The sequence below is a fragment of the Procambarus clarkii genome, chromosome 25, assembly GCF_040958095.1.
Source record: "Procambarus clarkii isolate CNS0578487 chromosome 25, FALCON_Pclarkii_2.0, whole genome shotgun sequence".
NCBI lineage: Eukaryota > Metazoa > Arthropoda > Malacostraca > Decapoda > Cambaridae > Procambarus > Procambarus clarkii.
In genome coordinates this window covers 45,252,211-45,324,299 of record NC_091174.1, presented here as the reverse complement: position 1 = coordinate 45,324,299, position 72,089 = coordinate 45,252,211, and the positions used below count along the sequence as shown (strand labels likewise).

Below are 72,089 nucleotides of genomic sequence, written 5' to 3'. Positions count from 1 at the left end.
CCGACGTAGGTCGCGGGAGACAAATCAGGGCCCGCCATGACGTCACCGAGTGCCCCGGGCGGCGCCAACGTCAGAGTTGTTCTGACCTTGGAAGCGACAGGACGCGCCTCGGTCTGCTCTCAAGGATTGGAGGCTCTGCAAGCCTTGTTCAGTGGATTGAGCTGGCCATCGCAGCCCATCATAGTTATTGGAGACCCTGCGCTTCTGGGAAGCAAAAGAGGAAACCAAGTTCAGTGAGCAGAGAAGTGCCAAACTTGGAAGATAGTCGGCGACGACGCTGGGCGGCGCCGCTGGCTGGACGTTGAGGTCTGGAAGGTGGGCGGGCAGCTAGCTGTGACTGGGTCACGTCCACTGAGAATCTTGAAAGGAACGACACCGTGCCTAGGACAAGGAGCCTTGTGGGAGAGGCGAGTGTGGGGAAAAATAGTGATTAGCTCAGCGCCCATCGATGAACCAGGATTGGGGCAGCTGAATCTCAGGGATTGGAACGGCGACGACGCGAAGGCTTCACGACACCTTAGGACCTGTGGAACGTCCTGGATCGTCAAGGATCGACCCAAGGAAGCGTGGGAACCTCACACCATCGAGGGACAGGCGTCGTGAGCCAGGAATGTAAGGTAGATCATTTTCCCTCCCATTGCCCCTTGTATGAGTAGGCTAGTTAGGCCACAATATTTACTTGTGTATGTGGCAGCAAGACTTATTACTTTAATAGTAGAATAGGCTGCAAGGCAGCTTGAGTCCAGGACTGTCAGAGGGACAGTGTGTATGGATGGCAGGACAGTGAAGAAGAGGTGCCGACGTGGTGAAGAGGCCCTCCTGTGAGAGTGTGAGACTCCTGTCTTCCTGCCCAGTGAAGGAGTGTTGGATGGTCGTGGAAGAAGAGGCTGACGATCTCCAGACTCATTATCCATATTCCGTATTCATGTATTACTTGTGATTGTGTGTGTGTGTTCATGTAATTTGCATCAGTAAATCCACACATTTTATACTGTGTTTGAGTGTGCCTCCATTTATGATATTTCTCTATGAGCATACATTTCTGGCTACAAACAATATAATACACCCACTGAACTGCATTGCTGGGGTGCAGATATAAAACCCAGCTGGCGACCTTGCTAAGAGGAAGATAGAGAAGACAGGCGGGAAAGGAGTTCCTGCAACCTTTTTTTGTCTGGCAGGCAAGGCTCAGGGAGGTTATGGTTATAAGGTAAGCCTGAGTCTTCCTTCACTCCCCCAGGGTCTAGGCCGGAAACTGTTAACAGCAGTTTCCCCGTGTTTGATTGAAGGGCTTCCAGGGTGAATCAGTGGCACCCCCTTTGTGGTGGAAGCAAAGACCTGCGGAGGTGGGCATTGTTGGTTCTATCTTGTGTGACCAAGGAGACTCCGGTGAATCCGGGAGTCGGAGGGGCTGAGTATTTGGGCCTTTTGAGCCCCTAGCAGTTAAGTGTTAGCAGAGCCCCGGACCGCCCACCCCCACGTGACATATATATATATATAATATATATATATATATATATAATATATATATATATATATAATATATATATATATATCTATATATATATATATATATCTATATGTCGTACCTAGTAGCCAGAACGCACTTCTCAGCCTACTATGCAAGGCCCGATTTGCCTAATAAGCCAAGTTTTCCTAAATTAATATATTTTCTCTAATTTTTTTCTTATGAAATGATAAAGCTACCCATTTCATTATGTAGGTCAATTTTTTTTATTGGAGATAAAATTAAAGTAGATATATGACCGAACCTAACCAACCCTACCAAACCTAACCTAACCTATCTTTATAGGTTAGGTTAGGTTAGGTAGCAGAAAAAGTTAGGTTAGGTTAGGTTAGGTAGGTTAGGTTGCCGAAAAACAATTATTTCATGAAAACTTGGCTTATTAGGCAAATCAGGCCTTGCATAGTAGGCTGAGAAGTGCGTTCTGGCTACTAGGTACGACATATATATATATATATATATATATATATATATATATATATATATATATATATATATATATATATATATATATATATATATATATATATATATATATATATATATATGTCGTACCTAGTAGCCAGAACTCACTTCTCAGCCTACTATTCAAGGCCCGATTTGCCTAATAAGCCAAGTTTTCCTGAATTAATATATTTACTATAATTTTTTCTTATGAAATGATAAAGCAACCCTTTTCTCTATGTATGAGGTCATTTTTTTTTATTGGAGTTAAAATTAACGTAGATATATGGCCGAACTAACCAACCCTACCTAACCTAACCTAACCTATATTTATAGGTAAGGTTAGGTTAGGTAGCCAAAAAAAGCTAGGTTAGGTTAGGTTAGGTAGGTTAGGTAGACGAAAAAACATTAATTCATGAAAACTTGGCTTATTAGGCAAATCGGGCCTTGAATAGTAGGCTGAGAAGTGCGTTCTGGCTATTAGGTACGACATATATATTGTTGGGGGTTTCACTCTCTATTATTCTCTACCCTTACTCTGGGGTGAGCAATAGTTACGCTCAAGGTAACTCACCGTAGCCCTGCGGGTCTTCCCTCGATCCTCACGGCGCCACTGCACGCCAGGAGAGTCTCCCAGTCAATCTTAACGGCCCTATTAAGAAAGAGTGAGAACACGACTCGTTCACATCGACTGTCGTGTGCCCTCCCCAACAATAGGGCTCTACGGTTAATCACAAGTCGCCAACTGGTGTTTAAGGTGGCCAGTAAACCCTCAGTGGACTGGTGTATTCAGTGGTAGCCTTGGCAAGGTCACACTCAAAGATCAGGAATCAGGCAGGTACTTATTGTTATCACTCTATGCTTACAGGTATAGTATAGCCACAAGATCAATGGAGGGGATGATAAAAACACTAAGATAGTTTTGTATTTTACTTAAAATGTATGAAAGATGTCACAAGGCCACACAATAATCGATAAATCAACTGATCCTGACTCGGCCGGTAATTCCCACGGATATTATGCGACCGCTAGAGGGCAACACTCTCCCCTCCTCATCAAGTGTCAAGAACAGCTGATGCAATGGCCTCTCCGCGCGAACTTTGCTTGTTTTCTAGATTCACGCGCGCTGTTCTTTAAATTTCCAATATTACTAGAAACTCGCACACTCGATATTGGCACAAATAAACCGAATTACTTAGTTACACTGTACTCAGGCTCAAACAGTCTTTTCTACAATCAATTCTACAATGATTCACTGTAATGGTCTTACACTGTTATTTATCCAACAATATATTATGAAATATTAACACGGGAGTTTTCAGTACTTTCTCTCGTGGGCGATAACGCAATAATTCACTGTACTCACAAATGATTATTCACTGAATGAACATAGACATATATATGGTATATAAATCAATCAATACATGGAAAATAAATAGTTTCTGGGCACATAGCCTAACCTCCAAATACTGGCATAATATTATATATAATTTACCACTATATGTTCATATCAAAATCTATAGAAAGATATACACAACACAGTAAATTTATCACTGGTTCCTGGTGCCTGTACACACCAATAATCAACATGAATATTACAAGTACTCTTGATAGTACTGTCTAGCACCCTGGTGCTTTACCGTGACATAGGTGAGACTTGCTCACGACATATAAAATCTTCAGGCTAGATAATATAGCCAAATAATATAGCTAACTAAAGGGGAATGGGGAGGGAACTAGAACCACCTACTTCACCCTATCCTCCGATGAGAGTCGAGATGTAGCTCCTGGTCCTCGTGTCGGGAACGCCCCCACACTCACGTCGTCGTGTCCTACCAGAGCCTCTCGTCGTCCCACCGTTTAGCGCGTCGTCTCCGTGCCTCCTCACTGCAGGTCCGTCCTCCTCCTTGACTTCTTGAAGGTTGGAGTCGGTCTCCTGGCCGTCGTCTTCTCCCAGCAACGGCTGTCGCCTACGTCTCAGCTACAGTCGTCCGGTTTCCCCAAATAGTCCTCTCTTCCTCAGCTACCCAGTGGCTCTGTCAGCCACTACGCTGTCACGAACTGGTGAATTGCCACAGACGTCAATATACGTCACTGCACGGCTTCACTGCTACTGGCACAGTACCTGACTGGAGCACTTGTTGCTCAAATAACCGTCAATTCCCTCTTCTGGTTCAACACATGAACTAGGGAAGACTTCTCAGAGTACTGGCGAACTTCCGATGACGCGTAAATCCACGGTAGTGGGAAACAGCTGTCCGACAGACAGGACCACTCGTCGCACGTCCGACCTCTATGACGTGTCGTGTATGACTGCTGGCGCCAGCCCGGCGCGCTGGCCGGACCCCCTTCCTTCGTGACGTCACTTTCGCTACGGGAGTTTTCATTGGCTCCCGGTGCCACATTGCTGTCGGTGACCAATCCGGTGCCACTGACGTCACACGGTTTTGGCGGGAGATCAGGGAAGCCAGCGCCATCTTGGCTCCCTAAAGGGCCTAAACCACAGGCCAAAATATTACTATTTCACAAATTTCTCGGCTCTCCGAGAACACTTCACTCTCTCCCATATATCAAATTGTAGCCTGCAACGTAGAGAACGCTTGGGAAAAGTAGACATGACTCTTACTGCAGGCGTGGGAGAATTATAAGGGGGGGAACTCCGTCACATACCCCTCCCCTTAAAATAAGAGTCATGTCTGGTTAGTGTATGCGGGATAGGGTCCGCTACTACGTCGTCCTTCCCCTTGATGTGCTTGACCTTGATCCTTGTCAGACTCTCAGTGCGGGTGAGACTGGTGCCGTCCGCCCTGGACCACTTACTTTCCTCCTCCGGGAGTTCTCGGTCCCTCGGTACACTCAGACCCGTCTTCCGCTGGGTTTCTCGGGACATCGTTCCGTCCTGCTTGTCGGCTCTTCCTTCCACAGTGAAGAAAGGTCTCAGGCGGTCCTGCGACACACCTGTTTCTTCCGGGTCCATCCGGCTTCCCAATCTCGTACGACACTGGACCCAACCGTCGCAGCACTCGGTATGGTCTCTTGAACCGCGACCTGGTCACTCTACCTTTACCTGGCAGCACAACCATACTTTGGATCCGGCCTGAAAATCTCCCTGCGCAGCTCTCCTGTCGAACCACTCGACATCTTACGTTGCGCCTTCTTCAGGAGTTTCCTAGCCAGTCCCTTCGCTCTAGTGAGACGTTCTTTGAACTTCTGGACATATTTATTCACCGTTCCCACGGTTGCTCCTGGCGTCCATCGTTCCTTCATCATGAATAGCATGGCATATATAATATAGATAAATGGAAAGTAAGCCTTCTCAGGACCCACACGTCCTCCTTCGGCCTTACTAACCAATTCGGGGAACTCCTGCTGTAACTCTCCGAGACGAGTGCGGCTTACCCCTGGAGAACTGGTGAGTGTCACCTGCAACTCACCATTCGGGCTACTCTCGCCCTCCACTCGTTCTCTGGGTCCTACGCAGAGGTGATCTGTTCCCAGGCTGTCAGTCGACTCCTCAGCCCCATCAGATCCACAACCTCCTGTTCTTCGCGTTGTCTCGGTGTCACAGTACAAACTGGGATCGCCACCGGTGCGATTCCCTTCTCGTCCCCACAGACGTTCAATCTTCGCCTGTCTCCTCGTGTTGTTCTGGGCACTCTTCGCCTTTCACGAGATGCGGGAGGACGTATCCTCCACATGCGTCATTCCCCAAGATGACCTGTGCCTCCATCTTGGGCATTGATGTACAGACTCCCACCTCTAGGGTCTGGCAGCCAATTCGGAATTTAAAGTTACCTGGTGTAGGGGCATCCTCACTGGGCCTCCCACAGTGGTCACACTTGCCACCCCCACACTGGTACTTTCGTAACCCTCGGGGAACAGGGTTTCACTTACCAGGGTAAAGTCAGCCCCGGTGTCTCTTAGCATCTTCACTGGGATGGGGTCTGCGACCCCCATCCTTACGGTTCCTTGACACATGAATGGGTGAACTTTCTTCTCCCCATTCAGCACGGGTTCATCCCGCACTCCCTCGGCCCTCTGGTCCTCGAACATCACTAAAGCAACGTGTCCCCGCTCTTAGGGCGTCTGCATTCCCGCGCGACGTGTCCGGGTATTCCGCAGTTGTAGCAGCGGCCCCTCGGCGGAGACCATCCGCCACCGCTCGCCTTAGCACTGCCTCCAGAGACCGTCACACCCTGTGTCTTTCCCGCCTCACTTGTCGTTTCTTTCCCTGCAGTAACAGTTCCCGAGCTCTCAGCTTGGTTCTCCCTATCGGTTCTACAACACCTTTTGATCCTCGGGTGTTCCAACTTGAGAAATGGGACTTGGGAGAACTCGTTCCTGTCCTCCATCCATCCGTCCTTCTATAACTCCGATCGTTTCCGACGTATGCGGGTGGTCGGTTCTGTCCCTCTCGGCGTGGGCGTAGGGCTTCTCTAGCATGTCGGCCCGGTCGGCTGCGGCCCTCAGGTCCTTTATGTCCGCCTCCTTTACCCTCATCCTGATCTCAGGAGAGAGCACGGACATAAACTTTTCCATGGCCATTAGTTCCTTGACCTCTTCGACCGACCTTGCTTCTTCAGAGTCCAGCCACTTAAGGAGCTTTCTTTCATGTCCCTCGCCGTCTCCGCATACGATTTTCCTGGCAACCGGGTACATTCTCTAAACCTCTTCCTGTAACACTCTGGCGTGAGCTTAAAGGAACGGAGCACAGCTCGTTTTACCGCATCGTAGTTAGTGCATTCTTGGAAGTCGAGCATGGTGAAGGCTTGGCGAGCTTCCCCTGTGAGCCTCCTTGGACCAACTCCGCCCACTCCGCCCTCGGCCACCTCTTCATAGCAGCAACTCTCTCAAAGTGATCGAAGAAACTTTCGGCTTCACTAGGCACAAAGACCGGCAGGTCTCGTTCCCTCACTCGTCGGTCTTCCTGTGGCGGGGCAGGGGCACCTAGTCCCAGTTCAGCTCGCTTCAGCTCCACCTCCTGGTTGGCTTCTATTTCCATTTGTCTCAGCCTAACTTCTTGCTCTCGTTCTTCCCTGCGTAGCTGTGCTTCTCGTTCTTGCTCTTCCCGGCGCAGCTGTGCTTCTCGCTCTTGCTCTTCCCGGCGCAGCTGTGCTTCTCGCTCTGTCTTCCCGCGCAGCTGTGCTTCTCGCTCCTCACGCTTCATCTGTGCTTCTCGCTCCTGTTCTTCTTTGCGCAGCTGTGCTTCTTCTCTCCTCAGCTGCGCTTCTGCTTCTCGCTCTTCTTTGCGCTGCTGCGCTTCTCGCTCTTCTTTGCGCTGCTGTGCCTCTTCTCTCCTCAGCTGCGCTTCTGCTTCTCGCTCTTCTTTGCGCTGCTGCGCTTCTCGCTCTTCTTTGCGCTGCTGTGCTCTAGCTGCAGCTTCATTATTTCCAGCTTAATGCTGTGCCTGCTGCCGCTGGATCCCCTGCTGCTTCCACCAATACTCAGGTGTTCACCCTCACTGGCAGGTGTTTGGGGCCGTTCCTCCCCCAAAGCTTCGTCTCGAGCCTTGAGCTGAGCCATTATCTCTAGTCTTCTTTCACCAACTCGGGCAGATTTCAGCTTTATTCCAAAATGATCCGCTATAGCCTGTAACTGTGCCTTGGTGCACTCTTCCAGCACCTGTTCGTCTCTAGAGTCAATAAACCTCGCTACTTTATCATCCTCCATCTTGTGCTACGAGTGATAACCTTCACCTGATCTCTAACACCACTGCCAAGTACCACTGCAACCTTTACTCCGATCTAATCCTGGCAAGGTCGCCAATGTTGGGGTTTCACTCTCTATTATTCTCTACCCTTACTCTGGGGTGAGCAATAGTTACGCTCAAGGTAACTCACCGTAGCCCTGCGGGTCTTCCCTCGATCCTCACGGCGCCACTGCACGCCAGGAGAGTCTCCCAGTCAATCTTAACGGCCTCCTATTAAGAAAGAGTGAGAACACGACTCGTTTCACATCGACCTGTCGTGTGCCCTCCCCAACAATAGGGCTCTACGGTTAATCACAAGGTCGCCAACTGGTGTTAAGGTGGCCAGTAACACCCTCAGTGGACTGGTGTATTCAGTGGTAGCCTTGGCAAGGTCACACTCAAAGATCAGGAATCAGGCAGGTACTTATTGTTATCACTCTATGCTTACAGGTATAGTATAGCCACAAGATCAATGGAGGGGATGATAAAAACACTAAGATAGTTTTGTATTTTACTTAAAATGTATGAAAGATGTCACAAGGCCACACAATAATCGATAAATCAACTGATCCTGACTCGGCGGTAATTCCCACGGATATTATGCGACCGCTAGAGGGCAACACTCTCCCCTCCTCATCAAGTGTCAAGAACAGCTGATTGCAATGGCCTCTCCGCGCGAACTTTGCTTGTTTCTAGATTCACGCGCGCTGTTCCTTTAAATTTTCCCATATTACTAGGAACTCGCACACTCGATATTGGCACAAATAAACCGAATTACTTAGTTACACTGTACTCAGGCTCAAACAGTCTTTTCTACAACCAATTCTACAATGATTCACTGTAATGGTCTTACACTGTTATTTATCCAACAATATATTATGAAATATTAACACGGGAGTTTTCAGTACTTTCTCTCGTGGGCGATAACGCAATAATTCACTGTACTCACAAATGATTATTCACTGAATGAACATAGACATATATATGGTATATAAATCAATCAATACATGGAAAATAAATAGTTTCTGGGCACATAGCCTAACCTCCAAATACTGGCATAATATTATATATAATTTACCACTATATGTTCATATCAAAAATCTATAGAAAGATATACACAACACAGTAAATTTATCACTGGTTCCTGGTGCCTGTACACACCAATAATCAACATGAATATTACAAGTACTCTTGATAGTACTGTCTAGCACCCTGGTGCTTTACCGTGACATAGGTGAGACTTGCTCACGACATATAAAATCTTCAGGCTAGATAATATAGCAAATAATATAGCTAACTAAAGGGGAATGGGGAGGGAACTAGAACCACCTACTTCACCCTATCCTCCGATGAGAGTCGAGATGTAGCTCCTGGTCCTCGTGTCGGGAACGCCCCCACACTTCACGTCGTCGTGTCCTACCAGAGCCTCTCGTCGTCCCACCGTTTAGCGCGTCGTCTCCGTGCCTCCTCACTTCAGGTCCGTCCTCCTCCTTGACTTCTTGAAGGTTGGAGTCGGTCTCCTGGCCGTCGTCTTCTCCCAGCAACGGCTGTCGCCTACGTCTCAGCTACAGTCGTCCGGTTTCCCCAAATAGTCCTCTCTTCCTCAGCTACCCAGTGGCTCTGTCAGCACTACGCTGTCACGAACTGGTGAATTGCCACGGACGTCAATATACGTCACTGCACGGCTTCACTGCTACTGGCACAGTACCTGACTGGAGCACTTGTTGCTCAAATAACCGTCAATTCCCTCTTCTGGTTCAACACATGAACTAGGGAAGACTTCTCAGAGTACTGGCGAACTTCCGATGACGCGTAAATCCACGGTAGTGGGAAACAGCTGTCCGACAGACAGGACCACTCGTCGCACGTCCGACCTCTATGACGTGTCGTGTATGACTGATGGCGCCAGCCCGGCGCGCTGGCCGGACCCCCTTCCTTCGTGACGTCACTTTCGCTACGGGAAGTTTTCATTGGCTCCCGGTGCCACATTGCTGTCGGTGACCAATCCGGCGCCACTGACGTCCACACGGTTTTGGCGGGAGATCAGGGAAGCCAGCGCCATCTTGGCTCCCTAAAGGGCCTAAACCACAGGCCAAAATATTACTATTTCACTAATTTCTCGGCTCTCCGAGAACACTTCACTCTCTCCCATATATCAAATTGTAGCCTGCAACGTAGAGAACGCTTGGAAAAGTAGACATGACTCTTACTGCAGGCCTGGGAGAATTATAAGGGGGGGGAACTCCGTCACAATATATATATATATATATATATATATATATATATATATATATATATATATATATATATATATATATATATATATATATATATATATATATATATATATATATATATATTTTGTGACGGTAATCTCTTTCAATAGAGATTGAGCCTGCTCTTCCCTACATAATTACGTCAAAATACAAGATACTATATACAAGATACGTTCACCAGTATCGCCAATCGTTTTGCCCAGAGAGCAAATCGTACCCAGCACACCTGGCCACCGCCGTAACCAGCTAACTGCTCATCCTTTGCCTGCCTGGTGCTGATTGGCTGGTGTCTCGTCGCCCCTGCCCTCCGCCACCACCACAAGTCGACGTCTGGGCTGCAATGCGCCAGTCTCGTCAGAATATCTCAGTGCTCCATGCAGTTGACATCTCTCACTGGTAGACTAAACCTTGGCTTACGTGTACTAAGGGAGGTGGCAGCTCGAAGCCAGTATTCCAGCAATCATATTTTATTTTGCTATCACTGCATCTTATTTGTCTTAGCGTAACTTTTCATTTGCCAGTGATTATTCATGTTATTTTGTTTGTTGACTTATCCTGCATATTTTATGAGATTGCCTTTATTCATGTCTTGTTTTTCTAAAGTAATTAAAATTTCATTGTTTATATACTTGTGTTTTGTGTGTCTTCCCATTACCTTACCACAGACGAAAGGATCAACTTTTCTCTTTTTTTTTTGTTTATGTGATGAGGTCCTGCCCCTAGCTTTTGAAACAGCCGAACACCAACGCTTTACCGTCACAATATATATATATATATATATATATATATATATAATATATATATATATATATATATATATATATATATATATATATATATATATTATATATATATATATATATATATATATATATATATATATATATATATATATATATATATATATATATATATATATATATATATATATATATATATATATAATGGTTCGCATATTTACAAAAAGTACAAAAGTACTTTCTAAACAGGAGGGTGTGTTGCTGGAGTTCGGATGCTAAGTTACACTTGTTTGAGCGAGGATGGATGCTTGTTTTGTTAATTTATAGTTCTTTTAGAATTATTTTTATTTCCATGTCTTTTACCATCCAAAATTATTGAGGTTGCGTAATTTCATATTTCCTCTTTTATGTTTATCAGCTTTAGTTAGTTTTTTCGGTTATATTTTTAACTATTGATTTGAACGAAGTTGTTTCCCATACGGAACTTTTTAAATTCATGGATATATTGACAACAAATATTGGGCCACATCTGCATCGGACACCTTAATAGAAACAGCCAAGGAGCTCAATGACCTCGATCTATATGTCCATTAATTTATACAATAATATGAGATGTTTAATAGTGGAATCATTAACTGAAATAACGTCTTTAACATCATGATTTTGTTTAAATTATATATTTGCAATATTCACTATATTTAGAGCCAAGTATGCAGGTTTAGAAAGAACTGTGAGATTTCCCTTGGTGATTTGTTATAAAGTGAGCCGGCTGTCTTGCTTCATCTGGTCATGGTGCCTTTTGCAGGATTTAGTTTTGTTTTTATATATAGAATATCGGGATTTTGAGTTCAAAATAGTATGGGAACTCAAACATGGAAGTTTTAGTAGGATAAAGCCTACCAATCACAACCTAATATACTGTCACACTTAAAATATCTATAATAATTTTTTTTTTATCTGCCATCGCAATATTAGAGTCTAAACGAAATAGAGCAGTTCATGAATTACCAAAAGGAGAGCGTTCACTAATACATTACAATAATCTACGGATGCTGAAAAGGTCAATTATCCAAGAATGGTTAAAATTCCTTACTAAGAATTACCGGAACCTATTAAAAGATTTAAAAGAAAACTCCTGTGTTATGAATTGAGAAGTAAGAAAAATTAAATTCTGGTTGCATGAGTGGGAATAAATCTGAACATTGTGTATGCAGAAAGCCAGAATTACATTCGAGTGAAGAATTTTCAACCATCCTGTGGTGATTGTCTTTGGATCTTTTGTGTTTTAATTAAATGATCGAGAAAATTTTCTTCAGAATTTCTCATAAATGACTGTAAAACACGACTCATCTGCCTTAAAAAGGAGATTTTACTAAGTTTACATGGATTTTTTTTCTTATATGTGAGTTATTAAGGAGCTGAAAAGAGGTTGCTATTGATATGAACGAATACGAATCATATTCATCAACTATTAATTATATTTATTTCAGAATCGTTGAGAATGTACCCTTCTGCAACTTTTATAGAACGGCAGTGCACCAAAACCTACAAGTATGTGTTACTTTAGTTATAATATAATATAAATACACAAAAAAATTAATATGAAATTAAATTCATTCTTTCATTACTTTTAGACCCAGGAAAGTATTATGTCAGAGCCTATAAACTTTTGTGATAATTCTTTTTGCTGTTTGATTCTAAACATATTAATATGTGACCTTCCATTGCTTCTTAAATTTGCTCCACTTCAAACAAATTACAATGTTTTTTAATCATTATTGAGCTAAAAATAAATTGAAGACTTTAGTACGATATTATATGATTCCTCGTAGACATACAGAAGTAAACCTACAAAAATAGTAGCAAATATTCTCATATCATACAAGGCCCTTGCAGCATGGCAAAATAAATCTTATATTTATATATATATGTCGTACCTAGTAGCCAGAACGCACTTCTCAGCCTACTATGCAAGGCCCGATTTGCCTAATAAGCCAAGTTTTCATGAATTAATTGTTTTTCGACAACCTAACCTACCTAACCTAACCTAACCTAACTTTTTCGGCTACCTAACCTAACCTAACCTATAAAGATAGGTTAGGTTAGGTTAGGTAGGGTTGGTTAGGTTCGGTCATATATCTACGTTAATTTTAACTCCAATAAAAAAAATTGACCATATACATAATGAAATAGGTAGCTTTATCATTTCATAAGAAAAAAATTAGAGAAAATATATTAATTCAGGAAAACTTGGCTTATTAGGCAAATCGGGCCTTGCATAGTAGGCTGAGAAGTGCATTCTGGCTACTAGGTACGACATATATATATATATGTCGTACCTAGTAGCCAGAACGCACTTCTGAGCCTACTCTGCAAGGCCCGATTTGCCTAATAAGGCAAGTTTTCATTAAATAATTGTTTTTCGACTACCTAACCTACCTAACCTAACCTAACCTAACTTTTTCGGCTACCTAACCTAACCTAACCTATAAAGATAGGTTAGGTTAGGTTAGGTAGGGTTGGTTAGGTTCAGTCATATATCTACGTTAATTTTAACTCCAATAAATAAAAATTTACCTCATACATAATGAAATGGGTAGCTTTATCATTTCATGGGAAAAAAATTATAGAAAATATATTAATTCAGGAAAACCTGGCTTATTAGGCAAATCGGGCCTTGCATAGTAGGCAGAGAAGTGCGTTCTGGCTACTAGGTACGACATATATATATATATATATATATATGTCGTACCTAGTAGCCAGAACGCACTTCTCAGCCTACTATGCAAGGCCCGATTTGCCTAATAAGCCAAGTTTTCATGAATTATTTGTTTTTCGACTACCTAACCTACCTAACCTAACCTAACCTAACATTTTCGGCTACCTAACCTAACCTAACCTATAAAGATAGGTTAGGTTAGGTTAGGTAGGGTTGGTTAGGTTCGGTCATATATCTACGTTAATTTTGACTCCAATAAAAAAAAATTGAATTCATACATAATGAAATGGGTAGCTTTATCATTTCATAAGAAAAAAATTTGAGAAAATATATTAATACATAAAAACTTGGCTTATTAGGCAAATCGGGCCTTGCATAGTAGGCTGAGAAGTGCGTTCTGGCTACTAGGTACGACATATATATATATATATATATATATATATATATATATATATATATATATATATATATGTCGTACCTAGTAGCCAGAACTCACTTCTCAGCCTACTATTCAAGGCCCGATTTGCCTAATAAGCCAAGTTTTCCTGAATTAATATATTTACTATAATTTTTTTTCTTATGAAATGATAAAGCAACCCTTTTCTCTATGTATGAGGTCAATTTTTTTTTATTGGAGTTAAAATTAACGTAGATATATGACCGAACCTAACCAACCCTACCTAACCTAACCTAACCTATATTTATAGGTAAGGTTAGGTTAGGTAGCCAAAAAAGCTAGGTTAGGTTAGGTTAGGTAGGTTAGGTAGACGAAAAAACATTAATTCATGAAAACTTGGCTTATTAGGCAAATCGGGCCTTGAATAGTAGGCTGAGAAGTGCGTTCTGGCTATTAGGTACGACATATATATATATATATATATATATATATATATATATATATATGTCGTACCTAGTAGCCAGAACTCACTTCTCAGCCTACTATTCAAGGCCCGATTTGCCTAATAAGCCAAGTTTTCCTGAATTAATATATTTACTATAATTTTTTTCTTATGAAATGATAAAGCAACCCTTTTCTCTATGTATTAGGTCAATTTTTTTTTGTTGGAGTTAAAATTAACTCCGGATTTCCTGGCGTTCACAGTTTCGATCAATCTGTTTACCTTCGTTTTCAATTCGGCTGTAGTGTCCTTCGTTACCCTTTGGAATTTAGTTTGGTCAGAGAGTATGAGGTTCATTTTTGCCAGATATTTGTCTTTTTTAAGAATTACGTATATTGGCGACTTGTCACCTCTCCTAATGACTATCTCCTTGTTCTCACGAAGGCTCTTAGCTGCTGCTTTGAGCTCGGGGACAGTATGGTGGTTTTGTATTTACCTCGAAACTTTCCTCCTTCTGCAATAAGTTCTGCTTGCAAAGTGTCTTTAGTGGTAACCTTCTTTTGCTTCTCGAGGTCGAATATATCGTCCAATAGGATTTCCAACTCCACTTTCCGGGCCATCTCACTCGGTCTGGACATAACGTGACAGGTTATACCCAGATTCAAGAGAGTAATTTGGTCCTCATTGAGGTTGATTCCAGCAAGGTTTAAGAAGCCATCTCTGGGTCGTGGAATCGCAATAAGTCCTCCAAATAATGTTGTCAGTTTCTTGACTATCCTGGTTTCAGTACTGTAGTGATGTCGATCTGTGAGGATGCCGAGGTGTTGGTCGATGCGAGTATGCCAAGATTTGATTCGACATCAGATACTTAAGGCAGAAAATGATATCGAAGACAGCAAAACGCAACTACTCCACGCTGCAAACCAATGGAGGAACAGCAACATCGACGAAGACCTCCGTACTCGCATGGACCAACACCTCGACATCCTCACAGATTGACATCACCACAGCACCGAAACCAGGATCATCAAGAAACTGACAACACTCCACTCCTGCGAGAGACTTGAACCTGTGTTCGCGCACTTCTCCGGCTCTGTCTTTGACTTGACCAATCAGAGAGCAAGGTGGGAAGCAGCCAATGGTACCTGCACCACTTACAGAGCTTCCTCTCGTCACATGACCTTGGGCTGGCATCATGGCCTCCCAGTAGGAGCCAGACCGTGAGGACCATTGGTCCTCCCCTCTTGACCCTCTAAAGCTTCACCCTGCACCTTACTGTACACACTTTAATGTAAAACATGATAATGTTTTATCATTAACAATGTACCTTTACTCATAGTGTGGCTACGACGGCCATCGTAGCCTCACTGGAAACCTAAGAGCCTACGCCACACATAAACTCTAAACACGAGATGTTTCTTGAAATAATTACGGATTCTAGAACCAATGCAGCCTGGTGCACTCCTGTCCTAATGTGCACTCTAGCACATAGTTTAAAAGTTAGCTAGGAAAACTGTTCTCCCAAATGCATACTTTTGAGTTGGCCACGTGAGCTGTCATCAACCATCTGAATTCTTGTATTATGGGGATGGGGTGCTGGGCTGCTAGGGAGTAATGGGAGTTTTCATGGCTGAAGGTGGTGTGGTCTGTTCACATAATTGGAAGGGAGGGCGGTCTCTCGTTCAGTGGAGGCGGCAGTGGAGATGCTGTCCAAGAGGATCGTGACGATTTAAAGCGGGCACTTATTGTGAATTGTCGGGTTCTTTCTAAGGTCTGGTATTTAGCTTATTTTATCCCTTTGAGCAGGGAACATCCGCTGGATTTGGGGAGGATTGTGTATCGTTGTGTGGTGAGGCTGCTACCACCCGGTTTGGTAGTCCTCCTTGTGTCAGGGTCTGGAGGAGGGTGGGATTGGTCTGGTAAATGCGTGTATGTGAAGTCGATGGATGATATTTTTGGGTGACCTTTCGTAGGAGGCTCGCGTTGGAGGATGGTCTCATTTCCTTGTCTATGTTTTTCAGTTCAATTCGGGTGCATTATCTTATGGGGGTACAGTCTGTCGGGACGGGATCTTACAGTCTTTCGTCACCACACCGGTGTACTTCTATATGGTACTCATTCTTCGGTCACTGAATGACCGAAGGTCTCAGGTCTCCTGAGTCAGGAGGTGTATCGGGTGTTTTTAGGTCGTGTGGCTCACACAGTGGAAGGGTTGTACCCGTTATTTGACTGGGGGGAGGTGTGGGGGTGCTCTGAGGGACCTGTTTCTCGCCCCTAAACAAAGGGAGTTGATGTATTGATTTCTTCATGAGACTCTAGCTATCAAGGCGCGGTTGTTTATGATAGGTATTGTGGGCTCGGATTGTTGTGCCTATTGTGGTGAGAGTGAGTTCGAACTTCATGAGTTTTAGTTTTCTCAGCGGGTTTCATGTTTGGTGGACTGGCTTCGGGGTACCTTATGTGGGTCTGATTTGCAGGGAGATTTGCTGAAGTTTTCTTATTGTCGTTTCCGAGGGAAATTTATGGAATTCTAAACACTTGAAGAGTGTTGGTGTCAGATTACATTATTTGTTTGGGGGTTAGTAGGTTAGAAGGGTATGGTGTGGTGTGGCTCAGCTATTGGGGTTCTTGAAAGGTAGGCTGCAAAACACGATGCGGTGGATGCTGCGGTAGTTTCTGAGGATACTTGCTCGATGGTTCACGGCGGATTATATCGCTGCTGCTCAAGTGTTGTAGGGTTTAGCTGGCGGCGACGTTAGTCGTTGTTCTGTAATCTCGGGCGTGAGTTGGGGGCTGCATCTCAACCTTTGATTGATTGTGTGTGTGTTCTAATCTTCTGTTGATTTGTTTGGATGTTTGAGTGAGTTGGCTGAGTGTGGTTTTTATTATACTGGTCTGTTTTTTTGGCCCGTGAGTTGGACGACCAGCCTTCCTTGTCCTGCTGTTAGGCGGTGTCCAACGTTGCCTTCAGTATTGCCATGAATTTTTATTTTCCAATGTGCTGTCTTTTTCCTTGGTATATGGGGCCTTTAGTGTGAGTGCGTTTTTTTTGCAAGGTTCGGAGGTGTCTACCCCTCCTTGCTAACTGCGACTGAGCTGGGTATGTTTTGTATGAATTGTGCAGTTCTTACCTTGGAATATGTTCATTCCGGTCGTGTGCATGCGTGTGCCTCTTCCCTCTGACCGTGGTCAGTTGTATTGTTGTTTTCATATGATTAAGTTATACTTCTTTTGAAGTTTCACTTTTCGTGCTTTGTGCACTCGTGAATACTCCTTGAACAGTTGCTTGGAGCCTTCGACCTTGATTTATATTAGCTGGTGTCCACCTCCATGAACTGGACTGCTGCTTCTTGCTGGAGAGACAAGTGATGCGTCCTTCTCCGACGAACACGAGGAGGGCAGTTACGTTTACCGACTCTCACGCTCACGACGCGGGCGGTGGTGTCATATCACGCGATGGAGTGTTCTAATGAGCCGCGCTGCTGGTGGCTACCCAATCACAACTCCAAGTTTCTTGGAGACTCAGTGCTCCTGCTTCCGGTTTGCTTAGGATGGCTCACATACTCCTACCTGGGTGTGTCAGCCATCTTGCCTTCCCGGTTGGGCATTTAATTCACCTTCACCCAACATGTAACCAACATAACATAACATTTGGGTTCATTCTTTTCTTTATACGTAACGAAATTAGATTATTATTCCCTTTTCCAAATTCCCATATTAAGGGGTTTGTGGATTATTTATAGGGGAGAAAGATTTTATAGACAAGAGAAGAGTATATCTTGCTGTAACACATACCAGTATAGAACAACATTTACCCTTTTATTATAGCATGGTGCAGATGTGACAACATTACCAATTACATCATAGTAAGATGCACATGTGATAACATTACAACTTACATCATAGAACGGTGCACATGTGACAACATTACAACTAACATCATAGTAGAGTGCATATGTGACAATAATCGCCACCGTTGCTATTTTAATTTTGATTTTCACACAAAAATTCATTGACCTTCACTATGAGATATCTTTCATTGCGCTTCACCATTTTTCATTAACAAGAATTCTCATTTATTTATTTAACGTCTTATCATTCTGGTTGTTTCAACATTAACTCCATTCCAATCTTCATTATAATTTTAATTTATAACTATCAAGCATTAACCTATTGCATCACTTTTATCTTCCATTATTTTGAACTTTCGCCGTTGCAGACTTCTTCTGTTCTTGATTCATCTCACAGTTCACACACCTGCATGAATCTGTCCTAATTTAATGGGCCAAGGCAGGTATGGACCCCAGATCCACGTCGTCTTTTACCTGAATTTCGATTAATTTTTGGGAGAAGTGTTCTCCGCCTTTCCTCCCCACGTTCCTCCCATCAATAATAACCCAGGAGAGTCAGAACTAGTTGCATCACTGGAGTTTAATTCATCGATTGAAGCACGTCTGTTGAACCCTGGCCACTAATCGAGTGTCATTCATTGCTTCATTCTTCATTCATATTAATCCATAACGAAATTAACCATAATTAGCCATAAGTTATATATTATATTCCAGTGCTGACGGACAGATTAATTGTGGCCCAGAGTGTGTTGTTCCTGGTCGCCGGCTACGACACAACAGCTTCCACTCTGGCCATGACGTCCTTTCTGCTGGCTAAGAACCCCATACACCAGCAACGTCTCCGCCAGGAGATGCAGCAGATAGTTGAGGAACATGGCAACATTACCTACCACAGCATCATGGAAGCCAAGTTTCTCGACGCTTGTCTCATGGGTGAGCTGAAGCTTCTTTTGAATGTTGTTGGAGTCAGTCCATCCTCTTGTTTTGATAATATTTATAGTAACCATTTGGATCATCGTACCTACGTTTGCATAACGGAGAATTAGAAAGTAGAACGTGGTATTATTTTATTTGAAAAAACAGGAAAAGGTTTTGTATTTATGTTGCTAATAAAACGTAACCTTATCTAAACATCACAGGCCTAATACACGCTATCAGAGGCCTAATATAGTACATATATAGCATATGATATATTCCTAAGCCTAGGAATATTTACTTTTTTTAACTTAATTTTTTCCAGACTCAATAAAAGGAATAGAACCAAATTATACTAACTAATTGTACATTCTATCAATATATATATATATATATATATATATATATATATATATATATATATATATATATATATATATATATAACGAGAGGAACACAAATGCGAACAAGCCTGTATGGTCCCCAGGACTATATGCAACAGAAAACTCACAAACCAGAAGTGACTCGTTGCATATAGTCCTGGGGACCATTCAGGCTTATTCGCATTTGTGTTCCTCAAATGTGCCCCAAAGAATGAGGTGGTTTGATAAAATACCATGCCCAAGATTACCAACCGAGTGCCGGCAAGGGAATGGAAATAGCCTCGGCAACCATCCTCTTTTCTCCAGTCGTGTTCGTCGAGCGGTTAAGGGATCCTGTACGCAAGCAGAGTGCTCCTGGCAGTATGGGTTCGAGTCACTTCTGGGGTTGTGAGTTTTCACTTATATATATATATATATATATATATATATATATATATATATATATATATATATATATATATATATATATATATATATATATATATATATATATATATATATATATATATATATATATATATTGTGACGATAATCTCTTTCAAGAGAGATTGAGCCTGCTCTTCCCTACATAATTCACGTCATTCAAGTACAAGATATTATATTGAAGATACGTCCACCAGTATCGCCAAACGTTTTGCCCAGGAAGCAAAGCGTACCTTGCACCACCAGACACACTGGCTCCCGCCCTCCATCAACGAGCAAACTATCCATCCTCCGCCTGCTTGCTCCTGATTGGCTGGTGTGTCACCGCACCTGCACTCACGCCACTACCTGAGTCGACGTCTGGGCCAGCACACGCCGTACTCCTCAGTATATCTCTGTGCTCTTTGGAGTTGACATCTCTCGCTGGTAGACAAAGCTCTCGCTGTCGTGTACTAAGGGAGGTGGCAGCTTAAGCCAGTATTCTCAGCACCTGATTAATATTACTATTATTCTGCACTTCATTTTATTTCAGAGTAAATTTTACATGCATTAATTATTCATGTTGTTTTGTTTGTTGACTTGTTTTGAATTTTATGTAAGCCAAGGGATTGTCTTTATTCATATCTTGTTTTCTAGAGTAATTAAAATTTCATTGTTTATACTTTGTGTTTTGTGTGTCTTCCCATTACCTTACCACAGACAAACAGGCAAGCTGTTTTTTTTCTGTAAATGTGAAGAGGCATTGCCCCCTGCTATTGAAAACAGCCAAACATCAACACTCCAACACTTTACCGTCACAAAATATATATATATATATATATATATATGTTGTACCTAGTAGCCAGAACTCACTTCTGAGCCTACTATGCAAGGCCCGATTTGCCTAATAAGCCAAGTTTTCATGAATTAATTGCTTTTCGACTACCTAACCTACCTAACCTAACCTAACTTTTTCGGCTACCTAACCTAACCTAACCTATAAAGATAGGTTAGGTTAGGTTAGGTAGGGTTGGTTAGGTTCGGTCATATATCTACGTTAATTTTAACTCCAATAAAAAAAATAGTCCTCATACATAATGAGATAGGTAGCTTTATCATTTCATAAGAAAAAAATTAGAAAAAATATATTAATTCAGGAAAACGTGGCTTATTAGGCAAATCGGGCCTTGCATAGTAGGCCGAGAATTGCATTCTGGCTACTAGGTACGACATATATATATATATATATATATATATATATATATATATATATATATATATATATATATATATATATGTCGTACCTAGTAGCCAGAACTCACTTCTCAGCCTACTATGCAATGCCCGATTTGCCTAATAAGCCTAGTTTTCATGAATTAATGTTTTTTCGACTACCTAACCTACCAAACCTAACCTAACCTAACGTTTTCGGCTACCTAACCTAACCTAACCTATAAAGATAGGTTAGGTTAGGTTAGGTAGGGCTGGTTAGGTTCGGTCATATATATACGTTAATTTTAACTCCAATAAAAAAAATTTGACCTCATACATAATGAAATGGGTAGCTTTATCATTTCATAAGAAAAAAATTAGAGAAAATATATTAATTCAGTAAAACTGGGCTTAATAGGCAAATCGGGCCTTGCATAGTAGGCTGAGAAGTGAGTTCTGGCTATTAGGTACGACATATATATATATATAGTGTGTGTGTGTGTGTGTGTGTGTGTGTGTGTGTGTGTGTGTGTGTGTGTGTGTGTGTGTGTGTGTGTGTGTGTGTGTGTGTGTGTGAGAAAGCTGCATGAATGCACAAGCCATAGATCACTAAGAACTCTTTGACCCGGTCATGATTCAAACCTCTGCCGTCCAGTATCACCCCTAAATGTACACAGTACCGTGATCACAGCACCAATGATCGTCTGTCAGTAGTAGGGATGACGGCGTAAAGACGATATTTTGTCGCGGGGAAATATCGTGTTTATGGCAGAGGGTTTTCAGGTAAATTTAGAAATATCGTGTTTAAGGTGTCAGGGGTTTCAGGTTAATTTGGGCAGTTACTGATTTGGAATTAAGGAATTCTTATGAGAATAATAATTTCTGAGATTTTAGAAGTTTGTTAAGAGTTCTTATGGGAGAAAATAAGTAAGAAAATTTTATAGAAAAATTTAGAAATATCGTGTTTGTGTCACAGGGGTTCCAGGTAAACTCTTTGGACACACTGTGTCTGATTTCAAAATCGCACATTTTTTCAAAGACCATTTTTAGAGAATATGTTAATAGAAGTTTGTTAAGGATTTCTTATGAGAAAAATAATTTCCGAGATCCTAGAAGTTTGTTAAGAGTTCTTATGGGAAAAGTAATTTCCGAGATCTTAGAAGTTTGTTAAGAGTTTTTATGAGAAAAATAATTTCTGAGATCTTAGAAGTTTGTTAAGAGTTCTTATGAGAAAATAATTTCATAGAAGTTTGTTATAAAAGTCAGGGTAAAGTTAGCTTTCGTATTACTGAGAATAAGGAAAACGGACATCTTAACAGTAAGTTTCAGTTTTTATATGCTTTTACAGCTGTTTCTCCTGTAAAGACAGAAAATTAGTCAGAGACCAGTTTAAAGCTCAAATTTCATCAAAGGCCAGTAAAGACCAAAAATTCGTCAAGAGTCCAGTTTTATCCTGAAAAATTAACAGGAGTCCAGTTGTTGACCTAAATTATTCAGAGTCCACTTTGTGAGCAAAATTCGTCAGAGTCCATTTTCAGACAGAAATTCATCAGAGCCCAGTTTTTACCGAAATTGAACAGAGTCCAGTTGTAGTCAGAAATTCAGAGTCCAGTTTAAGCTCAAATTTCATCTGAGTCCAGCTATAGACAGAAATTATTCAGAGTCAAATTTATGCCCAAAAATATTCAGATTCCAGTTTGAACCCGAAAATATTCAGAGTCCAGTAATGACCGAAAATTATGCAGAGTCCATAGAAGACCAAATTTTAACGGAGTCCCTTAAAGACCGAAAAGTAGTCAGAGTCCACTTGGAAACCAAAATATTTCAGTTTTACTCACACCTGTGTTCTTAAAGAGTTCTTATTTAGGAAATTCAAATATTGTCAGAATCCAGTAATGATCGAAAATTAGGCAGAGTCCAGTTTAAGGCCAGAAATATTCAGAGACCAATTTTCATCAGAGACCGTTTCCAGACCAAAATTTGTTAAGAGTCCACATTTATAAGAGTAGTCTCAATATTAATCTATCAATTTCCCTGAAATTTTAAACAGTCATATATCAGATGTAGTAAATCAAACCGAGACAGTAAGCGAGCTCTAGCTTCTGTTCCTGCCTTAACCCACTCTCATAACATTTTTACTAACAGTCCAATCCCCCTTAAATTTTTAACAGTTTTATTTCAGACGTAGTAAATAAGATCCGAATAATTACCGAGTTCTAGCTCCTGTCCTCAGCCTTCGTTCCCTCCCGCATCTTCGTTAATACCTAATTAATTTCCCTGAAACTTATACCCTCTGTATTTTATACACAGTAAATAAGATCAAGTTAGTCACTGAGCTCCAGCTCTTGTCCTCAGCCTTAGTTTATCCCCTTATCTTCTTTAATAACAGCCTAATTTTCCTAAAAATAATACTCGCTATATTTCAAACATCGTACAATACGACAATTTAGTTACCGAGCTCCAGCTCTCGTCCCCCACCTTAATTCCCTCTCGTATCTTTGTTATTATTCCACTAATTTTCCTGAAATTTAAACCCATTATACTTCTAACTAAGTAAATAAAGAAAAATAGTGTTACCGAACTCTAGCTATTGTCCTCTGTCCATGTTCACTCCTGTAAATTCACTACTAGCAGTCCAAATCCCCAGAGATTTAAACACTCAACTACATTTTCAGATCCCCCTGCAAATAAATCAAACAGAAATTGCCGAGTTCCAACTCATGTTCTTCACTTAGTTCAATGTTCATCAAAATTATTTCAGATCAAGTCCCTCGCCAGTCTATCAGAAGTAAACATTATGGCCTTTAATACCCTTTTTGTACTCAGCTATGTAATATTCACACGGTCATATAACACCTTACCTTCAATACCTTTTGTTTAGCCAAGTAAGCAATAATCACACGGTCAAAAATCTCCTTACCCTTTCCCTCCCTTACTTTCTCATCCCCAACTTATCCAAACCTTCAATAATCGTACTGTATTTGCATATTTTCTCTATATTCACTGTGTTCTTCGTATTCTCATCCATGTTTTCCATGTTCACTCCATGTTCTTCAAATGTTCACAGCCCATTCAGTTCATATTTTCACAAGTATCTCCATTTTTTCTGTGATCTTTCTCTTAGTCTCATGATGTTCTCTACAAATTCTAGTCATATTTACTATGTTTTCATGTTCATCGCATGTTCTCTTTACAACTTTTATATTCAATATTCATGCTTCTTCCATATTTTTTGTGTTTTTTGTCAATATTCATGTTCCTCTACAAGTTCATGTTCCTTACAAGATCACTTCGTTTATCACCTTCACTTACGTGTTTTCTACATTCTTTGTCATACTCTCTTTGTTCTTCAAAAGTTCATTGTTCTTTCTTTGTATTCCCTATTCTCCTTATCATGTTTTCAAGTTCTCTTTAAGTTCTTATTTCCCTTATGTTCACTGTGTTCATCAGCTTTTCTTATATGTTTTCTGTGTTCCCCATATGTTCACTATGTTCTTCGCATTCTTTTTTTGGTGTTGACTTCTTGATGTGTAGTGCCTCGCAAACGTCAAGCCGCCTGCTATTGCTGTATCTATCGATGATTTCTGTGTTGTTTACTAGGATTTCTCTGGCGATGGTTTGGTTGTGGGAAGAGATTATATGTTCCTTAATGGAGCCCTGTTGCTTATGATACAGCGATAGCAGGCGGTTTGACGTTTGCGAGGCACTACACATCAAGAAGTCAACACCAGCAATCAACAGCCAATTATTGCACAACTATATTCTACCCACCTCAAGACTCCGCTCCAATATAGAAGCATCAAGAAATATGGACCAATAGGCTTTCTACAAACACTTCTATTCAATATCCATTGTTTCGTGTTCTGTCTTGTGTTGATGAAATTAATACCCTATTAATACTCTTGTTCTGTCTTGTGTTGATGAAATTAATACCCTATTAATACCACATTTTGTTCTGTCTTGTGTTAATGCCACATCACCCCTTCCACCTCACTCAAATGTAGATATAAAATCGGAGATGAGTAAGTTCTATTCAGTTGTGTATTTGTGAACTAAAGTCTTTGAATATGTAATAAGTTTTACGAAACGCGCTCGTGTCGCGCCAGACTAGAAATAAAAATGAATTTTGGAGAATTGATTTTTGATTTACCTCCAGCAGTGAAGCGAAATGTGCGAAAGATTGACAAAATTCGTGTTAGAATTATTAATCTTACTTTTTCGGTCATATTTAATAATATATGTCTACAGGAAAGACTGCTACCAAAATATACATATATATATATATATATATATATATATATATATATATATATATATATTTTTATATATATATATATATATATATATATATATATATATATATATATATATATATATATATATATATATATATATATATATATATATATATATATATATATATATATATATATGATATGTATGTCGTACCTAGTAGCCAGAACGCACTTCTCTGCCTACTATGCAAGGCCCGATTTGCCTAATAGGCTAAGTTTTCATGAATTAATGGTTTTTCAACTACCTAACCTACCTAACCTAACCTAACCTAACTTTTTCGGCTACCTAACCTAACCTAACCTATAAAGATAGGTTAGGTTAGGTTAGGTAGGGTTGGTTAGGTTCGGTCATATATCTACATTAATTTTAACTCAAATAAAAAAAAATTGACCTCATACATAATGAAATGGGTAGCTTTACCATGTCATAAGAAAAAAAAATAGAGAAAATATATTAATTCTGGAAAACTTGGCTTATTAGGCAAATCTCGCCTTGCATAGTAGGCCAAGAAGTGCGTTGTGGCTACTAGGTACGACATATATATATATATATATATATATATATATATATATATATATATATATATATATATATATATATATATATATATATATATATATATATATATATATATATATATATGTATATGTCGTACCTAAAAGCCAGAACGCACTTCTCAGCCTACTATGCAAGGCCCGATTTGCCTAATAAGCCAAGTTTTCATGAATTAATATATTTTCTCTAATTTTTGGCTTACGAAATGATAAAGCTACCCATTTCATTATGTGTGAGATCAATTTTTTTTATTGGAGGTAAAATTGACGTAGATATATGACCGAACCTAACCAACCCTACCTAACCTAACCTAACCTATCTTTATAGGTTAGGTTAGGTTAGGTAGCCGAAAAAGTTAGGTTAGGTTCGGTTAGGTAGGTTAGGTAGTCGAAAAACAATTAATTCATGAACAAACTTGGCTTATTAGGCAAATTGGGCCTTGCATAGTAGGCTGACAAGTGCGTTCTGGCTACTAGGTACGACATATATATATATATATATATATATATATATATATATATATATATATATATATATATATATATATATATATATATATATATATATATATATTGTTACGGTGCCCTCTCCTATTTCTTTCGTTTGCCGGCTTAAAGAGTCATATCAGCTCTCCCTACTGATTCTCTGAGGTTCAGGGAGTCTAATGATATATGTGGCGACCAGACCGGCTGCCAGTTAAGGGAAGGAAGTTATATTATAAGTTGTAAATAAAGGAAAATTGGCGCCCTGTTATAAAATGAAACAGTGTCCCGTACGGCTGATATGACCTTTTGGAAGGGACATTAGTCGATCGCGGATTGGCCGACGTAGGTCGCGGGAGACAAATCAGGGCCCGCCATGACGTCACCGAGTGCCCCGGGCGGCGCCAACATCAGAGTTGTTCTGACCTTGGAAGCGACAGGACGCGCCTCGGTCTGCTCTCAAGGATTGGAGGCTCTGCAAGCCTTGTTCAGTGGATTGAGCTGGCCATCGCAGCCCATCATAGTTATTGGAGACCCTGCGCTTCTGGGAAGCAAAAGAGGAACCAAGTTCAGTGAGCAGAGAAGTGCCAAACTTGGAAGATAGTCGGGGACGACGCTGGGCGGCGCCGCTGGCTGGACGTTGAGGTCTGGAAGGTGGGCGGGCAGGCCTAGCTGTGACTGGGGTCACGTCCACTGAGAATCTTGGAAGGACGACACCGTGCCTAGGACAAGGAGCAACGCCTTGTGGGAGAGGCGAGTGTGGGGAAAAATAGTGATTAGCTCAGCGCCCATCGATGAACCAGGATTGGGGCAGCTGAATCTCAGGGATTGGAACGGCGACGACGCGAAGGCTTCACGACACCTGAGGACCTGTGGAACGTCCTGGATCGTCAAGGATCGACCCAAGGAAGCGTGGGAACCTCACACCATCGAGGGACAGGCGTCGTGAGCCAGGAATGTAAGGTAGATCATTTTCCCTCCCATTGCCCCTTGTATGAGTAGGCTAGTTAGGCCACAATATTTACTTGTGTATGTGGCAGCAAGACTTTATTACTTTAATAGTAGAATAGGCTGCAAGGCAGCTTGAGTCCAGGACTGTCAGAGGGGACAGTGTGTATGGATGGCAGGACAGTGAAGAAGAGGTGCCGACGTGGTGAAGAGGCCCTCCTGTGAGAGTGTGAGACTCCTGTCTTCCTGCCCAGTTGAAGGAGTGTTGGATGGTCGTGGAAGAAGAGGCTGACGATCTCCAGACTCATTATCCATATTCCATATTCATGTATTACTTGTGATTGTGTGTGTGTGTTCATGTAATTTGCATCAGTAAATCCACACATTTTATTACTGTGTTTGAGTGTGCCTCCATTTATGATATTTCTCTATGAGCATACATTTCTGGCTACAAACAATATATAATACACCCACTGAACTGCATTGCTGGGGTGCAGATATAATAACCCAGCTGGCGACCTTGCTAAGAGGAAGATAGAGAAGACAGGCGGGAAAGGAGTTCCTGCAACCTTTTTTTGTCTGGCAGGCAAGGCTCAGGGAGGTTATGGTTATAAGGTAAGCCTGAGTCTTCCTTCACTCCCCCACGGGTCTAGGCCGGAACTGTTAACAGCAGTTTCCCCGTGTTTGACTGAAGGGCTTCCAGGGTGAATCAGTGGCACCCCCTTTTGTGGTGGAAGCAAAGACCTGCAGAGGTGGGCATTGTTGGTTCTATCTTGTGTGACCAAGGAGACTCCGGTGAATCCCGGGAGTCGGAGGGGCTGAGTATTTGGGCCTTTTGAGCCCCTAGCAGTTAAGTGTTAGCAGAGCCCCGGACCGCCCACCCCCACGTGACAAGAGAACTGGCGACCTCGCCAGGATTCGAACCCCGGTAGCCAAGAACTGGGAACTTCGCCAGGAAGCGCGGGTCAAGCTACAGTGTGGCCCAAATTTCAAGACAAGTGTTGCCAGGGTACTAATACAGTGTGGCCAGTGAATTCAGTAGTACTGTTTCTCAACCGGCTAAGGGACTGAAACGGTGAAATTAGTGCCTACTAACTTGTCTGTGCTGTCGTGTATGCTCAATGATATAGAGATGGAGGAGGACAAAGTAAAGAAATTTATTGACACAAGGGACGAGAGAATTTTGGAGGAGTGTACCAAGGCCCAGCTCCAACAAGTGGAAAACCACTTTGGGATCAGGTTGAGGACGACTAAGGTAGCAGAGCGAAGGATAGAGATCATGGCACAGCTCACAGCTCGAGAGGAGGCGACGGGAGAGGAGCCATCTCAAGAGGAGCCGTCCCGAGGAGAGCCGTCGCAAGGTGAACCGTCCCGACTAGGGCCTCCCCAAGCGCCTACCAGTGTGGAGAGAATTCACAGTGAACATGGGAGCAGTGGAAGGTCCATCTGTAGTAAGAGGAGCTTGCAACTGGAAATAATGAAGATGCAACTGGAAGCCCAGCTGCGACGAGAGGAGAGAGAAGCGCAAATGCAGCGAGAGGAACGTGCGGCTGAGCTGCAGCGAGAGGAACGTGCGGCTGAGCTGCAGCGAGAGGAGCGAGAAGCTCGGCTGCAGCGAGAAGAAGGAGAGAGACAACTGCGACTGGAGGAGATAAAGGCAAAGAAAGAAGTCGAATTGCGTCGCGTTGAACGTGGTCTGCCCTCACTACCTGCACGGCGGGATGACCTCAAGGTAAGGGAACGTGACTTACCTACGTTCGAACCACAAGAAGCCGAGGCGTTCTTCGAACACTTTGAACGGATAGCGACTCTGAAGGAGTGGCCGGAAGATGATTGGGCTGCTCTGGTCCAGGGCAGGTTGACTGGTGAGGCCCGGGAAGCCTATAACATGCTGGACCTAGAGGAGTGTACTAGTTACGGCGCGATTAAGAATGCGGTTCTCCATTCATTCCGGCTGACTCCGGAGATGTACCGGAAGCGGTTCAGAGAGTGTACAAGAGCGTCGGGAAAGACTTACGCCGAGACCGCCAGGGATATGGAACGGAAATTCCTACGATGGTTGAAGGCGGAGGAAGCGGAGTCGGTGGATGATATCAAACGACTGATAGTGATGGAGAAGTTCATGTCGGTGCTCCATCCTGAGTTGCGAGTAGGGGTGAGAGAAGCAGGTATTAAGGACCTGAAGGCTGCAGCGGACCGAGCCGACATGCTGGAGGAGGCACTACATCTCAGGAGGGAGGGGCCACCCAGACACTCGCCTTACCCCAGGTCGGGAGGGAACCTTAGGAGTTCAGGAGGAGCGAGGACGAGTGGGGACTCTCCCAAGAGTAGTGTGCCCGATGAAGTAACGTGGTTCAAGAGCTCAAGAGACGCGGGGAGGAAGCCCCAAGCTGTGAGCAGTGGACCTAACTCGGGAGCGAGTGCTGCAGTCCCGGACACGACGACAGGGAGTCCAAGGAGGACCCAGGGGACGTCCGCAAGTGGTACCGCCAGAGTGACTAGAAAGTGGCCGCCCAGGGGAGGCAGCCGATGCTACAACTGTGGCGTGAGAGGACATTATGCCCGCGAGTGTGAGGAGCACCAAAGGAATGTAGGATTAATGTTGGAAGAGGAGAGAGTGTTTGTTCACACCCCATATTATAGTGGACCCAACGTGAATGGTTGGGAAATGAAGTTGGGTGAACATCCCTTCGTTTTCGGGGCCAACGTGAAGTTTGGAAAGTCAGACCCAGTGGAGGTTGCCGTGCTTCGAGATACGGGTGCTGACATAAGTATGGTGACCAGGAGTATTCTCCCCAAGGAATTTAATGATTCACCTGTGGGAGTGGTGAGGATACGCAGTGTGGGGGAGGAATACAGGTTGCCACTTCACGAAGTACAGCTGATTGCCGACTGCGGAGTCGAGAAAGCTATAGTAGCTGTAGCCCCTAAGTTACCCCTAGAGCATGTACAGATGGTGCTGGGTAATGACCTCGGAGGAGGCAGGATACAACCCGATTGGGCCAGGAGTGCCTATGTTTCAAGCAGCGGTACAACCCTGCCAGGTGAGGTATCAGTCGCTCCAAATAATAGTGAGGAAGCGGACTTCGCCAGGGGAAACGTCGCCAGTGACGACGACAACGAGGGCGAGAGTGCAGAGAGGTCGTCGGAGGTTGTGGAAAACCCCGACGGGGACCTCCGACTAAGCCTGATGATGCGTGTGGAGGAGTGGCGAGGAGCAGCTGTACAAACGCCTGGGGCGGTGAAGAGGCTGCAGACCGCACTCCCTCCATACAGAAACGTGAATAAAGTAAGCTCAGTGGATGAGCGAACGGCAGTGAGGGGCAGAGTGGAGGAGCCACGACGCAAGGCACCCTATGCCGGCCAGATGAATAGTGGTAGGTGCAAGATGAACCACCGTGGTGAGGTGAGCCACAGGGAGGTGGATGAGCCCAACCACGAACCGAAGAAGACGTCTGCAGGGAAGAGAATCTCATGGAGGAGTGAAGATGTTCGTCGGGAACGAAGGAGCGAGTGGTATAGGAAAGGCAATACGAAGAAAGCAGGGAATAGGTACACCCAGGGTAGGCGCCAGCCTAACCAGAGGGGCATTGGGCCATCGCAAAAGCCTAGTGTGGAAGAGAGGAAGCTGCTGGATGGAGTACAGGTTATAAGTGCCACTGTGAGGAGACAACGCACCTACGGGAGAAGAGGAACCGAGAAGAGAGAAGATTGGCGAAGAGGAGATCATGAGAGGAAACATGGAGTACCTGTAGGACGCAGTGGAAATGCAAGACTATCTCGGAGTGCACGACGCGGTGGAGGCGCTGCATGCACTGAATCTTACAGTGGTAACGAGCCGTGGGAGTACACTCGTAGCCACGGAGAGGGGATTTCTTGTAGGTGTTCAGGGAACACCCATCACACCCGGTACTATGCGAGGTGGAGATACAATGAGGCAAGTGACTGGCAAGGTGGTACGAGCCACGTCACCATCTGGAGAAGTGACACTTCAGGAACGGAGGGAGCAAGAGTATAGATTGCCCTCTTGAGTGCTGCTCTTCCGATATGACTCTTATTTTAAGGGGAGGGGTATGTTACGGTGCCCTCTCCTATTTCTTTCGTTTGCCGGCTTAAAGAGTCATATCAGCTCTCCCTACTGATTCTCTGAGGTTCAGGGAGTCTAATGATATATGTGGCGACCAGACCGGCTGCCAGTTAAGGGAAGGAAGTTATATTATAAGTTGTAAATAAAGGAAAATTGGCGCCCTGTTATAAAATGAAACAGTGTCCCCTACGGCAGATATGACCTTTTGGAAGGGACATTAGTCGATCGCGGATTGGCCGACGTAGGTCGCGGGAGACAAATCAGGGCCCGCCATGACGTCACCGAGTGCCCCGGGCGGCGCCAACGTCAGAGTTGTTCTGACCTTGGAAGCGACAGGACGCGCCTCGGTCTGCTCTCAAGGATTGGAGGCTCTGCAAGCCTTGTTCAGTGGATTGAGCTGGCCATCGCAGCCCATCATAGTTATTGGAGACCCTGCGCTTCTGGGAAGCAAAAGAGGAACCAAGTTCAGTGAGCAGAGAAGTGCCAAACTTGGAAGATAGTCGGCGACGACGCTGGGCGGCGCCGCTGGCTGGACGTTGAGGTCTGGAAGGTGGGCGGGCAGGCCTAGCTGTGACTGGGGTCACGTCCACTGAGAATCTTGAAAGGACGACACCGTGCCTAGGACAAGGAGCCTTGTGGGAGAGGCGAGTGTGGGGAAAAATAGTGATTAGCTCAGCGCCCATCGATGAACCAGGATTGGGGCAGCTGAATCTCAGGGATTGGAACGGCGACGACGCGAAGGCTTCACGACACCTTAGGACCTGTGGAACGTCCTGGATCGTCAAGGATCGACCCAAGGAAGCGTGGGAACCTCACACCATCGAGGGACAGGCGTCGTGAGCCAGGAATGTAAGGTAGATCATTTTCCCTCCCATTGCCCCTTGTATGAGTAGGCTAGTTAGGCCACAATATTTACTTGTGTATGTGGCAGCAAGACTTTATTACTTTAATAGTAGAATAGGCTGCAAGGCAGCTTGAGTCCAGGACTGTCAGAGGGGACAGTGTGTATGGATGGCAGGACAGTGAAGAAGAGGTGCCGACGTGGTGAAGAGGCCCTCCTGTGAGAGTGTGAGACTCCTGTCTTCCTGCCCAGTTGAAGGAGTGTTGGATGGTCGTGGAAGAAGAGGCTGACGATCTCCAGACTCATTATCCATATTCCGTATTCATGTATTACTTGTGATTGTGTGTGTGTGTTCATGTAATTTGCATCAGTAAATCCACACATTTTATTACTGTGTTTGAGTGTGCCTCCATTTATGATATTTCTCTATGAGCATACATTTCTGGCTACAAACAATATATAATACACCCACTGAACTGCATTGCTGGGGTGCAGATATAATAACCCAGCTGGCGACCTTGCTAAGAGGAAGATAGAGAAGACAGGCGGGAAAGGAGTTCCTGCAACCTTTTTTTGTCTGGCAGGCAAGGCTCAGGGAGGTTATGGTTATAAGGTAAGCCTGAGTCTTCCTTCACTCCCCCACGGGTCTAGGCCGGAACTGTTAACAGCAGTTTCCCCGTGTTTGATTGAAGGGCTTCCAGGGTGAATCAGTGGCACCCCCTTTTGTGGTGGAAGCAAAGACCTGCGGAGGTGGGCATTGTTGGTTCTATCTTGTGTGACCAAGGAGACTCCGGTGAATCCCGGGAGTCGGAGGGGCTGAGTATTTGGGCCTTTTGAGCCCCTAGCAGTTAAGTGTTAGCAGAGCCCCGGACCGCCCACCCCCACGTGACAATATATATATATATATATATATATATATATATATATATATATATATATATATATATATATATATATATATATATATATATATCTATATGTCGTACCTAGTAGCCAGAACGCACTTCTCAGCCTACTATGCAAGGCCCGATTTGCCTAATAAGCCAAGTTTTCCTAAATTAATATATTTTCTCTAATTTTTTTCTTATGAAATGATAAAGCTACCCATTTCATTATGTATGAGGTCAATTTTTTTTATTGGAGATAAAATTAAAGTAGATATATGACCGAACCTAACCAACCCTACCAAACCTAACCTAACCTATCTTTATAGGTTAGGTTAGGTTAGGTAGCAGAAAAAGTTAGGTTAGGTTAGGTTAGGTAGGTTAGGTTGCCGAAAAACAATTATTTCATGAAAACTTGGCTTATTAGGCAAATCAGGCCTTGCATAGTAGGCTGAGAAGTGCGTTCTGGCTACTAGGTACGACATATATATATATATATATATATATATATATATATATATATATATATATATATATATATATATATATATATATATATATATATATATATATATATGTCGTACCTAGTAGCCAGAACTCACTTCTCAGCCTACTATTCAAGGCCCGATTTGCCTAATAAGCCAAGTTTTCCTGAATTAATATATTTACTATAATTTTTTTCTTATGAAATGATAAAGCAACCCTTTTCTCTATGTATGAGGTCATTTTTTTTTATTGGAGTTAAAATTAACGTAGATATATGGCCGAACCTAACCAACCCTACCTAACCTAACCTAACCTATATTTATAGGTAAGGTTAGGTTAGGTAGCCAAAAAAAGCTAGGTTAGGTTAGGTTAGGTAGGTTAGGTAGACGAAAAAACATTAATTCATGAAAACTTGGCTTATTAGGCAAATCGGGCCTTGAATAGTAGGCTGAGAAGTGCGTTCTGGCTATTAGGTACGACATATATATTGTTGGGGGTTTCACTCTCTATTATTCTCTACCCTTACTCTGGGGTGAGCAATAGTTACGCTCAAGGTAACTCACCGTAGCCCTGCGGGTCTTCCCTCGATCCTCACGGCGCCACTGCACGCCAGGAGAGTCTCCCAGTCAATCTTAACGGCCTCCTATTAAGAAAGAGTGAGAACACGACTCGTTCACATCGACTGTCGTGTGCCCTCCCCAACAATAGGGCTCTACGGTTAATCACAAGGTCGCCAACTGGTGTTTAAGGTGGCCAGTAACACCCTCAGTGGACTGGTGTATTCAGTGGTAGCCTTGGCAAGGTCACACTCAAAGATCAGGAATCAGGCAGGTACTTATTGTTATCACTCTATGCTTACAGGTATAGTATAGCCACAAGATCAATGGAGGGGATGATAAAAACACTAAGATAGTTTTGTATTTTACTTAAAATGTATGAAAGATGTCACAAGGCCACACAATAATCGATAAATCAACTGATCCTGACTCGGCCGGTAATTCCCACGGATATTATGCGACCGCTAGAGGGCAACACTCTCCCCTCCTCATCAAGTGTCAAGAACAGCTGATTGCAATGGCCTCTCCGCGCGAACTTTGCTTGTTTTCTAGATTCACGCGCGCTGTTCCTTTAAATTTTCCAATATTACTAGGAACTCGCACACTCGATATTGGCACAAATAAACCGAATTACTTAGTTACACTGTACTCAGGCTCAAACAGTCTTTTCTACAACCAATTCTACAATGATTCACTGTAATGGTCTTACACTGTTATTTATCCAACAATATATTATGAAATATTAACACGGGAGTTTTCAGTACTTTCTCTCGTGGGCGATAACGCAATAATTCACTGTACTCACAAATGATTATTCACTGAATGAACATAGACATATATATGGTATATAAATCAATCAATACATGGAAAATAAATAGTTTCTGGGCACATAGCCTAACCTCCAAATACTGGCATAATATTATATATAATTTACCACTATATGTTCATATCAAAAATCTATAGAAAGATATACACAACACAGTAAATTTATCACTGGTTCCTGGTGCCTGTACACACCAATAATCAACATGAATATTACAAGTACTCTTGATAGTACTGTCTAGCACCCTGGTGCTTTACCGTGACATAGGTGAGACTTGCTCACGACATATAAAATCTTCAGGCTAGATAATATAGCCAAATAATATAGCTAACTAAAGGGGAATGGGGAGGGAACTAGAACCACCTACTTCACCCTATCCTCCGATGAGAGTCGAGATGTAGCTCCTGGTCCTCGTGTCGGGAACGCCCCCACACTTCACGTCGTCGTGTCCTACCAGAGCCTCTCGTCGTCCCACCGTTTAGCGCGTCGTCTCCGTGCCTCCTCACTTCAGGTCCGTCCTCCTCCTTGACTTCTTGAAGGTTGGAGTCGGTCTCCTGGCCGTCGTCTTCTCCCAGCAACGGCTGTCGCCTACGTCTCAGCTACAGTCGTCCGGTTTCCCCAAATAGTCCTCTCTTCCTCAGCTACCCAGTGGCTCTGTCAGCCACTACGCTGTCACGAACTGGTGAATTGCCACGGACGTCAATATACGTCACTGCACGGCTTCACTGCTACTGGCACAGTACCTGACTGGAGCACTTGTTGCTCAAATAACCGTCAATTCCCTCTTCTGGTTCAACACATGAACTAGGGAAGACTTCTCAGAGTACTGGCGAACTTCCGATGACGCGTAAATCCACGGTAGTGGGAAACAGCTGTCCGACAGACAGGACCACTCGTCGCACGTCCGACCTCTATGACGTGTCGTGTATGACTGATGGCGCCAGCCCGGCGCGCTGGCCGGACCCCCTTCCTTCGTGACGTCACTTTCGCTACGGGAAGTTTTCATTGGCTCCCGGTGCCACATTGCTGTCGGTGACCAATCCGGCGCCACTGACGTCACACGGTTTTGGCGGGAGATCAGGGAAGCCAGCGCCATCTTGGCTCCCTAAAGGGCCTAAACCACAGGCCAAAATATTACTATTTCACTAATTTCTCGGCTCTCCGAGAACACTTCACTCTCTCCCATATATCAAATTGTAGCCTGCAACGTAGAGAACGCTTGGGAAAAGTAGACATGACTCTTACTGCAGGCGTGGGAGAATTATAAGGGGGGGGAACTCCGTCACATACCCCTCCCCTTAAAATAAGAGTCATGTCTGGTTAGTGGATGCGGGATAGGGCATCCGCTACTACGTCGTCCTTCCCCTTGTTGTGCTTGACCTTGATCCTTGTCAGACTCTCAGTGCGGTCGAGACTGGTGCCGTCCGCCCTGGACCACTTACTTTCCTCCTCCGGGAGTTCTCGGTCCCTCGGTACACTCAGACCCGTCTTCCGCTGGGTTTCTCGGGACATCGTTCCGTCCTGCTTGTCGGCTCTTCCTTCCACAGTGAAGAAAGGTCTCAGGCGGTCCATGCGACACACCTGTTTCTTCCGGGGTCCATCCGGCTTCCCAATCTCGTATGACACTGGACCCAACCGTCGCAGCACTCGGTATGGTCTCTTGAACCGCGACCTGGTCACTCTACCTTTACCTGGCAGCACAACCAATACTTTGGATCCGGCCTGAAAATCTCCCTGCGCAGCTCTCCTGTCGAACCACTTCGACATCTTACGTTGCGCCTTCTTCAGGAGCTTCCTAGCCAGTCCCTTCGCTCTAGTGAGACGTTCTTTGAACTTCTGGACATATTTATTCACCGTTCCCACGGTTGCTCCTGGCGTCCATCGTTCCTTCATCATGAATAGCATGGCATATATAATATAGATAAATGGAAAGTAAGCCTTTTCAGGGCCCACACGTCCTCCTTCGGCCTTACTAACCAATTCGGGGAACTCCTGCTGTAACTCTCCGAGACGAGTGCGGCTTACCCCTGGAGAACTGGTGAGTGTCACCTGCAACTCACCATTCGGGCTACTCTCGCCCTCCACTCGTTCTCTGGGTCCTACGCAGAGGTCATCTGTTCCCAGGCTGTCAGTCGACTCCTCAGCCCCATCAGATCCACAACCTCCTTGTTCTTCGCGTTGTCTCGGTGTCACAGTACAAACTGGGATCGCCACCGGTGCGATTCCCTTCTCGTCCCCACAGGCGTTCAAATCTTCGCCTGTCTCCTCGTGTTGTTCTGGGCACTCTTCGCCTTTCACGAGATGCGGGAGGACGTATCCTCCACATGCGTCATTCCCCAAGATGACCTGTGCCTCCATCTTGGGCATTGATGTACAGACTCCCACCTCTAGGGTCTGGCAGCCATATTCGGAATTTAAAGTTACCTGGTGTAGGGGCATCCTCACTGGGCCTCCCACAGTGGTCACACTTGCCACCCCCACACTGGTGCTCTTGAAACCCTCGGGGAACAGGGTTTCACTTACCAGGGTAAAGTCAGCCCCGGTGTCTCTTAGCATCTTCACTGGGATGGGGTCTGCGACCCCCATCCTTACGGTTCCTTGACACATGAATGGGTGAACTTTCTTCTCCCCATTCAGCACGGGTTCATCCCGCACTCCCTCGGCCCTCTGGTCCTCGAACATCACTAAAGCGACGTGTCCCCGCTGCTTAGGGCGTCTGCATTCCCGCGCGACGTGTCCGAATATTCCGCAGTTGTAGCAGCGGCCCCTCGGCGGAGACCATCCGCCACCGCTCGCCTTAGCACTGCCTCCAGAGACCGTCACACCCTGTGTCTTTCCCGCCTCACTTGTCGTTTCTTTCCCTGCAGTAATAGTTCCCGAGCTCTCAGTTTGGTTCTCCCCTATCGGTTCTACAACACCTTTTGATCCTCGGGTGTTCCAACTTGAGAAATGGGACTTGGGAGAACTCGTTCCTGTCCTCCATCCATCCGTCCTTCTATAACTCCGATCGTTTCCGACGTATGCGGGTGGTCGGTTCTGTCCCTCTCGGCGTGGGCGTAGGGCTTCCTCTAGCATGTCGGCCCGGTCGGCTGCGGCCCTCAGGTCCTTTATGTCCGCCTCCTTTACCCTCATCCTGATCTCAGGAGAGAGCACGGACATAAACTTTTCCATGGCCATTAGTTCCTTGACCTCTTCGACCGACCTTGCTTCTTCAGAGTCCAGCCACTTAAGGAGCTTTCTTTCTATGTCCCTCGCCGTCTCCGCATACGATTTTCCTGGCAACCGGGTACATTCTCTAAACCTCTTCCGGTAACACTCTGGCGTGAGCTTAAAGGAACGGAGCACAGCTCGTTTTACCGCATCGTAGTTAGTGCATTCTTGGAAGTCGAGCATGGTGAAGGCTTGGCGAGCTTCCCCTGTGAGCCTTCCTTGGACCAACTCCGCCCACTCCGCCCTCGGCCACCTCTTCATAGCAGCAACTCTCTCAAAGTGATCGAAGAAACTTTCGGCTTCACTAGGCACAAAGACCGGCAGGTCTCGTTCCCTCACTCGTCGGTCTTCCTGTGGCGGGGCAGGGGCACCTAGTCCCAGTTCAGCTCGCTTCAGCTCCACCTCCTGGTTGGCTTCTATTTCCATTTGTCTCAGCCTAACTTCTTGCTCTCGTTCTTCCCGGCGTAGCTGTGCTTCTCGTTCTTGCTCTTCCCGGCGCAGCTGTGCTTCTCGCTCTTGCTCTTCCCGGCGCAGCTGTGCTTCTCGCTCCTGTTCTTCCCGGCGCAGCTGTGCTTCTCGCTCCTCACGCTTCATCTGTGCTTCTCGCTCCTGTTCTTCTTTGCGCAGCTGTGCTTCTTCTCTCCTCAGCTGCGCTTCTGCTTCCCGCTCTTCTTTGCGCTGCTGCGCTTCTCGCTCTTCTTTGCGCTGCTGTGCCTCTTCTCTCCTCAGCTGCGCTTCTGCTTCTCGCTCTTCTTTGCGCTGCTGCGCTTCTCGCTCTTCTTTGCGCTGCTGTGCCTCTAGCTGCAGCTTCATTATTTCCAGCTTAATGCTGTGCCTGCTGCCGCTGGATCCCCTGCTGCTTCCACCAATACTCAGGTGTTCACCCTCACTGGCAGGTGTTTGGGGCCGTTCCTCCCCCAAAGCTTCGTCTCGAGCCTTGAGCTGAGCCATTATCTCTAGTCTTCTTTCACCAACTCTGGCAGATTTCAGCTTTATGCCAAAATGATTCGCTATAGCCTGTAACTGTGCCTTGGTGCACTCTTCCAGCACCTGTTCGTCTCTAGAATCAATAAACCTCGCTACTTTATCATCCTCCATCTTGTGCTACGAGTGATAACCTTCACCTGATCTCTAACACCACTGCCAAGTACCACTGCAACCTTTACTCCGATCCTAATCCTGGCAAGGTCGCCAATGTTGGGGGTTTCACTCTCTATTATTCTCTACCCTTACTCTGGGGTGAGCAATAGTTACGCTCAAGGTAACTCACCGTAGCCCTGCGGGTCTTCCCTCGATCCTCACGGCGCCACTGCACGCCAGGAGAGTCTCCCAGTCAATCTTAACGGCCTCCTATTAAGAAAGAGTGAGAACACGACTCGTTCACATCGACTGTCGTGTGCCCTCCCCAACAATAGGGCTCTACGGTTAATCACAAGGTCGCCAACTGGTGTTTAAGGTGGCCAGTAACACCCTCAGTGGACTGGTGTATTCAGTGGTAGCCTTGGCAAGGTCACACTCAAAGATCAGGAATCAGGCAGGTACTTATTGTTATCACTCTATGCTTACAGGTATAGTATAGCCACAAGATCAATGGAGGGGATGATAAAAACACTAAGATAGTTTTGTATTTTACTTAAAATGTATGAAAGATGTCACAAGGCCACACAATAATCGATAAATCAACTGATCCTGACTCGGCCGGTAATTCCCACGGATATTATGCGACCGCTAGAGGGCAACACTCTCCCCTCCTCATCAAGTGTCAAGAACAGCTGATTGCAATGGCCTCTCCGCGCGAACTTTGCTTGTTTTCTAGATTCACGCGCGCTGTTCCTTTAAATTTTCCAATATTACTAGGAACTCGCACACTCGATATTGGCACAAATAAACCGAATTACTTAGTTACACTGTACTCAGGCTCAAACAGTCTTTTCTACAACCAATTCTACAATGATTCACTGTAATGGTCTTACACTGTTATTTATCCAACAATATATTATGAAATATTAACACGGGAGTTTTCAGTACTTTCTCTCGTGGGCGATAACGCAATAATTCACTGTACTCACAAATGATTATTCACTGAATGAACATAGACATATATATGGTATATAAATCAATCAATACATGGAAAATAAATAGTTTCTGGGCACATAGCCTAACCTCCAAATACTGGCATAATATTATATATAATTTACCACTATATGTTCATATCAAAAATCTATAGAAAGATATACACAACACAGTAAATTTATCACTGGTTCCTGGTGCCTGTACACACCAATAATCAACATGAATATTACAAGTACTCTTGATAGTACTGTCTAGCACCCTGGTGCTTTACCGTGACATAGGTGAGACTTGCTCACGACATATAAAATCTTCAGGCTAGATAATATAGCCAAATAATATAGCTAACTAAAGGGGAATGGGGAGGGAACTAGAACCACCTACTTCACCCTATCCTCCGATGAGAGTCGAGATGTAGCTCCTGGTCCTCGTGTCGGGAACGCCCCCACACTTCACGTCGTCGTGTCCTACCAGAGCCTCTCGTCGTCCCACCGTTTAGCGCGTCGTCTCCGTGCCTCCTCACTTCAGGTCCGTCCTCCTCCTTGACTTCTTGAAGGTTGGAGTCGGTCTCCTGGCCGTCGTCTTCTCCCAGCAACGGCTGTCGCCTACGTCTCAGCTACAGTCGTCCGGTTTCCCCAAATAGTCCTCTCTTCCTCAGCTACCCAGTGGCTCTGTCAGCCACTACGCTGTCACGAACTGGTGAATTGCCACGGACGTCAATATACGTCACTGCACGGCTTCACTGCTACTGGCACAGTACCTGACTGGAGCACTTGTTGCTCAAATAACCGTCAATTCCCTCTTCTGGTTCAACACATGAACTAGGGAAGACTTCTCAGAGTACTGGCGAACTTCCGATGACGCGTAAATCCACGGTAGTGGGAAACAGCTGTCCGACAGACAGGACCACTCGTCGCACGTCCGACCTCTATGACGTGTCGTGTATGACTGATGGCGCCAGCCCGGCGCGCTGGCCGGACCCCCTTCCTTCGTGACGTCACTTTCGCTACGGGAAGTTTTCATTGGCTCCCGGTGCCACATTGCTGTCGGTGACCAATCCGGCGCCACTGACGTCACACGGTTTTGGCGGGAGATCAGGGAAGCCAGCGCCATCTTGGCTCCCTAAAGGGCCTAAACCACAGGCCAAAATATTACTATTTCACTAATTTCTCGGCTCTCCGAGAACACTTCACTCTCTCCCATATATCAAATTGTAGCCTGCAACGTAGAGAACGCTTGGGAAAAGTAGACATGACTCTTACTGCAGGCGTGGGAGAATTATAAGGGGGGGGAACTCCGTCACAATATATATATATATATATATATATATATATATATATATATATATATATATATATATATATATATATATATATATATATATATATATATATATTTTGTGACGGTAATCTCTTTCAATAGAGATTGAGCCTGCTCTTCCCTACATAATTACGTCAAAATACAAGATACTATATACAAGATACGTTCACCAAGTATCGCCAATCGTTTTGCCCAGAGAGCAAATCGTACCCAGCACACCTGGCCACCGCCGTAACCAGCTAACTGCTCATCCTTTGCCTGCCTGGTGCTGATTGGCTGGTGTCTCGTCGCCCCTGCCCTCCGCCACCACCACAAGTCGACGTCTGGGCTGCAATGCGCCAGTCTCGTCAGAATATCTCAGTGCTCCATGCAGTTGACATCTCTCACTGGTAGACTAAACCTTGGCTTACGTGTACTAAGGGAGGTGGCAGCTCGAAGCCAGTATTCCAGCAATCATATTTTATTTTGCTATCACTGCATCTTATTTGTCTTAGCGTAACTTTTCATTTGCCAGTGATTATTCATGTTATTTTGTTTGTTGACTTATCCTGCATATTTTATGAGATTGCCTTTATTCATGTCTTGTTTTTCTAAAGTAATTAAAATTTCATTGTTTATATACTTGTGTTTTGTGTGTCTTCCCATTACCTTACCACAGACGAAAGGATCAACTTTTCTCTTTTTTTTTTGTTTATGTGATGAGGTCCTGCCCCTAGCTTTTGAAACAGCCGAACACCAACGCTTTACCGTCACAATATATATATATATATATATATATATATATATATATATATATATATATATATATATATATATATATATATATATATTATATATATATATATATATATATATATATATATATATATATATATATATATATATATATATATATATATATATATATATATATATATATATATAATGGTTCGCATATTTACAAAAAGTACAAAAGTACTTTCTAAACAGGAGGGTGTGTTGCTGGAGTTCGGATGCTAAGTTACACTTGTTTGAGCGAGGATGGATGCTTGTTTTGTTAATTTATAGTTCTTTTAGAATTATTTTTATTTCCATGTCTTTTACCATCCAAAATTATTGAGGTTGCGTAATTTCATATTTCTCTTTTATGTTTATCAGCTTTAGTTAGTTTTTCGGTTATATTTTTAACTATTGATTTGAACGAAGTTGTTTCCCATACGGAACTTTTTAAATTCATGGATATATTGACAACAAATATTGGGCCACATCTGCATCGGACACCTTAATAGAAACAGCCAAGGAGCTCAATGACCTCGATCTATATGTCCATTAATTTATACAATAATATGAGATGTTTAATAGTGGAATCATTAACTGAAATAACGTCTTTAACATCATGATTTTGTTTAAATTATATATTTGCAATATTCACTATATTTAGAGCCAAGTATGCAGGTTTAGAAAGAACTGTGAGATTTCCCTTGGTGATTTGTTATAAAGTGAGCCGGCTGTCTTGCTTCATCTGGTCATGGTGCCTTTTGCAGGATTTAGTTTTGTTTTTATATATAGAATATCGGGATTTTGAGTTCAAAATAGTATGGGAACTCAAACATGGAAGTTTTAGTAGGATAAAGCCTACCAATCACAACCTAATATACTGTCACACTTAAAATATCTATAATAATTTTTTTTTTATCTGCCATCGCAATATTAGAGTCTAAACGAAATAGAGCAGTTCATGAATTACCAAAAGGAGAGCGTTCACTAATACATTACAATAATCTACGGATGCTGAAAAGGTCAATTATCCAAGAATGGTTAAAATTCCTTACTAAGAATTACCGGAACCTATTAAAAGATTTAAAAGAAAACTCCTGTGTTATGAATTGAGAAGTAAGAAAAATTAAATTCTGGTTGCATGAGTGGGAATAAATCTGAACATTGTGTATGCAGAAAGCCAGAATTACATTCGAGTGAAGAATTTTCAACCATCCTGTGGTGATTGTCTTTGGATCTTTTGTGTTTTAATTAAATGATCGAGAAAATTTTCTTCAGAATTTCTCATAAATGACTGTAAAACACGACTCATCTGCCTTAAAAAGGAGATTTTACTAAGTTTACATGGATTTTTTTTCTTAATATGTGAGTTATTAAGGAGCTGAAAGAGGTTGCTATTGATATGAACGAATACGAATCATATTCATCAACTATTAATTATATTTATTTCAGAATCGTTGAGAATGTACCCTTCTGCAACTTTTATAGAACGGCAGTGCACCAAAACCTACAAGTATGTGTTACTTTAGTTATAATATAATATAAATACACAAAAAAATTAATATGAAATTAAATTCATTCTTTCATTACTTTTAGACCCAGGAAAGTATTATGTCAGAGCCTATAAACTTTTGTGATAATTCTTTTTGCTGTTTGATTCTAAACATATTAATATGTGACCTTCCATTGCTTCTTAAATTTGCTCCACTTCAAACAAATTACAATGTTTTTTAATCATTATTGAGCTAAAAATAAATTGAAGACTTTAGTACGATATTATATGATTCCTCGTAGACATACAGAAGTAAACCTACAAAAATAGTAGCAAATATTCTCATATCATACAAGGCCCTTGCAGCATGGCAAAATAAATCATATATTTATATATATATGTCGTACCTAGTAGCCAGAACGCACTTCTCAGCCTACTATGCAAGGCCCGATTTGCCTAATAAGCCAAGTTTTCATGAATTAATTGTTTTTCGACAACCTAACCTACCTAACCTAACCTAACCTAACTTTTTCGGCTACCTAACCTAACCTAACCTATAAAGATAGGTTAGGTTAGGTTAGGTAGGGTTGGTTAGGTTCGGTCATATATCTACGTTAATTTTAACTCCAATAAAAAAAATTGACCATATACATAATGAAATAGGTAGCTTTATCATTTCATAAGAAAAAAATTAGAGAAAATATATTAATTCAGGGAAACTTGGCTTATTAGGCAAATCGGGCCTTGCATAGTAGGCTGAGAAGTGCATTCTGGCTACTAGGTACGACATATATATATATATGTCGTACCTAGTAGCCAGAACGCACTTCTGAGCCTACTCTGCAAGGCCCGATTTGCCTAATAAGGCAAGTTTTCATTAAATAATTGTTTTTCGACTACCTAACCTACCTAACCTAACCTAACCTAACTTTTTCGGCTACCTAACCTAACCTAACCTATAAAGATAGGTTAGGTTAGGTTAGGTAGGGTTGGTTAGGTTCAGTCATATATCTACGTTAATTTTAACTCCAATAAATAAAAATTTACCTCATACATAATGAAATGGGTAGCTTTATCATTTCATGGGAAAAAAATTATAGAAAATATATTAATTCAGGAAAACCTGGCTTATTAGGCAAATCGGGCCTTGCATAGTAGGCAGAGAAGTGCGTTCTGGCTACTAGGTACGACATATATATATATATATATATGTCGTACCTAGTAGCCAGAACGCACTTCTCAGCCTACTATGCAAGGCCCGATTTGCCTAATAAGCCAAGTTTTCATGAATTATTTGTTTTTCGACTACCTAACCTACCTAACCTAACCTAACCTAACATTTTCGGCTACCTAACCTAACCTAACCTATAAAGATAGGTTAGGTTAGGTTAGGTAGGGTTGGTTAGGTTCGGTCATATATCTACGTTAATTTTGACTCCAATAAAAAAAAATTGAATTCATACATAATGAAATGGGTAGCTTTATCATTTCATAAGAAAAAAATTTGAGAAAATATATTAATACATAAAAACTTGGCTTATTAGGCAAATCGGGCCTTGCATAGTAGGCTGAGAAGTGCGTTCTGGCTACTAGGTACGACATATATATATATATATATATATATATATATATATATATATATATATATATATATATATATATATATATATATATATATATATATGTCGTACCTAGTAGCCAGAACTCACTTCTCAGCCTACTATTCAAGGCCCGATTTGCCTAATAAGCCAAGTTTTCCTGAATTAATATATTTACTATAATTTTTTTCTTATGAAATGATAAAGCAACCCTTTTCTCTATGTATGAGGTCAATTTTTTTTTATTGGAGTTAAAATTAACGTAGATATATGACCGAACCTAACCAACCCTACCTAACCTAACCTAACCTATATTTATAGGTAAAGTTAGGTTAGGTAGCCAAAAAAAGCTAGGTTAGGTTAGGTTAGGTAGGTTAGGTAGACGAAAAAACATTAATTCATGAAAACTTGGCTTATTAGGCAAATCGGGCCTTGCATAGTAGGCTGAGAAGTGCGTTCTGGCTACTAGGTACGACATATATATATATATATATATATATATATATATATATATATATATATATATATATATATATTTATATATATATATATATATATATATATATATATGTATATATATATATGAATATATATATATATATATATATATATATATATATATATATATATATACATATATATATACATATATATATACATATATATATATATATATATATATATATATATATATATATATATATATATATATATATATATATATATATATATATATATTTCGTGAATTAATATATTTTCTCTAATTTTTTTCTTATGAAATGATAAAGCTACACATTTCATTATGTATGAGGTCAATATTTTTTATTGAAGTTAAAATTAACGTAGATATATGCCCGAACCTAACCAACCCTACCTAACCTATCTTTATAGGTTAGGTTAGGTTAGGTTAGTGATATATATATCACTAAGTTATTATTTTAAGTTAGGATTAATTATTTAAGTTAGGAATAAATATCTTGGCGCTTATTAACTAAGAGTTCCTAGTGATATATGGCTTGCGCGTTCATGCAGTTTTCTCACACATGTTAGACACAGTGCGGCCCGTGCATGCGCCAGAATTTGATGAAAAACTGTACCCAAATGGATCCATGAGTGTCGTCGGGGGTTTGTCAATCAGGGAGCTTAGTTAATAAGCGCCAAGACTGACCAATCCTTATAGACGATCATTGGTGCGGTGGTCACAGGCTGTGTACGTTTAGGGGTGATCCTAGACGGCATGGGTTCGAATCCAGGCCGGATGAAAGAGTTCTTAGTGATATATGGCTTGCACGTTCATGCAGCTTTCTCATACACACACACACACATATACACATACATATATATATATATATATATATATATATATATATATATATATATATATATATATGTCGTACCTAGTAGCCAGAACTCACTTCTCAGCCTACTATTCAAGGCCCGATTTGCCTAATAAGCCAAGTTTTCCTGAATTAATATATTTACTATAATTTTTTTCTTATGAAATGATAAAGCAACCCTTTTCTCTATGTATGAGGTCAATTTTTTTTTATTGGAGTTAAAATTAACGTAGATATATGACCGAACCTAACCAACCCTACCTAACCTAACCTAACCTATATTTATAGGTAAGGTTAGGTTAGGTAGCCAAAAAAAGCTAGGTTAGGTTAGGTTAGGTAGGTTAGGTAGACGAAAAAACATTAATTCATGAAAACTTGGCTTATTAGGCAAATCGGGCCTTGAATAGTTGGCTGAGAAGTGCGTTCTGGCTATTAGGTACGACATATATATATATATAAATATATATATATATATATATATATATATATATATATGCATATATATATATATATATATATATATATATATATATATATATATATATATATATATATATATATATATATATATATATATATATATATATATATATATATATATATATATGTCGTACCTAGTAGAAAGAACGCACATCTCAGCCTACTATGCAAGGCCCGATTTGCCTAATAAGCCAAGTTTTCCTGAATTAATATATTTTCTCTAATTTTTTTCTTATGATATGATAAAGCTACCCATTTCATTATGTATGAGGTCAATTTTTTTTATTGGAGTTAAATTTAACGTAGTTATATGACCGAACCTAATCAACCCTACCTAACCTAACCTAGTAGTCGAAAAACAATTAATTCATGAAAACTTGGCTTATTAGGCAAATTGGGCCTTGCATAGTAGGCTGAGAAGTGCGTTCTGGCTACTAGCTACGACATATATATATATATATATATATATATATATATATATATATATATATATATATATATATATATATATGCGAACAAGCCTGAATGGTCCCCAGGACAATATGCAACTGAAAACTCACACCCCAGAAGTGACTCGAACCCATGCTCCCAGGAGCAACGCAACTGGTATGTACAAGACGCCTTAATCCACTTGACCATCACGATAGCTTAGGCTATCACCTCATTTTGTCCGGTCGTGATGGTCAAGTGGATTAAGGCGTCTTGTACATACCAGTTGCGTTGCTCCTGGGAGTATGGGATCGAGTCACTTTTGGGGTGTGAGTTTTCAGTTATATATATATATATATATATATATATATATATATATATATATATATATATATATATATATATATATATATATATATATATATATACGTAGATATATACGTATATATACGTATATATATACGTATATATATATAACTGAAAACTCACACCCCAGAAGTGACTCGAACCCATACTCCCAGAAGCAACGCAAGTGGTATGTACAAGACGCCTTAATCCACTTGACCATCACGACCGGACATAATGAGGTGATAGCCGAGGCTATATGAACCACCCCACCGCCGGCACTCGGATAGTTATCTTGGGCATAGCATTTTACCAAATCACCTCATTCTTTGGGGCACACGTGAGGAACACAAATGCGAACAAGCCTGAATGGTCCCCAGGACATATGCAACTGAAAACTCACACCCCAGAAGTGACTCGAACCCATACTCCCAGAAGCAACGCAACTGGTATGTACAAGACGCCTTAATCCACTTGACCATCACGACCGGACATAATGAGGTGATAGCCGAGGCTATATGAACCACCCCACCGCCGGCACTCGGATAGTTATCTTGGGCATAGCATTTTACCAAATCACCTCATTCTTTGGGGCACACGTGAGGAACACAAATGCGAACAAGCCTGAATGGTCCCCAGGACATATGCAACTGAAAACTCACACCCCAGAAGTGACTCGAACCCATACTCCCAGAAGCAACGCAACTGGTATGTACAAGACGCCTTAATCCACTTGACCATCACGACCGGACATAATGAGGTGATAGCCGAGGGTCCAACTGAGTTTTCAGTTGCATATGTCCTGGGGACCATTCAGGCTTGTTCGCATTTGTGTTCCTCACGTGTGCCCCAAAGAATGAGGTGATTTGGTAAAATGCTATGCCCAAGATAACTATCCGAGTGCCGGCGGTGGGGTGGTTCATATAGCCTCGGCTATCACCTCATTATGTCCGGTCGTGATGGTCAAGTGGATTAAGGCGTCTTGTACATACCAGTTGCGTTGCTTCTGGGAGTATGGGTTCGAGTCGCTTCTGGGGTGTGAGTTTTCAGTTGCATATGTCCTGGGGACCATTCAGGCTTGTTCGCATTTGTGTTCCTCACGTGTGCCCCAAAGAATGAGGTGATTTGGTAAAATGCTATGCCCAAGATAACTATCCGAGTGCCGGCGGTGGGGTGGTTCATATAGCCTCGGCTATCACCTCATTATGTCCGGTCGTGATGGTCAAGTGGATTAAGGCGTCTTGTACATACCAGTTGCGTTGCTTCTGGGAGTATGGGTTCGAGTCACTTCTGGGGTGTGAGTTTTCAGTTGCATATGTCCTGGGGACCATTCAGGCTTGTTCGCATTTGTGTTCCTCATGTGTGCCCCAAAGAATGAGGTGATTTGGTAAAATGCTATGCCCAAGATAACTATCCGAGTGCCGGCGGTGGGGTGGTTCATATAGCCTCGGCTATCACCTCATTATGTCCGGTCGTGATGGTCAAGTGGATTAAGGCGTCTTGTACATACCAGTTGCGTTGCTTCTGGGAGTATGGGTTCGAGTCACTTCTGGGGTGTGAGTTTTCAGTTGCATATGTCCTGGGGACCATTCAGGCTTGTTCGCATTTGTGTTCCTCACGTGTGCCCCAAAGAATGAGGTGATTTGGTAAAATGCTATGCCCAAGATAACTATCCGAGTGCCGGCGGTGGGGTGGTTCATATAGCCTCGGCTATCACCTCATTATGTCCGGTCGTGATGGTCAAGTGGATTAAGGCGTCTTGTACATACCAGTTGCGTTGCTTCTGGGAGTATGGGTTCGAGTCACTTCTGGGGTGTGAGTTTTCAGTTGCATATGTCCTGGGGACCATTCAGGCTTGTTCGCATTTGTGTTCCTCACGTGTGCCCCAAAGAATGAGGTGATTTGGTAAAATGCTATGCCCAAGATAACTATCCGAGTGCCGGCGGTGGGGTGGTTCATATAGCCTCGGCTATCACCTCATTATGTCCGGTTGTGATGGTCAAGTGGATTAAGGCGTCTTGTACATACCAGTTGCGTTGCTTCTGGGAGTATGGGTTCGAGTCACTTCTGGGGTGTGAGTTTTCAGTTGCATATGTCCTGGGGACCATTCAGGCTTGTTCGCACGTATATATATATATATATCTAGTATATATATATATATATATATATATATATATATATATATATATATATATATATATATATATATATATATACTAGATATATATCTAGTATAAGATATATATATATATATATATATATATATATATATATATATATATATATATATATATATATATATATATATATATATATATATATATATATATATATATATATATATATATATATATGTCGTACCTAGTAGCCAGAACGCACTTCTCAGCCTAAAATGCAAGGCCCGATTTGCCTAATAAGCCAAGTTTTCCTGAAATAATATATTTTCTCTAATTTTTTTCTTATGAAATGATAAAGCTACCATTTCATTATGTATGAGGTCAATTTTTTTTTATTGCAGTTAAAATTAACGTAGATATATGACCGAACCTAACCAACCCTACCTAACCTAACCTAACCTATCTTTATAGGTTAGGTTGGGTTAGGTAGCCGAAAAAGTTAGGTTAGGTTAGGTTAGGTAGGTTAGGTAGTCGAAAAAACATTAATTCATGAAAACTTGGCTTATTAGGCAAATCGGGCCTTGCATAGTAGGCTGAGAAGTGCGTTCTGGCTATTAGGTACGACATATATATATATATATATATATATATATATATATATATATATATATATATATATATATATATATATATATATATATATATATATATATATATATATATATATATATATATATATATATATATATGTTTTCAAGTTATCAAGTACAGTAGCTACTCTGCTTCTCGAAGATGTGTTGAGTCGCGAGAGCTGACTTAACACATTAAGTCATGTTAGGTGTTATTCCTTCTACCTGGATAAACACACACAAACTCTTATTGCCCTCCGTTCCTCAACTTCCTTTTTTCTGTAAATAGGTTTCTATTGTATAATTTTTCCGTATGACCATCTTTATTGACACAATATCCAATATGAATTCTCTCCAGCCAAGTGTTAAATCTTTCTGAATGCTCGGGAATCACTTTTTTCAACGTCTCGAAAACCAATTGCAACCACTCATTCTAGTTTCTCTTCTTGGGAGCCTTGCTCCTGGTGTTATCATTGATATTCTGTGCAGTATGAGAAAAGTATAAGATATACTTCAAAACATATCCAGTTATACTAAAAAATGGATTGGTGGTTTAGCATTAATAATCTTCTGTTTTACAGATGAAAGTGCACCTCTTCAAAAAGTTTGCCAAAAGGTAATCTACAAGAACAAATTTAGTTTTAACTCCAACTAGTTACTATTCACCTTCGAGTTTCACGAAAAGCCTTTTCAGGTGTTTTCTATGCATTTTATCAAACTATTGTACAAATAGTACAAATATATTTCATTGCAGGTTGCCTGGGACTAAAATAACTTTACATCCTGGTGACCAGGTGACCGTCCCCTGCTGGAGTCTGCATCGGGACCCACGCTACTGGCCCGAACCAGAAACCTTCCGGCCTGACCGCTTCCTGCCAGAAAACAAGGCCAACATTGTCAACTTCACTCACATGCCCTTTGGAATGGGGCCCAGAAACTGCATAGGTAAGACGTAAAACATTTATTTGTTTCTTATGAAATTATACGATTTTTTTCATCTGATAGTTATCCTATACCTCTGAAAATACCTAAGGAATCCCATCAGACAAAACAGTTAAAAAATGTGAAATTATTAAAGATCTGCATTTAAATTCAAATATTCTAATTTAATTTTGTATCAACTGGAAATGACAGCAAATTTCATTAAAAAACTGAAACGAGCATAAAGAGCAAAAAATACAATTAATAATTAGATTTTAATATATCTTTCTACAGCGAAAATTTTACAAAATTATTAGTTCATAAATAAATTCTGAATTCTTTTAAAATTATGCATTGCGTCTATGAACTTTAAGAAAAACTGAACTTTCACCTCAATTATCATAATACTATTTAGAAAATGCAGTGTGATAATTTTTATTGAAATTTGGAGGAAACTTGCCTAAGTAATGCATTTCAAAAATCTAAGAATAGCATTAAGTTATTTGAATTTTCTAGCCAAAGAGTTAGCAGCAATGATCAACAATTTAATTTTTCTAACAAAATAACTTAGTAAATAATGTTCCTATTACTTTTACTTTACTTTTTTATTACTTTTACTTTACTTTTTTATTTAATTTTAAGTTTTCTTAGAAAAAAATAGCTTGCAACTTTACAATATGGCCTAAAGTTGTTTCACTTGCAGTAATATATGCAAAAATGTCAATAACACACTTATGATTAATTTGATCTCTTTTTTACATCACAAAAATGCCAAGTTGACAACATTTTGGAAGCCCCTTTTAAGTTGTTAGTGGTTAAAGCCCTTTTATTGATATTCAGCCATGAGGTTCGCCCTGATGGAGGCCAAGGTGGCCCTTGCCAAGCTAATATTGGCAGCAGAATTAAGTCTTCAGAATGAACACGAGGAACTGAAGCTAGCCGTGTCTCCTATCATTTTAAGACCAGCAAAAGGAAGCGTCAATCTTGTCATCAGGCCCGTAGCTGCCAGCCCAAAGAATTAAAGAAACTACAATCTGCCACATGAATCCCACAATTTGAACACATTACAGCGTATGCTAAGTGACTCTCCTTAACAAAAATAACATTTATGTAAACCACGGGGAGAAGTCGTCTCGTGGCTGAAGATAACATGATTCAGATAATCAACTGTTGAGAGAGAGCTCGGCAAACATGCTTTCTCTTCACAAGGGCTGAATTGTTTCATTTATAAATGACAAAATTTTCTTTGTCTTTTCGTATTCATAAATCTAAATTATCTAAGATTTGTCTTTTAGTTTTCTTACTTCTTTTGGACATCTCTTGCTACTTTGATGAATTTCCATTTTGGGAACTCTTTCAAATTTCTAATAAGCATGTTAACATCTTTATTTTTCTCTTAAGGTTTTTTTAGTGCTATTGTAATTTATTTTATAGCAAAAAATTCCCATTTAATTAAATAGTATGGGATACTTATTCTATTGGTCTCGAATTTGTAATTGAGATATAATACTATATCATAATCTAATGTCAGGTCACGATATAATGGAGTCATGTCACATGTCTTGGACAGTCCACTTCTTAGGGTCCAGTCTGCCTTATCAATACTTCTCATGTAATTCAATGACCAATTGTGATCTCCTTTTGAAAACTTGGTGTAATAATATAATTTTATGTTGTTTAACTTTTCCAAGCAATGTTAAAAAAAAACTTTCGTTATGAAGAGTTTTCTAACTTATTCCTATTCCAATATTATTTATTTGTGTCTACCTGTTGATCAGCACCTTGCATTACAAATTGATTTACTTGGGCAAACTGCCTTTACCTGTTCTTGGCACAGTGAAATCTGCTGTAATTAAAGTCATCTTTAACATAAACATTTTAGGAAAAGGATGCAGCTCATCTTTTTCCTAATATGCTGTCCAATCCTTGTGCAGAGATTATTATTATTTTCATTCAGATCAACCCAATTTATTCTGTGAGTTTAGTTCATTTCATTCTTGATTCCCTGTGTGGCCCCGAGTAATATTTTTTTTTACAAATACTGCTACTTTCCCTCGTCATCAAATTTGTTTATGTGTGGAACAGTTTCCTTTAATTAAAATGCTTAATTAAAACAGAGTCCTTTAATTAAATATTATTATTTTTTTTTCAATAAAGTCTATTGTTTTTGTTCTGAGAGCTGTCAAAAAAAATCTGTATTTTGAAAAAAATAACAAGAAACAGTGGAAGGGCAATGAACTTTGTGTGGTATTTCCTTTTTTTATATCCAACACAACCACTCATGCGATTGCTGAGCCTTGTATAAACCAACCCACTAAGCCAGAGTCTCTTACGTTGACCTACATGACCTATAATACCCTTCACCCTTTTTAAAAAATATAATTATGCTTTATGAAATCTTTCTTTTAATAGAAGGTTAAAAACACCCACAACTGACTTTGAAACTATTTTCTATACAGTTTCAAAGAAAACTGAACATTCTTTACTATGGTGCCTATGACTGACCTACACACATTAAGCTCAGCCTGCGAGGAGCAAGATTAAGCTGAAGAATTACATCATTTGTCAATAAATAATACCTCTTGCCTGTAAGCTTTATAACATATTATTTAACTATTTATTCAAACATATATACACTGAAATTTTTATCTAATATTCCTTCTAATCATGATACCCAAGGCTCAGTTTCAGGAACTAGTTACAGAAGAACGCAGGAAAGTTTTCGTTATTACCATTGTCGTTACAGCTACGTCGGGATTCAGAAAGGCATTTAAGAACACCGATCCTGTTAAGAACACCGCCTCAAGCTACGACACCTCCAGACCAGTCATAGCTTTACTTAAACTGTATATAATTAGTTTGACTCTACTACACAAACCCGAGGATCAAAATTTAGTAATAAACAAAATATTTCTGCTGGTGCGTCCCATCAAGAAGAAGTCCTTCATATTAGCTATGTATATGCGTTCTTTGCTTATACTTGTAATAAATATGTCTTTTTATTAAATTATAATTATATATATCATATCAAGATATTATTCCTTTAGTTATTCAGTAAATAAACACTGGTGAACTTGATATATGAGAGAAGGTGATGATTCCGGTTGGAACAGGATTACTTGAAAGCATTTACTATCACCTAATGATTCAGTTCACATAGCAGTAAGTATAGCAACCCAGGAGTTAATCAGTTTATTGTGAGGCTGCATCCTGTTTGGGCGGGGAGGAACCTCAATACAGCTCAAACATGTATATAATTATTAATAATAATTCATTATTTTAGGGACAAGCAGCCAGAGTGTATACATATACATTTTAGGCTTATATCAAGGCTCAGCAAAACATGTGTGTTGCTGAGCCACAGCAACCTTCCCCTGTCTCCCAGTCCTCCCCACCATTTCCCCCCTCCCTTTTTCGAAGCATTCTCAAATGATCTGATGTTCCCATAAACAAAATTGGGAACATCAAATGATCTGATGTTCCCACCACTGAAATGTAAGAAAAACTGTTAAAAACGAAATGAAAAATATGAGAAAAAAAATTATTGTAATATATTTATTTTATATATAATTTATTTTTATATATATTATATAATATATTTTTATATATAATATATAATTTATTTTATTATATTACTCATGAAATGAACGGTATTATAAACTACACAGTTAAATTCCAATGCAATGTCGTACAAAATAAATAAATCAAAATAAAAATCAATCGAAATCTATAAAAATTCAATTTATCAATGAAATCGGAAAGATTGAAATGGAATCGTAACATCAGACACAGAAATCACAATAGCGATATGCACCAAATGAACAAATCCGCAAGGGCCATGATGAGGATTCGAACCTACATCCGAGATTAAGGCAGCGTCTGGGATGCTCTCAGATGTAGGTTTGAAACCTCGTCACGGCCCTTATGGATTTGTTAATTGAATCGTATGATATTTAGTATAGCGTGTGTTGCTCCTACGTGCAACAGATGGCGCTGATTTAAAAAATAATAATGTTTTTACCTGTCATGGGTGTGGCATCTATATAGTAGATATACAAAAACACCCACGAATTCGAATGGCACGTTATGACAGCATTTCAAAGCATTTGGTGACGAACTTTCGGAGATTACAGCGAGTGTTGCTCTTATATCCAAAACATGGCGCTATTTAAAAAAAAAAAATGTTTTTTCCTGTCACACGTGAAGCATGTATATAAAAGGTACATTAAAAAAGTGCCTATTCGAATGCAACATTGTATCAATACTTTATATATATATAACATATATAAATATATATATATATATATATATATATATATATATATATATATATATATATATATATATATATATATAAATATATATATATATATATATATATATATATATATATATATATATATATATATATATATATATATCTATAAATATATATATATATATATATATATATATATATATATATATATATATATATATATATATATATATATATATATATATATATATATATATATATATATATATATATATATATATTATTAAATATGACCGAAAAAGTAAGATTAATAATTCTAACACGAATTTTCTCAATCTTTCGTACATTTCTTTTCACTGATGGAGGTAAATCAAAAATCAATTCTCCAAAATTCATTTTTATTTCTAGTCTGACGCGACACGAGCGCGTTTCGTAAAACTTATTACATTTTCAAAGACTTTAGTTCACAAATACACAACTGAATAGAACTTACGCATCTCCGATTTTATATCTACATTTGAGTGAGGTGGAAGGGGTGATGTGGCATTAACACAAGACAGAACAGGAGGTGGCATTAATAGGGTATTAATTTCATCAACACAAGACAGAACAGGAGGTGGTATTAATAGGGTATTAATTTCATCAACACAAGACAGAACACGAAACAATGGGTATTGAATAAAAGTGTTTGTAGAAAGCCTATTGGTCCATATTTCTTGATGCTTCTATATTGGAGCGGAGTCTTGAGGTGGGTAGAATATAGTTGTGCATTAATTGGCTGTTGATTGCTGGTGTTGACTTCTTGATGTGTAGTGCCTCGCAAACGTCAAGCCGCCTGCTATCGCTGTATCTATCGATGATTTCTGTGTTGTTTACTAGGATTTCTCTGGCGATGGTTTGGTTGTGGGAAGAGATTATATGTTCCTTAATGGAGATTATATGCTCCATTAAGGAACAACATTTTCGGTCATATTTAATAATATATGTCTACAGGAAAGACTGCTACCAAAATATACTAATATATATATATATATATATATATATATATATATATATATATATATATATATATATATATATATATATATATATATATATATATATATATTAGTATATGTCGTACCTAGTAGCCAGAACCCATTTCTCAGGATACTATGCAAGACCCGATTTGCCTAATGAACCTAACTTTTTCTGCTACCTAACCTAACCTAACCTATAAAGATAGGGGCCACGAAAGCCTGGTGGATAGCGCGCAGGACTCGTAATTCTGTGGCTCGGGTTCGATTCCCGCACGAGGCAGAAACAAATGGGCAAAGTTTCTTTCACCCTGAATGCCCCTGTTACCTAGCAGTAAATAGGTACTCGGGAGTTAGTCAGCTGTCACGGGCTGCTTCCTGGGGGTGGAGGCCTGGTCGAGGACCGGGCCGCGGGGACATTAAAAAGCCCCGAAATCATCTCAAGATAACATCAAGAAGATAGGTAAGGTTAGGTTAGGTAGGGTTGGTTAGGTTCGGTCATATATCTACGTTAATTTTAACTCAAATAAAAAAAATTGACCTCATACATAATGAAATGGGTACCTTTATCATTTCATCAGAGAAAAAATATAGAAAATATATTAATCCAGGAAAACTTGGCTTATTAGGCAAATCGGGCCTTGCATAGCAGGCCGAGTACGACGTTCTGGCTACTAGGTACAACATATATATATATATATATATATATATATATATATATATATATATATATATATATATATATATATATATATATATATGTATATATATATATATATATATATATATATATATATATATATATTTACTTTATTTGAACTTTGTTACAAAAAAGGAGTTACATATAGGTTACAAAGATGGTTGTCATAGGTTGTCGAGTTCCTCCAGCTCCTCAGATGGCGGGCAGGAACCCTGGATGCAGTGCGCATTTCCCCTCTGTATCGCCACACTGAGGCGCTGGAAAAGAAAGCTTGCAGCTCTCGGGTCCCTTGTTGTTTCAATGAGCCTAGAACCCAGTTCCTTCAAAAAACTGGTAGCACTTTTACCCCAGGCGCCGAGCGTCTCAGAAGCAATGGGGACAAAATTGTAGTGGTGATCCAGTTCTCTATACTTACGGGATTTGGCTGCTTCCCTGTGGGTGGCAGCGCCACCTGGTTGTGCAATACTGAGGTTAATGTAGGTGTTAGCCAGGGTTGATACGCACGTGTAGTCCCATACCAACTGCTTGCCATTCTTCCAGGGGTTCACTGTGATACCATCTGGGCGACCAATAAGAGCATCAGAGTTACGGGGCATATATATATATATATATATATATATATATATATATATATATATATATATATATATATATATATATATATATAAATATATATATGTTATTAAATGTGACCGAAAAAGTAAGATTAATAATTCTAACACGAATTTTCTCAATCTTTCTTATGTTTCTTTTCACTGTTGATGGTAATTGAAAAATCAATTCTCCAAAATTCATTTTTATTTCTAGTCTGACGCGACACATGAACGCGTTTCGTAATAACTTATTACATTTTCAAAGACTTTTAGTTAACACAAACACAACAATTACCTGCAAACACTAAACAGAGTTCTTACTTATGCTATGATTTAAACAGCTTTCATTTTTCATTTTATACCTGCATTTTGGGTGAGGTGATATGTTACAACAGTTTTGGATGAGGTGAACAAAACTTTCAACATAGGATAGAACACGAAACAATGGGTATTGAAGGTAAGAATGGAAGTAATTGCAGAGGGCCCATTGGCGCATATTTCTTGATGCTTCAATATTGGAGTGGAGTCTTGAAGTGGGTAGAATATAGTTGTGCATTAATTGGCTGTTGATTGCTGATGTTGACTTCTTGATGTGTAGTGCCTCGCAGATGTCAAGCCACCTGCTACCGCTGTATCTATCGATGATTTCTGTGTTGTTTGCTAAGATTTCTCTTGTGATGGTTTGGTTGTGGGAAGAGATTATATGTTCCTGAATGGAGCCCTGTTGCTTATGCATCGTTAATCGCCTGGAAAGAGATGTTGTTGTCTTGCCTATATACTGAGTTTTTTGAGGCTTACAGTCCCCAAGAGGGCATTTGAAGGCATAGACGACGTTGGTCTCTTTAAAAGCGTTCTGTTTTGTGTCTGGAGAGTTTCTCATGAGTAGGCTGGCCGTTTTTTTGGTTTTATAGTAAATCGTCAGTTGATTTTTGTCTGTAGGGATAACGTTTCTATTAAGAATATCTTTCAGGACCCTTTCCTCCGTTTTATGAACTGTGGAAAAGAAGTTCCTGTAAAATAGTCTAATAGGGTGTATAGATGTTGTGTTAGTTGTCTCTTCAGAGGTTGCATGGCGTTTCACTTTCCTTCTTATGATGTCTTCAACGAAACCATTGGAGAAGCCGTTGTTGACTAGGACCTGCCTTACCCTACAGAGTTCTTCGTCGACTTGCTTCCATCCTGAGCTGTGGCTGAGAGCACGGTCGACATAGACGTCAACAACACTTCTCTTGTACCTGTCAGGGCAGTCACTGTTGGCATTTAGGCACATTCCTATGTTTGTTTCCTTAGTGTAGACTGCAGTGTGGGAACCTTCTGCTTTCCACACACACACACACACACATACACACACACACACACACACACACACACACACACACACACACACACACACACACACACACACACACACATATATATATATATATGCGAACAAGCCTGAATGGTCCCCAGGACAATATGCAACTGAAAACTCACACCCCAGAAGTGACTCGAACCCATACTCCCAGAAGCAACGCAACTGGTATGTACAAGACGCCTTAATCCACTTGACCATCACGACCGGACATAATGAGGTGATAGCCGAGGCTATTTGAACCACCCCACCGCCGGCACTCGGATAGTAATCTTGGGCATAGCATTTTACCAAATCACCTCATTCTTTGGGGCACACGTGAGGAACACAAATGCGAACAAGCCTGAATGGTCCCCAGGACAATATGCAACTGAAAACTCACACCCCAGAAGTGACTCGAACCCATACTCCCAGAAGCAACGCAACTGGTATGTACAAGACGCCTTAATCCACTTGACCATCACGACCAGACATAATGAGGTGATAGCCGAGGCTATTTGAACCACCCCACCGCCGGCACTCGGATAGTAATCTTGGGCATAGCATTTTACCAAATCACCTCATTCTTTGGGGCACACGTGAGGAACACAAATGCGAACAAGCCTGAATGGTCCCCAGGACAATATGCAACTGAAAACTCACACCCCAGAAGTGACTTGAACCCATACTCCCAAAAGCAACGCAACTGGTATGTACAAGACGCCTTAATCCACTTGACCATCACGACCGGACATAATGAGGTGATAGCCGAGGCTATATGAACCACCCCACCGCCGGCACTCGGATAGTAATCTTGGGCATAGCATTTTACCAAATCACCTCATTCTTTGGGGCACACGTGAGGAACACAAATGCGAACAAGCCTGAATGGTCCCCAGGACAATATGCAACTGAAAACTCACACCCCAGAAGTGACTCGAACCCATACTCCCAGAAGCAACGCAACTGGTATGTACAAGACGCCTTAATCCACTTGACCATCACGACCGGACATAATGAGGTGATAGCCGAGGCTATTTGAACCACCCCACCGCCGGCACTCGGATAGTAATCTTGGGCATAGCATTTTACCAAATCACCTCATTCTTTGGGGCACACGTGAGGAACACAAATGCGAACAAGCCTGAATGGTCCCCAGGACAATATGCAACTGAAAACTCACACCCCAGAAGTGACTCGAACCCATACTCCCAGAAGCAACGCAACTGGTATGTACAAGACGCCTTAATCCACTTGACCATCACGACCGGGTGTGAGTTTCAGCTGAGAAGTCTTCCTTCATTCCATGTGTGGACCGAAGAGGGAATTGACGGAATATTGAGCATCAAGTGCTCCAGGGTCGGGTAATGTGCAAGAGTGAAGACTAGGCAGTATCGTCTGGGATATCTGATAGCTTCACAGTGACGACGTAGCGGCTGGGCCAATCCACTGGGAAGAAGTGAAAGAAGACACTAATTGGGAATCCATACGACTGCAGCCGAGACGTAGGCAGGCAGCCGTAGTTGGGAGGAGAAGTTGACGGCCGGGAGACCGACTCCAACCCTACAAGACGTGGAGGAAGAGCAGGGACCCGCGGAGGACAGAACACGGAGACGACTCGTTTCTTTTGGGACGTTGATTGAGTTCCTGGAGGACACGACAGGGTGTGTGTGGGGGCGTTCCCTACACGAGGCAGGAGCCTGGACCAGGAGCTACAACTCAACTCTCACTGGAGGATAGGTGGAAGTAGGTGATTCTAGTTTCCCTCCCAATTCCCCTTTAGTATTTTGTATGTCGTGAGCAAGGCTCACCTATGTCACAGTAAGGCACCAGTGTGCAGAGTGGGGCTACATAGAGCACTCACGGTATTTATTATTATTATTATTGGTGTGTGCAGGCACCCGGAGTAATTGATGAATATACTCTGTGGATAATGTCTTTCATGAGACTTTAATATGATCATTTAGTGAGAGAATATATATATATATAAATGTACCAGTATTTGGTGTTAGGCTATGTGCCCAGTAACTATATTATTACCATTATTGATATCTATGATTTATCTATATATATATATATATATATATATATATATATATATATATATATATATATATATATATATATATATATATATATATATATATATATATATATATATATATATATATATATATATATATATATATATATATATATATATATGTCTATGTTTGTGTATTGAATAACCATTCATGTGTGCAGTGATCAATTGAATATTCGTCCACGAAAGGAATTACTGAGAACTCCAGTGATATTTACTTGCATACGTTATCATTAAATGAAGTGCAGAGTGCTATACCAAGATAGTGAATTATTGTGTTCATTAATATAGAAATGTTTGATTGAGCTCAAGATCAGTGCAGCGAAGTATTTACGTGCTATTGTTGCAAATATTGTGTGTTTGAATATTTAGTGATCCTTGAGAATTTAAAGAAACAGGCGCCTCATGCCAGGCAAACAAATAAACGAACATTCGCGCGGTGGGAGTTGCCCAGCTGATTTTGACATTGACGTGAGGGGGAGCATTGCCAGCTTGGCGAGTTCATGATTATTTGTGAGAACGAGCGACTCCCGCATGAAATAGCTGTTTGCTTATTGATATAATTATGTGTTGTCTTGAGTTTTAAGTAAAACACAAAATACTTTGGTGTTTTTATCATCCCCTCCATATTTCTTGTGGCTATATAATACATGAAAGGAAATAGAGTGATAGGAATAAATACCTGCCTGATATCAGATCTATTGAGTGTGTTCTTGCCACTGCTACCACAATTCAACAAAACCACTGACGTGTTACTGGACACGGGAAACACCAGTTGGCGACCTTGTGGTTAGTAGTAGGGCCTAGTGTCGGGGCGGGCACACAGCTATAAAGAGAACAAGCTGTGTTCTCACTCATTCTCGATCAGAGGCCGGTTGGGATTGACTGGGATACTCTCCTGGCGTACAGTGGCGCCGCGAGGATAGAGTGAAGACCTGCAGGGCTACGGTGAGTGACCTTGGGTATACTGTTACTCGCCCCTCTTATGGTGAACCCTGACATTGGCGACCTCGCCAGGATAACGATCAAGATAAAGGTTGCAGTTGTGGTACTTTGCAGTGGTATTAGGTATCCGGTACAGGTTATCACTCATAGCACAAGATGGAGGATGATAAAGTCACAAGGTTCATTGACACTAGAGATGAGCAGGTGCTGGAAGAGTGCACCAAGGCACAGTTACAATCGATAGCAGACCATTTTGGGATAAAGCTGAAATCTTCCAAAGTGGGAGAGAGAAGACTGGAGATCATGGCACAGCTCAGAGCACGAGACGAAGCTTTGGGGAAGGAACGGCAACAAACACCTGCCAGTATGGGAGAACATCTGAGCATTGGTGGAAGCAGCAGGGGATCCAGCGGCAGCAGGCGCAGCGTCAAGCTGGAAATATTGAAGCTGCAGCTGGAGGCACAGCTGAAACGAGAAGAGCGAGAAGCAGAGGCACAGCAGCGCAAAGAAGAGCGAGAGGCACAGCAGCGCAAGGAAGAGCGAGAGGCAAAGCAGCGCAAAGAAGAGCGAGAGGCACAGCAGCGCAGGGAAGAACAAGAGCGAGAAGCACAGCTGCACAGGGAAGAACAAGAGCGAAAAGCACAGCTAAGGCGAGAGGAGCGCGAGCTAGAAGCTAGACTGAAACAGCAGGAGATAGAAGCTAACAAGGATGTGGAGCTGAAGCGAGCTGAGCTAGGGCTAGCTCCACCTGTTCCGCCACAGCAGGAAGACCGCCGAGTGAGGAAGCGAGATTTGCCGGTCTTTCTACCAAATGAAGCTGAAGGTTTCTTCGACCATTTCGAGAGGGTCGCCACCTTGAAGAAGTGGCCGAGGGCGGAGTGGGCGGAGCTGGTTCAGGGTAGGCTCACTGGTGAAGCTCGTGAAGCCTACAATATGCTCGACCTCCAAGAGTGTACCAACTACGATGCTGTAAAGAGGGCCGTGCTCCACTCGTTCAAGTTAACGCCGGAATGCTACAGGGAGTGATTCAGGGAATGTACCCGTTCGCCAGGAAAATCTTATGCAGAGATGGCGAGGGACATGGAGAGAAAGTTCCTGAAGTGGCTGGAGTCTGAAGGAGCGAAGTCGGCTGAGGATGCCAAGAGGCTTATGGTCATAGAGAAGTTTATGTCCGTGCTCTCTCCTGAGATCAGGGTGCGAGTAAAGGAGGCGGACATAAAGGACCTGAGGGCCGCAGCCGACAGAGCTGACATGCTGAAAGAAGCCTTACGCTCACGCAGAGAGGGACAGCACCGACCGCCCGTATACTCCAGAAATGGTAGAAATTATAGAAGGACGGACGGATGGAGGACAGGAGCGAGTTCTCCCAAGTCCCACCTCTCGAGTGGGGACAACAGAAGATCGAAGAGTGCTGTGGAGCCGGTAAAGAACTCCCAAGCTGAGAGCTCAGGAGCTGTTGCTGCGACGAAGGAGTCGATGGATGGTGCGAGGAAGACGCACGGAGCGACGGCCTCTGGAGGCGGTGCCAGGGCGAGCGGTGGTGGATGGTCTCCGACGGGGAAGCTTCGCTGCTTCAATTGTGGGGGATTCGGACACTTCTCGCGGGACTGCAGTTGCCTTAAGCAGCGGGGGAACGTTGCTTTCGTGAGGGTCGAGGACCAGATGGCCGAGAGGGTGCGGGGTGAACGCGTACTGAGTGGGGAGAAAAGAGTTCACCCATTCGTGTGTGAGGGAACTGTAAGGATGGGGGACGCAGACCCCATCCCGGTGAAGATATTAAGAGACACTGGGGCAGATTTTACCCTGGTGAGCAAAACCCTGTTCCCCGAGGGTTACGAGAGTACCAGTGTGGGGATGGCAAGTGTGACCACTGTGGGAGGCCCAGTGCGGATGACCCTACACCAGGTGACTCTGAATTCTGATTATGGCTGCCAGACCCTAGTGGTGGGGGTCTGTGCATCAATGCCCAAGATGGAGGCACAAGTCATCTTGGGAAATGACGCATGTGGAGGATATGTCCTCCCGAATCTCGCGAAGGGCGAGGAGTGCATAGAGCACTATAAGGAGACAGGCGGAGTGTTAGACGCCTGTGGGGACGAGAAAGAAATCGCCACGGTGGCGTGCCCGGTTTGTGCTGTGATTCCGAGGCAGTGCGACGGACAAGGAGGGTGTGGATCTGATAGGGCTGACGAGGAGACGCCCGACAGTCTGGAAATCGATCACCTCTTCATGGAACCCGGAGAACGAATGGAGGGCGAAGGCAGCCCGGATGGTGAGTTACAGGTGACCCTCACCAGTTCTCTAGGGGTGGACCTCACTCGTCTTGGGGAGTCGCAGCAGATAGAGGCCCCCGAATTGATTCATGAGGCAAATGGAGGACGTGTTGGTCCTGAGAGGGCCACTCATTTTTACATACAGGACGGCATGCTGATGAGAGTGTTCTGCGCAGAGCAGGGAACTGAGTGGGATGAAGCAGTATGCCCTGCGTTGTTTGCCATGCGTAACGCAGTGGTAGGATCGTTAGGTTTCTCACCTTTCCAGCTGGTGTATGGACAAGAGGTGCGAAGTCCTCTGTCAATGCTGAAGGAACAATGGACACCAGGAGTGACCGTGGGAACGATCGACGGATACGTAAGGAGTGTCTCGCATTGGCGGCAGGAATACTGGTTGGAAATTAAACTCATCCGAGGGAAAGACAACGTAGTAGCAGATGCCCTGTCCTGTATACACTAACCAGACATGACTCTTATTTTAAGGGGAGGGGTATGTGATGGTGTTACCCCCCTTATATTTCTCCCACGCCTGCTGTAAGAGTCATGTCCACTTTCCGGAGCGTTCTCTACGTCGCTGGCATCAGTTTGGTATATGTGGGAGAGTGTAGTGTTCTCGAAGTGGCGAGAAATTTGTAAAAGAAGAGTATTTTGGGCTGTGGTATAGGCCCTTTAGGAAGCCAATATGGCACGGGCTCCTCCGTTTTGCCGCCAAAACTGTGTGACGTCAGTGACACCAGATAGATCACCGACAGCGACGTGGCACAGGGAGCCAATGAAAACCTCCCATGGAGAATATGACGTCACGAAGGAAGGGGGGTCCGGTCAATGCGCGACTCTGGTGCCATCAGTCTAAGACAGCACGTCAAGGAGGTCGGACGTGCGCTGGGGGGTCCTGTCAGTTGGACTGTTTACCTCGTCTTCGGAGGATTTACGCATAACCCGTGGTCTGCCATCACCTGTGGGGTCTTCCTTCATTCAAGTGTTGGACCAGAGAAGGAACTGACAGAATATTGAGCATCAAGTGCTCCATGGGCAGGTGTTGTGCAAGAGTGGAGTCAAGGCAGCGACGTATGCGACGGCTGATAGCTTCACAGTGATGACGTAGTGGCTGGCCAATCCTCCGTGAGGGAATCAGTCTGACACCACACGTCAGGGTGAACGGATGTGTGAAGGTTGATCCTGTCAATCTGACAGTAATACGCCACTCCAGTGGATCTTACGCGTCACCCGTAGTCTGCACGTATGCTGAGAGGTCTTCCTTCATTCCTTGTGTGGACCGAAGAGGGAATTGACGGAATATTGAGCATCAAGTGCTCCAGGGTTGGGTATTGTGCAAGAGTGAAGACTAGGCAGTATCGTCTGGGACGTCTGATAGCTTCACAGTGACAACGTAGCGGCTGGGCCAATCCACTGGGAAGCAGTGAAAGAAGACACTAATTGGGAATCCGTACGACTGCAGCCGAGACGTAGGCAGGCAGCCGTAGTTGGGAGGAGAAGTTGACGGCTGGGAGACCGACTCCAACCCTATAAGACGTGGAGGAGGAGCAGGGACCCGCGGAGGACAGAACACGGAGACGACGCGTTTATTTTGGGACGTTGATTGAGTTCCTGGAGGACACGACAGGGTATGTGTCCAGGCTCCTGCCTCCCTACACGAGGCAGGAGCCTGGACCAGGAGCTACAACTCAACTCTCACCGGAGGATAGGTGGAAGTAGGTGATTCTAGTTTCCCTCCCAATTCCGCTTTAGTCAGCTATATTATTTAGCCAGAGTATTTTGTATGTCGTGAGCAAGGCTCACCTATGTCACAGTAAGGCACCAGTGTGCAGAGTGGGGCTACATAGAGCACTCATGGTATTTATTATTATTATTGGTGTGTGCAGGCACCCGGAGTAATTGATGAATTTACTGTGTGGATAATGTCTTTCATGAGACTTTAATATGATCATTTAGTGAGAGAATATATATATATATAAATGTACCAGTATTTGGTGTTAGGCTATGTGCCCAGTAACTATATTATTACCATTATTGATATCTATGATTTATCTATATATATATATATGTCGATGCTTGTGTATTGAATAACCATTCATGTGTGCAGTGATCAATTGAATATTCGCCCACGAAAGGAATTACTGAGAACTCCAGTGATGTATACTTGCATACGTTATCATTAAATGGAGTGCAGAGTACTATACCAAGATAGTGAATTATTGTGTTCATTAATATAGAAATGTTTGATTGAGCTCAAGATCAGTGCAGCGAAGTATTTACGTGCTATTGTCGCAAATATTGTGTGTTTGAACATTTAGTGATCCTTGAGAATTTAAAGAAACAGGAGCCTCACGCCTTGCAAACAAATAAACGAACATTCACACGGTGGGAGTCGCCCAGCTGATTTTGAAATTGACGTGAGGGGGAGCATTGCCAACTTGGCGAGTTCATGATTATTTGTGAGAACGAGCGACTCCCGCATGAAATAGCTGTTTGCTTATTGATATAATTATGTGATGTATTGAGTTTTAAGTAAAACACAAAATACTTTGGCGTTTGTATCATCCCCTCCATATTTCTTGTGGCTATATAATACATGAAAGGAAATAGAGTGATAGGAATAAATACCTGCCTGATATCAGATCTATTGAGTGTGTTCTTGCCACTGCTACCATAATTCAACAAAACCACTGACGTGTTACTGGACATGGGAAACACCAGTTGGCGACCTTGTGGTTAGTAGTAGAGCCTAGTGTCGGGGCGGGCACACAGCTATAAAGAGAACAAGCTGTGTTCTCACTCATTCTCGATCAGAGGCCGGTTGGGAATGACTAGGATACTCTCCTGGCATACAGTGGCGCCGCGAGGATAGAGTGAAGACCTGCAGGACTACGGTGAGTGACCTTGGGTATACTGTTACTCGCCCCTCTTATGGTGAACCCCGACAATATATATATTTATATATATATATTTATATATATATATATATATATATATATATATATATATATATATATATATATATATACATGTATATATATATATATATATATATATATATATATATATATATATATATATATATATATATATATATATATATATATATATATATATGTGTCGTACCTAGTAGCCAGAACCCACTTCTCAGCCTACTACGCAAGGCCCGATTTGCCTAATAAGCCAAGTTTTCATGAATTAATTGTTTTTCGACTACCTAACCTACCTAACCTAACCTAACCTAACTTTTTCGGCTACCTAACCTAACCTAACCTATAAAGATAGGTTAGGTTAGGTTAGGTAGGGTTGGTTAGGTTCGGTCATATATCTACGTTAATTTTAACTCCAATAAAAAAAAATAACCGTATACATAACGAAATGGGTAGCTTTATCATTGCATAAGAAAAAAATTAGAGAAAATATATTAATTCATGAAAACTTGGCTTATTAGGCAAATCGGGCCTTGCATAGCAGGCCGAGTACGACGTTCTGGCTACTAGGTACAACATATATATATATATATATATATATATATATATATATATATATATATATGTATATATATATATATATATATATATATATATATATATATATATATATATATATATATATATATATATATATATATATATATATATGTCGTACCTAATAGCCAGAACGCACTTCTCAGCCTACTATTCAAGACCCGATTTGCCTAATAAGCCAAGTTTTCATGAAATAATGTTTTTTCGTCTACCTAACCTACCTAACCTAACCTAACCTAGCTTTTTTTGGCTACCTAACCTAACCTTACCTATAAATATAGGTTAGGTTAGGTTAGGTAGGGTTGGTTAGGTTCGGTCATATATCTTTGTTAATTTTAACTCCAATAAAAAAAATTGACCTCATACATAGAGAAAAGGGTTGCTTTATCATTTCATAAGAAAAAAATTATAGTAAATATATTAATTCAGGAAAACTTGGCTTATTAGGCAAATCGGGCCTTGAATAGTAGGCTGAGAAGTGAGTTCTGGCTACTAGGTACGACATATATATATATATATATATATATATATATATATATATATATATATATATATATATGTCGTACCTAGTAGCCAGAACTCACTTCTCAGCCTACTATTCAAGGCCCGATTTGCCTAATAAGCCAAGTTTTCCTGAATTAATATATTTACTATAATTTTTTTCTTATGAAATGATAAAGCAACCCTTTTCTCTATGTATGAGGTCAATTTTTTTTATTGGAGTTAAAATTAACGTAGATATATGACCGAACCTAACCAACCCTACCTAACCTAACCAAACCTATCTTTATAGGTTAGGTTAGGTTAGGTAGATTAGGAAGTCAAAAAAACATTAATTCACGAAAACTTGGCTTATTAGGCAAATCGAGCCCTTGGATAGTAGGCTGAGAAGGGCGTTCTTACTACTAGGTACGACATATATATATATATATATATATATATATATATATATATATATATATATATATATATATAAATATATATATATATATATATATATATATATATATATATATCTATATATATTATATAATATATATATATATAGTAGCCTAGTAGCCAGAACGCCCTTCTTGGCCTACAATGCAAGACTCTATTTGCCTAGAAGGCCGAGTGATTTTCTTTATTTTCAAATTATTCTTTCCAATTGGTTTATTTGAATTATTATTATTATTAAGAACATAAATTATTGACTTAGTTATGTTAGTTTAAGTTAGGTTAAGATAGGTTAGGTTAGGTTAGGTAGGGTAGGTGATATATCTACGTTAGTTTTAACTCAAATTAAAAGAACTTTACTCGTACATAATGAAATGGATATCTTTTTCAATTCGTAAGAGAAAAATCGAAAAATATCCTAATTCAGGAAAACTTGGCTTATTAGGCAAATCGAGCCTTGCATAGTAGGACAAGAAGTGCGTTCTGGCTACTGGGTACGACATATGACTAGGTACAACATATGACTAGGTACGACTACTAGGTCCCCGCCTTAATGTTCACACACACCAATTCATGCCTAAATGAGCTCTCGGCTCCTAGCCTAATATTCTGTCACTTAGACAATAAAATGATGAGTAGAAATGTTCACAACATATAAAATACCCTAGCTCGCCTAGATCAAAAGTGGTAAAGGGAGGAACAATTATCTACCTTAATTCATTCCAACCACGCAGCCGACTCGCCCTCTGTTAGGGATGTTGAGGTTCCTGGTCCTGGCTTCTGGTCTCCTAATGAACAGTTCCCACACACACAGGTTCCTCCGTCGTCCTCGTGGTAACGCGTCTTCGCTGTGCTCTCACTTAACAGGTACTGCCTTCCTCCTCCTATTCTCTGGGGTACTGGAGACAGGTACCTCTGACATCGTCCTCACTCTCACTGGCACTGTCGGCACCTGGCAGTCCAGCACAGCTTCCCCTCGCCTCACTGCCAGTAGATTTATCCCGGCCGTAGCTTCTCGCTTGATGTGGAATACTGGTCCTCTGTGCGTCCAAGACGTCACCAGCCCAACGTTCCCTCTGCTGCAGACTCTTGATAGAGCTCTTGGCTCTCTAATCCGGTCCGTCCTTGCTTCTGGGTACTCCACGGAAGTTGGATGGCTTCTCAGACTGTCTGCAGAATCGAAGCGAAGCTTAAATATATTGGAAACGGCTCTCTTGAGCCGGAGCTCACTCGAGCGCGTCCTCACTCTATGACGGCTCGTGACGTACTTTTCCCGCCCAGGCGCCAGCCACCCCGAGAGCCCTCCGCCTCGTGACAGCACACCACCCGAGGGCTCTCTTCATTGGTCACTTCCGGCACATGACCTCACCTGGCCAATCAGGTGCCAGGAGGCGTCACAACGTCTTGGCGGGAAACAGGATGGCTCGACACTGTCTTGTGCCCCAAAAGGTGTAAGCCCTCTTAGCTGGCAATTTTATAGTCAGCTTAATCACGCTCCACGTTTTTCCACACATGAAAATGTTCCCTGAACACCAGAGAACACTAAGGCTACGGAGATATGACTCTTCTAAGCTGAGAAGGAAGAAATATAGGGTTAGGACACAGTCATTATATATATATATATATATATATATATATAAATATATATATATATATATATATATATATATATATATATATATATATATATATATATATATATATAAATATATATATATATATGTTGTGATGGAAAAAAGAAGTGTAGGTGTTCGGCAGTCCTCCCAATCGCTGGTATCAATACCTATCACATTTAAAAAAAAAATGACTGCGTAGCTATTGTGTCCTGTGGCAAAGTAAGGCAAAACAAGCAAAACAAATAGTATGAACAATGAAACTTTAATTAAATTGAAAACAAATTATGAATAAGACAATTCCTTGGCTATGTACAGTGCAAACTAACAAGATGATAAAGTCAAAAAATAACATAAAATAAAATAGTGGTGACGTTATTCTAAAATGAATAAAGACAAAAATGAAATTAACAGGTGGTGAGAATAAAGCACTGGCTGAGAACATCCACTAATAAACAGAGCGTATATCAGATGGTTGTTTCAGCTTGAGAGCACAGGATATTCTAACTCCAATGGCTGGTGTAGGCCCAGACATCGGCTAGGTAGATGGCGCTGAGGTGCAGAGGTGCAGTGGTGCAGACGTCGATTCACCAATGAGAAGCGGGCTGGCTGGAAATGGTAGTTTGGTGATCGGCGACGATGGAGGGGGGAGGTGGAGAGCATGTGTCTGATACGTTAGCGCCTGGCAAAACGTATTTGACTAAATATGTACTACACTTGCTTGTAGTATCTAGATGTTGTAGATGTACTGAAGTAACATGACGATAGGAAAGAGCAGGCCAAATCTCTCTTGAAGGAGATTATCGTAACAGCTCTCCCCCAAAGCCTGCTCTTACGGGTTAGGTTACTTCAGTAGCTGGTGTAGAGGTAGGAGTAGCTGTCTCTGGAGAGGGCGTCGGCTATGATGTTGTCTGTACCCTTGATGAAGTAGATCTCCAGATTAAAATTCTGCAAGTACAGAGCCCAGCGTAGAAGACGTTGATTGTTGAATTGGGCTTGTTGTAGGAACCGCAGGGGATTCTGGTCCGAGTAGATGGTAATAGACCGATTCCCTTGTAGGTAAGGTTTGAAATGTTGCAGATTCTGGACGATGGAGAGGGGTTCCTTTTCGATAGTGCTGTAGTTCTTCTGGTGAGGCTTCAACTTGTAGCTATAGT

General features: G+C 41.7%; 1 protein-coding gene across 1 annotated transcript; it reads left to right on the top strand.

The window, feature by feature from the left end:
• Positions 1 to 18,786: 18,786 nt before the first annotated feature.
• Positions 18,787 to 54,055, top strand: LOC138368672 (cytochrome P450 9e2-like). Its single transcript, XM_069331406.1, has 4 exons — positions 18,787 to 19,016; positions 43,763 to 43,823; positions 51,492 to 51,682; positions 52,499 to 54,055. Exons 1-4 carry the CDS (start codon positions 18,878 to 18,880, stop codon positions 52,678 to 52,680), a joined length of 573 nt encoding a protein of 190 aa, XP_069187507.1. The 5' UTR covers positions 18,787 to 18,877; the 3' UTR covers positions 52,681 to 54,055.
• The last annotated feature ends 18,034 nt before the right edge of the window (positions 54,056 to 72,089 follow it).

Excerpts from the sequence above, each read along its gene's own strand:
- LOC138368672 (XM_069331406.1), top strand. The coding sequence starts at position 18,878 with ATGACGTCCTTTCTGCTGGCTAAGAACCCCATACACCAGCAACGTCTC. Across the intron at positions 19,017-43,762 it reads TCTCGACGCTTGTCTCATGG|AATCGTTGAGAATGTACCCT; the intron begins GTGAGCTGAAGC and ends TATTTATTTCAG. Across the intron at positions 51,683-52,498 it reads GGGGCCCAGAAACTGCATAG|CCATGAGGTTCGCCCTGATG; the intron begins GTAAGACGTAAA and ends ATTGATATTCAG.